The sequence below is a fragment of the Prionailurus bengalensis genome, chromosome E4 (assembly GCF_016509475.1).
Source record: "Prionailurus bengalensis isolate Pbe53 chromosome E4, Fcat_Pben_1.1_paternal_pri, whole genome shotgun sequence".
NCBI lineage: Eukaryota > Metazoa > Chordata > Mammalia > Carnivora > Felidae > Prionailurus > Prionailurus bengalensis.
This window is the reverse complement of record NC_057360.1, coordinates 41,413,422-41,465,879: the sequence shown is the minus strand read 5'-3', so window position 1 is coordinate 41,465,879 and position 52,458 is coordinate 41,413,422. Positions and strand designations below refer to the sequence as shown.

At 56.7% G+C, this 52,458-nt stretch overlaps 2 protein-coding genes across 2 annotated transcripts; one reads left to right on the top strand and one right to left on the bottom strand.

Moving 5' to 3' along the window:
* The first annotated feature begins 2,791 nt into the window (after positions 1–2,791).
* On the top strand, positions 2,792–10,987 carry MYBPH (myosin binding protein H). The gene is given in 16 exon segments (XM_043568054.1): positions 2,792–2,968; positions 2,971–3,001; positions 3,119–3,253; positions 4,004–4,053; positions 4,055–4,175; positions 6,620–6,708; positions 6,891–6,895; positions 7,095–7,181; positions 7,183–7,274; positions 7,466–7,605; positions 8,195–8,354; positions 9,589–9,725; positions 9,851–9,964; positions 9,966–10,038; positions 10,624–10,678; positions 10,774–10,987. Coding segments are annotated over 16 exon segments (1,680 nt in total).
* A 524-nt stretch (positions 10,988–11,511) lies between these two features.
* Positions 11,512–46,187, bottom strand: ADORA1 (adenosine A1 receptor). Its single transcript, XM_043568620.1, has 3 exons — positions 45,974–46,187; positions 44,708–45,105; positions 11,512–13,479 (listed from the first exon to the last, which is right to left on the bottom strand). Exons 2-3 carry the CDS (start codon positions 45,046–45,048, stop codon positions 12,840–12,842), a joined length of 981 nt encoding a protein of 326 aa, XP_043424555.1. The 5' UTR covers positions 45,049–45,105; positions 45,974–46,187; the 3' UTR covers positions 11,512–12,839.
* Between the last annotated feature and the right edge of the window lie 6,271 nt (positions 46,188–52,458).

Below are 52,458 nucleotides of genomic sequence, written 5' to 3'. Positions count from 1 at the left end.
AGCAGAGACCAAGGTTCCTCTGCTCAGGCTGACCAGGGACAGCAGGTGGCAGGCAGATGGGATAGGAATATAGATGAGATGTGATGGGCTCAGAAGACAAGCCAGTCTTCCAGCCTTTATGAGGTAGAAATGCCCTCATCAGCCTTCCCAGGGCCCCAGGCATGCCTTCTACCCAAGAGTCCAGATGTACACTCCAAAGTCAAAGAGAATTATGTGTGGATTCCTTCCTGTTTGGAGGGAATTATTTGTGACTTGGCCTAGTGGTTTGTGACACGGGTTAGAGGTGTAGGGAAAGAAGTACCTACTGGCCACCTTCAAATCTGAACGAGCTGGAGCTGGGCCAATGCAACTCATCCCAAGGTCACAGCCCTGCTAAAGGCAAAGAAAATGAGAACTTGGCCGGAGTTAATGGGGGGAGGGGGTTACCTGGCATTTCATCGCCGGAGAGGGGGGCCAGGCACCCTCAATCCCTGCCCCTCGCCCACCCCCTCAAACAAGGGTCTCCGGGGCAGCCAACCCCCCTCCTCTTTCCTAGAGCCACCATTCCCCCAGTCCGGGACAGGCTCCAAAGGGCTGACTCAGGGGCCTGCAGAGTTAGTCACATTCACTTATAGCTGCAGAGTCAGAGGCCAGGGATGGGGATTGGGTCTCCAGGGCCCGCCCCCTGCCTGGCAGGACGCTGAGTCACCTGGTAGAGGACACAGGCACCCAGGCAGGGCTGGACCCCGAGGCTCTCCAGACCCTCCGCTGCCACTCCCCAAAGAAGACAGCCAGCCGTGAAAGGCGGCCCCACTCCTGTGTGGCCAGCCCCGGCTAGGGGGAGAGCATGCATATGGCTGAGGGCCCTAAATAAATGACACCTGTATTTATTTTTAAATTACGGGATTTATCGTACATGCTAAAGAGTGCATAAGGGGTGCCTGGGTGGCTCAGTCAGTTAAGCGTCTGACTTCGGCTCAGGTCATGATCTCACAGTCTCTGAGTTCAAGCCCCGCATCGGGCTCCGTGCTGGCAGCTCAGAGCCTGGAGCCTGCTTCGGATTCTGTGTCTCCCTCTCTCTCTGCCCCTCCCCTGCTCACATTCTGCCTCTCTCTCTCTCTCAAAAATAAATAAACATTAAACAAAATATTTTTAAAGGTGCATAAAATGTATTTGTTTAATGTAAAGAATTAGTAACTAGTGAAAACCTGCGTACCCACCACCCAGGACAGGAAGTGAGACCTCAGTAGTGCTCCTGAAACTCCACCATCACATACCTCCCCGGCCCTCTGCCTCGAGGCACCTGTCCTGACTGCCCCTGTTTTCCTCTGCGGCCTCACCACCTACGGAAGCCCCTCGAGAAAGAGAGCCTGGGGTTTCCTGCCTTTGAACTGAACGCGGATGGGATCGCCCCGTTCCGCGAGCCTTCCTCCTTTCGTTCTCCATTATGTCTGTGAGATCGTCCACGCAGCTGAAGTTTGTTCATTTCCTTCCGTATTTTGGATTGATTACAGGCGCACCCCTGCGCCCCGTGATGCTGTGTGATGATGTAATAGCAATGCATTCCGCTATTGAGGGACAGCCGTTTTCACCAGGCGCGGGCTATTACAAATAAGATTGCTGTGAATGTTTTCGTGCGTGTCTCTGGGGGTACGTGCGTGAAGGTGTCACTACAGGGGTGTCACTACAGGTCACAGATAAGCCCATTGTCCACTTTTACTAGATACTGTCTCGCTTTTTCCGAAGGGATTTCTTCGATCTCCGCTCCCACGAGCCATGACGGTTCCTGTTGCTTCCCCTTCTCCCAGGCACGTGGTATTTTCAGGCTTATTAAATGATTACCAATCTTAATGTTTTATTGGATGGATGAATCAATGACTAGACGTTTGGTTGCAGCTGCCTCATCGCCCCCACTGCAAATGCCCGTGCCCATGCCCTGCTGCCAAGAGTCTAGAAGTTTCAGAGTGCTGTCCTCCTCCAGGGTCTCTTCCAGCTCTGCCTCGTGACTTTATCTCGTTCCCAAGGGCTAGGGGACTGTCACAGGGCTCTCTGTACTACATGGGGAAACTGAGGCCCCGAGCAGAGATCGCGGAGACGGTGTCCTCTCCAGCCTCTCCAGCAGAAGCAGTGGCCAGAAGCCTTCGACCCCCTTCCCAGGGTCCCATTTCTGGAAGACTTTCCTCCAACTAGCCCCACCTTGGGCATCTCAGTTCCTTCCCTCTCTAGAACCCTCAGCCTCACACAGCACAAGTGAGAATGCCCAGGGAATGTGAGGCCAAGGGGAGTGTGGAATCCCAGGGCAAAGCTGGCAGGGCTCCCCAGGGAGGGCTGTTTCAGGCTGTCTGGGTCCCAGCACCCAGGTTGAGAAGCTCTGGGTACACGTGGCTCCACAGAGGCCAAACACAACACCCGATCTGGGTTCCTTCTCCAGATGGGAGCTCTTGTTCCCACTGCCCTGACCCCTGGCACAACCTCCAGAGGCAACGTCCCATCTCACCCATCTGCGCCCTCCTGCCATCTGGCCACCAGCACCCTGGCCGCCGAGGTCCGATCAGAGCGATGGACGAGGTAGTGCGCGCCTCAAGGGACCCTGCAGTTCCTCCCCCAGAGCTATTCCTGGCCTAGGCGTCTCCCCACCCCACCAGTCCTCCCACCTGACCTGACCCCACAGCTGGGAATCATCATTGGCTGGGGGGTGGGGCAGCCCCTGACTATATAAGCCTGGGCCTAGGTGTCCCAGGCATCCTGGAGGTCCAGACCTACCCCTGCTGACCCCTGCACACTCCAGCCTGACCCCTCAGCCGGCGCAGCAATGACAGAAAAAGCCACCTCGAAGGCCCTCGCCTGTGGTCCGGAGGAAACCGCCTCTGAGTCTGCCAAGGCACCCAGCGCAGAGCCTTCTGGAGAAACGGCAGCATCGGAGTCTGCTGGGGAAGAGTAGGCTCCCCCACCATAGGAGCCCGCCCCTCAGGCACCGGCCCCCACACCCCTGCAGCCACTAAACCTGCACCTCCAAATGAAGGTGACAAGAGACGGGGCAGGTGGAGGAGGGAAGCGGGGAGGGAATGGCAGGGAATGGAAGGGAGCGGGGAGAGCTCTCCACCACAGGCCTCTTCGTCTCTCTCTACTTCTCTCCCAGACATCCCCAGGGCCCCGCTTCTGCTGGCCTTGGAGGATGTGAGCGACAGCTCAGTGACCGTGAGCTGGGAGCCCCCAGAGAGGCTAGGGCGGCTGGGGCTCCAGGGCTATGCGCTAGAGCTCTGCCGAGAGGGAGGTGAGCTCTGGGCTAAGCCCTGCGTACACCCAGGGGTGGTGGGCTGGGGGGTAGGAGGGACAAGCCCCCAGACCCTGCAGCTGGGCCAGTCTGGGGTGGGGGGGCGGCTAGATACAGAAGGATGAAGTGCAAGTGGTCCCCTCAACCCACTCACCTACCCACTTCGTGCTCACTCCACGTACCTCTGAGGCAGGGAGGGTCCAAATGACCTCGGGAGACCCCCTGTCCTCCAGCTCCAGGGAGCCTCTGAGCAAGTATCAGATAGAAGGGTAGGGGTCCCTCGGGTGCTGCTCTGCTGAGAAGGGAAGGAGATGCTGAGTCGCAGAGGGCCCTGCTGGGGGAGGGCGAGCCGGAGGTGGGGACCAGAAAAGCAGGGAGTAGGGGACAGTTGAGAGCAGGAGACCGTGAGGAGAAACGGGGGACCAGGGCAATGGCCCGATTCCTGCTGCCTCTGTGCCGTTCACCTCCACAGTGGCCAAGTTCAGCCTGGCTTCTGCCTTTGCCCCTACATTGCTGCATGACGTGGCAAGTGTGTCCAACCCTCTCTGGGCTTTTCTGGCCACCATTCCAGGGCTCGAACACCAGGGGTGTTTGATGCCATTTGACAAGTCAGGGAAGGGGAGCAAGGAAGAAATGAGGCTCAGAGAGGGAGGTCAACTTCCCCAGATCACCAAGGAAAAGGAAAGCCCCTCTGAGAAGGATGACCATGGCCATGAAGCGGGGGCCTTGCCTGCTCCCCATTTGCCACAGCCTCTGAGGGGGTGCCCATGAATGCCCGGCCCATGATGGTGACCCAGCCGACCGACCGTGCAGAACCTGGCTCCGGGAGACCAATTCTTCCTGCGTGTGGCTGCAGTGAGCTCTGCGGGGGCCGGCCCACCAGCTGTGCTAGGGCAGCCTGTCCACATCCAGAAGATGATCGGTAAGGCCCACCCTTTCGTCTCCTGCTCCCCGAGCCCTTCCCAGGCACCTCATCCAATGGGTGGAAAACTGAGGCCATCAGGCCAAGGAAACAGGACCATCTTCTCCCCCCCATCCCACCCTCACGGGCACAAGCCACGTGCTATCACCAGCTTGCCTTAAGAAAGTTCCAGGTTCCTCAGCAGCAAGCCTCTGGAGGTCAAAGACGCTATTTCCCTGAGTGGCCCGGCCCCCAAGCGTTGGGGGGGAAGGGCTCCCTGACCCCCCGAACTGAAAGCTCAAGTTCCCCAAGTCACCTGCCTCAGGGTCCCAATGCTAGGAGCCATCCTGTTCTTCCTCCTATCTAATCTGAGCCCCTCCAGCAGCCACGCAAGCTCATTTTCTGCCCATTTTCTGATCTTGTCCTATGGCCTGGGTTCCAATCTTCCCAAAGGTTTTGTAACCGAGAGAAGTCTTCGCTTGCCTCTTATCCCACCATGTCCCCAGTGGGAGGAAGACGAGAGCCTGCAGAAGGCCTGGGAAGTTTTCTCCATCCCCAGAGGACAGCGGTGTCCTGGGGACCTAGGAGGCCAGCTGCTGTCCCCTTGCTAAGATTTCTATTTGCAGGGTGCATTAGCCTCAAGCCTACCCTTGCTCCCCTCCCAGAGCTGCTCAGGTTTCAGTCTGTTAATGGCAGTGAGTCATTTGGTCTGATCCGAGGTCTCTGGGGACAGCCCAGGGCCCAGGGTGAAGAGAGACACAGGCCAGCAGGTGGCCTTCCTTCTTGTTCCCCCACACCCACAGGGGGACAGTGTTCCCCCACAGTTCTGGACAAGCCCTCCAAAAAGGAGTGAGCTTCATGGCCACAGGAGGGGTCAAGTTTGGATTCGAGGAAATACTTCTCGACTTCAAGGCCCAAGAGATGTGGGGCCACGGGGCTGGTGAGATCAGAATCCTAGACTGTCACGGCTGGTCCATTTAAGCCAAGCAGGTCCCAAGGAGCCCAGGGACTCCCTCGAGGTCACCCAGCCCAATAGCGGCAATCCCAGAGCCTGACTCCCACACAAGACCGTTCACGTGCCACCAAGCATCAGGGAGTCTTCTCTGGGACCTTCCCATCCTCTGAGTGTGAGACATGGCCCTGCCCTAGCAGCCACAGTATGGACACGTTGACTCTAGCCTGGAGGTGCCAGGAAACCCTCCTGGCTGGGAGGCTCCTGGACCTGCCCCATGGAGCTCAGACTCGGAGAGGGTGCAGGTCCTGGGCCCTCTGCTCCAAGGCACGACACTGAAGGAGCCAGCCACACTCAGCACCCACGACTCCATTAACATTCCTCTGGCAAGGGAGGGGGGGATTTCCTGGAGAGAAGAGGGAGGGGAGGCCGTGAACAAAGAGGGACCAGCCAGGCCCTCCTCCTGGGCAGGGCAGGGTGGGGACCTTGTCCAGAATCCTCAGCTGCTCAGCTGTCCCTTCTTAGCCACCTGGAGCTGCCAAGCATTCCTGGCCCCCTGCAGCTGCCCCTGGAGCATTCTGCTCCTTAGGCTCCCAGAGCCAAGTGCCTGCACAGCTAATCCGCGGAGACACAGTGTTCCTTCCCACCGTCTCCTCCCCCTCCAGCCTGTGTGCCACCCACCAACTGCTGCCACCTGTTTCCTGCTGAGGGCCCCCCGGCCACCACCACTGCTGCCCCGCCCAGGGGGTACAACGTCAGGGGCCGCTGCAGGCTCCCTTGGAATGCCCAGTGGCTTTAGCGGTTGTACCCGATTAGGTGACGGTCAGGAAGGTGGCTCCCTGCCCTGGCATGGGACTGAAATAAGATTTCAGGAAGGATTTCCCAATTGTAAGACTGAAAGGCAGTGAGAGGGGTGACGGAGAAAGAAGGGGGTATGTCTGCTCCGGCCTCATTTAAGAAGGGAAAGCTCCTAATCCTCCCATGTGGCCTCGAGACAGAGAAGTGAGCAAATCGATTTCAGAGGGGCTTCTCTGGAGGCCCATGGCTGGTGTGGAATGGAAGGAAGGTGCTGGATTCGGAGGAAGATGACATTGACGCCTTTCCTGGGAATGAAGGCCAACAGGTGCCACACCTGATTCGCCACTAGGGGGAGCTAAGGAGCCCGCCAGGCCCCATCTGGAGCCCAGGAATGCCTGGGCTGCAGGGCAAATCCCAGCCTGACAAGGTCAGGGCACCAAGGGAGTGCCCGGGATGCCTACTGTTTCACACCATGGAGGCCCTGCCCTCCTGGAACCTCCTGGCTCTCAATTCCCCAGGCACCTTAGGGAATATGGGCCCATGGATCTCCAGCAGTGAGCTTTGCCTTGCCCACCAAGGAGGCAGCCCCAGAACACCCCTCGGAGCCCTCCTGCCCAGCCAGTGACCCTCACCAGTTGTCTCCTACCCCCGCCACAGTAGCCTCCAACCAGCAACCCTATTGCTGGGCTAAGCCTACACTCTCGCTTTGACGCAGAGGCCCCCAAGATCCGCGTCCCCTGCCATCTTCGGCAGACCTACATCCGCCAGGTGGGAGAGACCGTCAGTCTGCAAATCCCCTTCCAGGTAGGTGTGGCTCCTGCCCAGGATAACGACCTGGACGGAAATCAGGGCCCCCATCTGAGATGTGTCAGAGAAGCCCAGGGGATGTCAGGATCCCCATGAAGGTTGGCCTAAGACCCACCACGATAGCTTCACCCTCCCTCTGTCGTACACGGGACTCTTGCGACTCTCCAGCCTGTGGACAGGGCGGGTGGTCCCAGGACTGGCTGGACACCTGGAGAACGAGGCTGTGGGCAGCACGTGTGTCTCCAACTTCTGGTGCCGTTCCTGGGAAGGGCTGATGAAGCCGGTTCCCCTGGGCACGGCTCCAGGGATCCCTGGACTTGAGTGGGTATGGGGGTGCTGGAGCCTCCTGCACCCGCCCCGAAAGCTCCTCCCTTCCGGAGGAGTCCCAAGCCTCAGGCCTCTTGGACCCACAGTGGCCACGCCCTGGACAGCCAGCGAGTGCACGTGTGCACTGGGGACCAGGACTCCATCCTCGGCCCAGCGCTCCGACTCAGGCCGCTACGAGCTCACTGTGCATCTCGAAGATTCGGAGGCCAGGGCAGCCATTGACATCCTGGTGGCTGGTACGGGTCAGGGGAGGCAGAGTTGACTTGCTGGGGGTCCAGATACCCCACCTCCTACCCCAGAGCTGACAGCTGAAGGGATCAGACCAGAGACTATGACAGGAGCCAGATCCTGGCTGGGGGGGGGGGGGGGGGGTTGTGGCAAGCCCAGCCTTCCCCCCTCACTTCCTCTTCATACTCTGGTCCCGCAGAGAAACCTGGGCCCCCCAGCAGCGTCTGGCTCCTGGACGTCTGGGGCTACGACGTTGCCCTTGAGTGGACACTGCCCCAGGACCCAGGCAACACAGAGCTCCTGGGCTACGTGGTGCAGAAGGCAGACAAAAAGACAGGGGTGAGGCGTGTTGGAGCCGAGTGGGGTGGGGGAAGTGGCCAAGGTGGCCAGGAAGGCCCAGCCCTCCAAGAGTCCAGGGACCAAGTCCTAGTCTAACTGCCGCTAACCTGACTCCTTGTGTGGATTTTAGCAAGATCCCTGTCCTCCTTGGGCCTCAGTTTCCTCCTGAAGACTGCAAGGAGTGTGTGTGTGTGTGTGTGTGAGACTCTCTGAGGCCCTGCAAGGTCTAGAGCAGTGCTTCTGGAAATGTAATTATGCCTATGAATCACCTGGGAATCTCGCTAAAATGCAGATTTTAACTCAGTGGCTCTGGGGTGGGGACTGAGATCCTGCACTTCCAAGGAGTTCCCAGGTGACTGTGAGTTTGCAGGTCCTCAGGCCACCCCTGGAGTGGTAAAAATCCAGAATTCTCTGAGGACCCCAGAGAGATCATCTGAGTGACCCAGGGACCCCTTCTCCCAAAGCTGGATGGTTCAGCCCCCAGGGAAAGGGCATGGAATGAGCCCCAAGGAGGAAGGGACCGCAGGGTGAGCCGGGTGGGCAAGGGCAGGGGTCAGAGGGGAGGACGACAGGGCTGGGGTTCCCGCAGCAATGGTTCACGGTGCCGGAGCGCTACCACCCGACCACCTGCACTGTCTCTGACCTCATCGTGGGAAACGCCTACTCCTTTCGGGTCTTCTCGGAGAACCTGTGTGGACTCAGCACCTTGGCCGCCGTCACCAAGGAGCCAGCCCGGATCCGGAAGGCAGGTGGGTCTGGGCCTGGGAGCAGACACCAAGCCAGGCCTGACTGCCGGGCTCGGCCTTTCCTGGCGTGTCAGCGTCCCTCCCTGCGGGCTTCTGGTGGGGGCTGCGAGCCGGGACGTTGGCTTCCCTCGCCTCACCCCTGCCACAGCTCTGCACGCACTCACGCTTTCCCACGAGCGGCTGTAAAGAAATGCATGCAGTTGATTGATTTTAACAAACACATCGGAACAGACGAGATGCGCCCCTGGGGAGGCTGTGCACTTATTCTGCCGTTGCTGGTGGCTGCCGGCATCGTAGCAGTCACTGGGGCTAATGTGCAGTGTCCCAAGAGAACTGCTCTGAAGGGCAGAGCGCGTGGGCGGGTATTGTCCAGTGAGTTTGCTAAAACACAAGCTTCGCAACCCTAATACAACACCACAGAGACGGATGAGAAAGACAGGGGTATTTACTGTCTCCACACAGGCACCCGGCCTGCTTGAGTCAAATGTGAGATGCCAAGCCCTTTCTCCCTGTCGCCCTGTGACCTCCAGCTCCCCCCACCCCCATGCAGAGTCTGTGTGGGCTTGGGAAGGCACACTCTTTTCAACTCCGGCCCGAGCTACGCAGAATTAGGAAGAAATGTTTGTTTAAAAAAGGAAAGCCAGTCAGGTCTCCCAAGACCAACAGAAATGAAATATGGTATCTCTGGGTTGTAGGTCCCCAGCCTCAGCCAAGAGCTTCTCCTCTATCCAGTCTTCCTGCCCATTCCCCTCTCGGTCCCCTCGCTGACCCGCCCAGCCGTGGTCCCAGCTTTCCTCTGCCGCTTTGAGGCATTCAGGTTCTACGTTGCCACACGTTGGCCACCCCTGGCTTCCAAGATCACAGGAGCGTGGGACCCTGCCACAGAGCTCCTTCATTCCACGGCAGCCATGAAATGGCTTGTCGCCTGCCCTTGTGATGCTAAGATCCTTCTCCAGACCGGCAGCTCTCTCATCAGAGAGCCATGGTCCTCGTGTAATTTTCTACCCTTTAAACCCCAGACTCACGAAGTGATATCAGGCAAGACACGCATCCATGAAGGCCTCAGTTTCCCATCTTTCAAATGGGGATAACACACTCACGCTGGCAGAGGGACACGATGCAGATTAAATGAGCTGCCTAAGTGTAAGATATGGTGATTAGGAAAATGGATGGGGTTAGTTCTAAGAGGTCTACTCCTATAACCTCGAATTTGCCCCCCTTTCTCTCCCGAACCCAGATATCGTTGCCAAGCCTAAAGGGTTTGTCGAGCAAGACTTCTCAGAAGCCCCTTCGTTTACCCAGCCCCTGGCTGACCACACCTCCACCCCGGGCTACAGCACTCAGCTCTTCTGCAGGGTCCGAGCACTGCCCAAGGTGAAGGGGTGAAGCCCTGCTATGTCCTGGTGGGGGTGGGGGCGGGCGGGGCAGTGGCTTGAATCTACGCAGGCAGCTCCTTCAAAGCCCATCCCAGCCCTCCTCTGCTCTCGATGCTCCCCTAGCCCAAGATAATCTGGATGAAAACCAAAATGGACATCCAGGGTGACCCCAAATACCACGCCCTCTCTGAGCAAGGTGTCTGCACCCTGGAGATCCGGAAGCCCAGCCCCTTTGATCTCCGGGCTCTACACCTGCAAGGCCATCAGTGTGCTAGGGGAGGCATCTGTGGCCTGCCGGCTGGAGGTCAAAGGTAAGGTTACGAGGAGGGTCCTCCCAAGGACAGGAGAAGAGGAGAAGCCACCGCCTCTCCTGCTGGGCTAGATGAGGCTGGGTGCTGGACATCAAGGCAAGACAGAGGGGTGGTAAAGATGGAGAGGTCTGGCTGTCAGAAGGATTTTCCAAGTGGGAGGTTGGCCCGGTGTAGGGAAAGGAGGTAACAGAGTCTGCCACTCAGACTGATCCATTGACTGGGGTGAAGGGGTGTAGCCCTGAGCCCCTCTTGTCCCGCTGCCCCCAACTCGGGGCCCCTGCAGCTGTCCCCCTCCCCCACTCTAACTGCGGCATCTCTTCCGGCCTCAGCCATGCACTGAAGAGCGACAGGAGGCTGTGATGAGAATGGCAAATGTCTGGACCCCCTGTCTCTGGGGTCAGAGGCCAGAGCAGGGGGTGGGGGTGAGAGGGGAAGGTGGTGGTCAGCTCTGGGTACAAACCTGCAGCGTCAGGCAATGTGCACCAGAGACAGGGGTCTAGCCTTGGCTCTGCGTGCCCTTAGACCAGGGCACTTCCTTGGCAGCAATGTGGGGGCAATGACCTATGCCCCACCTTCCCTCCACAGGGGGTTCCGAGGCTCTGGACAGGCAGGGAAGTTTCCTGGAGCCTCAGAGGCAGAGGTCAGAGCTGGACATGGGGCCCCTGGGGCAGGAGGCCTGGGAAGGAAAGAGAGGGGCTATGTCCCTGTGCCCTGCGCCCTGTCTCTCCTCTTCAGAGGGCAGGTGGAGCCCCAGCCCTGCCTAACAGCAGGGCTCATGAAACGTGTCCTCCGCCAGGTGCTGCAGACCTGGGGGGGTTGGGGCCACCAGGCTCAGCATCAAGCTCCACAGATGCCCCAGACCCCCACTTCTGTGACAGCGGATGGCTTTGCTCCCTGGTACCTGCCTAGCCTCCTCCCCAAGAGGCTGGAGCCCAGGAGCCAGAAGTAGGCCTGGCGGGCCCCAGGCCAGTCTCCCCGGGCATGCGAGGGGGCCTGGAAAGTGCAGAGATTGGAGTGCCCCTGCAGAGAGCTGCAGTCTGGGCGAGAAGCGCTCAAATAAAGGTGTGTGTGCGGGGGCCTCTGTGACCACGAGCATCGTTGTGATGGGGGAGGCGCTGTGTCCCAGTGAGGGGGGGGGTTGATGTGTCACCGTGAGGGGGTCTCCACGTACGACATCCTGAAGAAGGTTCCAGTGGGAGGGGACTCAGGATGTCATGGGAGGGTGGAGAGTTCCAGACATGAGCTTTTTTTAGGATCTCGCCTTCACAGTCAGGGTTTGCTATGCCTACAGCCTAACTACGTGAACAGACACCCTCTTCTCTGGAACCCTCCTTGCTCTGAACGCCTCTGTATCTCCCCTCTCCCTGCTTCCTCCCCATCCCCACCTCCCCCCCATTGCTCCTCTGTGCTCAGGTTGTCTATTGCCCTCAGATGGTTGGGGGGTGGGGTGGGTAGCCAGGGGTGTGCTCTCCATCAAGGTTCACAGTCTTTTATTAGTCAGGTGGCCCTCCTTGGGAGCCAGGGAACATCCTACCTCTGAGAAAGGGAAGGGCCTGGACTCAAGGCCTGGAGTTGCTGTCCACGCTCAGAACCCTGCCCCCCTCCCTCCACACACGGGGCACCCGAGTTTGGCAGAGGGTGGACCCTTCCCCGGATGCTCTAAAGCCTAGACTGTGCAACAGAGCCCCAAGCCCCTGAAAACTGTGCTAGGTGCCAGGGATACTGAGGGTATCTAAGTGCCAGCAAGACCTCCCTTCCCTTACTCTCAGGACTGTGGTCTCCCCCGGCCTGTTCCAGCCTGGTCCATGGCATCCCAGGAGTGCCCAACCTCAGCACTTTCCCTTGGTCCCCTCCTCCCCAGGCAGGCAGAATGCGCCCTCGTGTTGGCACGTCTGGGGCTCTCCTCTCCATCTGGCCCAGAAAGAGCAGAGATGGATGTCACTTAGGGGAGTCCAGGCCATCACCAGGGGCTAGTGGAGCTGGTTGGCCCAGATGACGGACGGGTACACTCGAGGCTCCGCCTTGGGACACTCAGGGCAAGAACAATGGCTCAGTGCTGCCACCTGGTGGCTTCATGAGGCCTGCACATCAACTCTACACCAGCTCCAGGGGGCTTGGAGCCTCTACCCAGGGTCCGGGGGTTGGTGGAGAATAAAGCAAAGGTTGGGGATGATTTCTGGATCCGCCGTTTCTGCTTCTCCCAGATATAAACCTGGGCTCCACAGGGCAAGGAGGGCAGGTACCCTGACGCCCAGCAAAGCTGGGAGCTCAGGGTCCCGGGAGGCTGGGACGGAGGCTCCTTGATTCCCGCCCCTCCGTGGCTCTGCCACCTTCTCCTACAGAACAGGAGAGAAAGCAGGGCCATGAAGCCCAGTTTCTTTCTCTCCATCCACGTTGGAGGGGATCCTCTCCTTTCCTTAGGCTTGGTCCCAGGGTTGCATGACCACCACCAGAGATAAGCAGGCTCCCCTAACTGCCATGGGAGCCCAAGCTTGCCCTCCAGCCCACGTGGCCCCTTTGCAGCCTCAGTCTCCCCAGGTCCGTCCAGCCTGAAGCACCGGGCTGCCTGTGGGATGGTCACACAGGTGGGGAGTTTCAAGCCACTTTCCTCCTCCCCTCAGGTTACCTGGCTCCTTCCCCATCCATGGACGGCCCCCCCGCCAAACCTCCTCCAGAACCCAAGGTGCAGGGCACCCACACCCCACAGCCCCGCCAGAAAGGCTCAGGGAGTGGGACCGGTGGGGAGGTGGGACTGAGTTGAGATGCCCCTGATGGGGGCAGGCAGACGCAGTAGGTGGAGTCTAGTCGTGGGGCCCCTCTTCCGGGGGGTCCTCATCAACAGGGGGTGCGGGCCGACAGCGGAAATGGTCGTTCCAAATCTTAAGGAAGGTGACCCGGAACTTCTGGATGCGGAAGGCGTAGACGATGGGGTTCATGGCTGAGTTGCCATGCGTGAGGAAGATGGCGACGTAGATGAGGATGCTGGGCTTCTGACAGGAAGGGCAGAAGAGGGTGATGCAGTTAAGGATGTGCAGGGGCAGCCAGCTGAGGGCGAAGAGGAAGAGGATGAGGGCCAGCGACTTGGCGATCTTCAGCTCCTTCCCATAGTACTTCTGTGGGTCGCCAGAGGAGGCCGACACCTTCTTGTTGAGCTGTTTGCGGATCAGGTAGAAGACCTCCAGGTAGATAAGGACCATGAGCAGCAGGGGGGGCAGCACCCAGACGAAGAAGTTGAAGTAGACCATGTACTCCATGCTGATGACCTTCTCAAACTCGCACTCAATCACGGGCTCACCCTCGCTGCCGTTGGCCACCCAGGCCCGCTCCACCTCCCCCAGCTTGTTCCAGCCGAACAGGGGTGTCAGGCCCACCACGAAGGAGAGGATCCAGCAGCCGGCGATGGCCACCGCCGCCCTCCGGGGAGTCACCACCGTCTTGTACCTGGGGAACGGGAGGGCAGAGTGTGAGTCCCCCCACTCTCACCAGGCTCCATCAGCCCCTACGGGGCCCCAGAAGGAGGCTCCCGCCCCAGCCAGGACCCAGTGAGGGGGGAGGTGCCGGTCTTTGGCTAGAGGTCCGAGTCTCCAGGATCCAAGATTTGGGCCAGAGCTTACAATGCACTGGTGCATCTCACCTGCAGAGGGTGGGAAGCCCGGTTAGCAGAAAAATCAAAACAAACTAAAAATCAAGATTAAAAATCAGGACAGAAAACAACAAAGGACCTCCCGGAAGAGTTTTAATAAAATCACCAAAGTAAAAATCAATCACGTGTGCTCGGCACGTCCCCGTTGGTCACCTCTCGTCACTGTTTCACGACAGCCCTCGCGGGGTAGGAAAGCACCGGACGAATGAGTGCCCATCTGACAGATGAGGAAACTGAGGTTCCAAGCAATCACGTGATCTGCCCAAGGCCACATGGAAGGCGGTGGCACTTTCCTGTGCTTCCTCACACACGTCTACACTGACCAAAAACAGCCAGAGGGTTGAAGAACCACTCTTCCCCTTGGGCCAGCTGACTCAACTGTCGAAAAAAGCCTTCCACACCTCCCTCCTGTTGGCCCTGCCCCCTACCTCCCTACCGGTGGCCCCGCCCCTTACCTCCCTACCGGTGGCCCCATCTCCCCTTCCATGCTTACCTCCCCTTTCCCCTTCCAATCACTGTCCATGCGTATCTCCTGAGGGCTTGAGTTCAAGCACCATCTCTGTCCCCCAAGCTAATGGAGAATTATTCTCGGGAAAGATAACTGATGGCCATTGAGCATTCGCTGCAAACAAGGCACATGAATGCATGTACGCATGGGTGCACTTGCTCCACAGATGGGGTGTTTTCTGTGCCAAGCGCCGGTCTCTGTGCTTGGTATTAGGTAAAGGACCCTGGCCTCTCCACAGCTCACATTTTGGGCAAAGAGACAGACAACACGGAAATAAATACACAAGACAATTACAGGTTGCCGTTGTGTCCTTTGAAGGAAAGGAACAGATTATGTCAGGGGATAGAGCTTTCCAGCCTTTTCTGTGTCATGACACACAGAGAAAATGAGAACATCTGGATGACACGGAAAACGGACGAGGCTGCCCATGGGCGGTGACGGCGCCCCCACCGAGGGCAGAGAGTTTCAGCGTCCTGGGAGCTCCCCACTTCCCTTTAAACCAATCCAGCCAGTAACCAGCATGTCTTCTGCCCACACACCGCCCTGGAGTGAGTGCCAGGGGCTGGGGCCCGCCCGGCTCTGTGCCGAGGAGCTGGCTCAGCGCAGCAACTTGCCCAGTTGTTATTTTCCAATGCAGCCTCTGAGATGGATGGAGTGCCCTCCTGAGCATCTAAACAGCTCCTGAGACCCACAGGGGTGGAAGGGGAGGCCTCCCTAGGACTCCATTTGCTTCTGTCCTGTGCCTGCAGAATCCGTGGCTTTCTTCTTCACGGCGATGATACTTAAGGTCCCTCTCACCCTGGACACCTCTCCAAGCACCAAAGCCCCCTGCTCTGTGAAGGTTTATAGGGATGGGAAGGGGAACGATTGGAGGGGAGGGAGAAACCAGATCCCCTCACCCCATCTAGAGAGCAAGCACTAGAAGGGACTTTGGGAACCTCATTTCCAATCTCCTTATCGTTCCAATGGGAGAAATGGGGACCCTGGCTGACTCTGACACCTTCAGTGTGGTGCCCCCTCCCCTCCTCTGATCATAGGGTCCTCGTGTCCCCGGAGCACCAAGACGCCTTGAAGGCACCCAGTTCGCTTGTGCCTCCTTAAGTTTTCTTACACATAATCCTTGCTATCTTGCTGCAACTGAAGCCCATTCCCACCTCTTGGACCGCCAGCAGGACGGCCAGCCTGGTGCACACACTGGAAGTCAGAGACTGGAATTTGCAGCCTGCTAGATCAACCCTTTCTCTGTAAAATGAGACAGTGGACCCCACTTCAGAGGGTAAGGACAGACGAAATAACATAAGGGAAGTAGTCTGTGAACACCCCACCAATGCTCCTGTGCCTGAGCTCCTACCCCTGGAAGCCCCTAGAAACGCTCCCACTTGGAAAACCTCCAGTGTCTCTAGACGTTCAGCAAAACACAGCCTAACGGCTCTGCAGATATCTGGCTCCGGGCTCGTTACTGATGATCTGGAAGTGCTCCCCACACATCCCATGGTGAAAGAAGCTCTAGATGAGTCTAGGGGGCAAGACCAAAGGAGCACGGACCGTTCTGCCGGGAGAGAAGGCTGACATTGCCATGGCTGCCGCGAGGTTGGGGGAAGCGGGTTTCCAGGGTGAGCCTCAGCAGGACCAAATGGGGCTGCGGCTGTGGAAGGCTGGGGGCCAGGCACCCCCGCTCCTGACCCCACCATCGCGGCCCATCGCACATCCGATTTATATCCATTTATCGTTTACAGAGCCCTGTACATTCACGTCTCAGGTGATCCCCACAACCGCCCTGGGAACGCAGCACGTAATGGGATTACCATTTCACAGATTAGGAACTCTGGGCCCCGAAACGGCCGATAACTTATCAGGGTCTCGTGACTCTGAGACCAGTTCTCCTTCGGGGCACCAGGCTCCCTACAGGTCACTTAGATACAGGCTGACTGGCAGAGTGGCAATGCCCCTTTCCTACGAGCTTTAAAATGGGAACATCTGGACCCTGTCCAAAGAGGGTCTGCCCAGAGAAACGGGGATGGACAAGGTGACCTCATGTTGTCATCTAGCCTGGGGACTGGGGGGACGGGGGAGCGGGGGGCACCCAGGACCCACACCCGGGCAATGATGACCCACTGAGAGAGGAGGTGGGTACGGACAGTAACCCAGGTGCGAGAGAGGGAGGACGCAACTTCTCACTAGAGAGGTGCCCACACCCCTCCTCCCCTCACCCTTCCTGACTGTCTGGAGCCCCGGGGTTAAAGCTTTCCTGGGGCTCCTCCAGGGCCAGGTCCCAGCAGACCTGCAGCTTAGGGTATCAGTTCTCATCTGTTTTTCTTGCTATTTTCTCCATGGTGGGAAAGGGCTGGACCCAGGACCTTAGCTGAGGTGGGGCGGGCTCTCACAGGAAGGGCTGTGTCCCAGGGCCAGGGAGAAACTCACCTCTCCCCACACGTGGGAAAGAGAAACAGAGGCTGTAAGTCCTGGGGCGCACATGGGGTGGGGCAAGTTGAATGTTCTCCAATGCTTGGGGCTATCCCTCCCAAGTTGGGGCTTGAAGCCACACCACCCCCACGGCTGTGTTGGGAAATAGCCAGACAGACGGCTGTCCTCAGGAGCGTGCAGTCTCAGATAGACATGGCGGGGGGGTGGCGGCAGGGGAGCAAACTTTGGAGACATCGAAACACAGGGCAGGCAGCACCTTCAGGACGTCATTGAAGGCACCAGCCCCATCACCTCCAGTATCTCCCTCACAGTGCTGAAAATCCCACCATTGGTGAGATAGGTCCCTTTGGGTTAAGAATTGGTCTCTATGGGTATGATTTTTTTTTTTATTTTTTTTCAACGTTTATTTATTTTTGGGACAGAGAGAGGCAGAGCATGAACGGGGGAGGGGCAGAGAGAGAGGGAGACACAGAATCGGAAACAGGCTCCAGGCTCTGAGCCATCAGCCCAGGGCCTGACGCGGGGTTCGAACTCCCGGACCGCGAGATCGTGACCTGGCTGAAGTCGGACGCTTAACCGACTGCGCCACCCAGGCGCCCCTCTATGGGTATGATTTTTAAAAGCCAAGACAGCACTAACTCCAGAGTATGAATTCGCTTATGAGCCAGCACCTTCCTGATGACAGTGAAAACATGGAAAGACTGTGCACCTGGAGTAGAGGGGTGGCAGGCTCCGAGAGGGAGAGGAAGAGCTTCGGGAAAGAGGGGCAGGGGAGTTCCCATCCCTGAGCGCCGGCCCGGCTGAATGAGGAAGAATCTCCTACCACAGATGCTGCCAGAGCAAGCGTGGTTCAGAGGCAGACATAGGGGAAGGTCTACAAATCCCACGCTCAAGAGGGCAGGGCAGAGGATGCCGTTGCCACACCCCTGCACACTCTGGCAGGGGTGCCACACGGGAAGGGGAGGTTCCGGAGGCTAAGGGAGGGGGGGCATCGAAAAAATAACAGCTAATTGATCAGTAAACATGACAAGAACAATGCCGATAGGAGCTAACACTTACTGATATTTTTCGTGGGCCAGGCACTGACTAAAGACAGTCCCTATGAGTTAGGTATTGTTATGGTTATTTCCATTTTTTTCAACTACAGGAACCGAGACTCCGATGATGAGACCCGTCCAAGGTCCCTCAGCCAGACAGAGGCAGAGACAGAACTTCTAAGATTCAGATCGTTCCAAGTCCAAAGCTCAGGCTGGACCCAACTCTGGCACTCCCGTAAGTTGGGGTTGAGGGGGGTTGGAGGGTGGAACCCCAGAGTGGAAGGGAGCCGTGGTGAGGCTTGCCTGCTCCAGACAAGCTGCTTGGATTGAGCCGTTCTGAAGATGCCATTAGACCTGCCTGGGAGCCTCCCTCCTCCCTCCGGGTCTGACCTCTTCATAGCCCCCAGACTGGTCTGTTCATGAGCCGCCTAGATGTTTAGCGGCAGGTGTCGGGGCAACCCAGCGGGCAGGTACCTCCCTTTGATTCACTAAACAGATACTCACTGAGCACCTTTAGGGTTCAGAAACATTGAAATATTGAAGAGAACGGGCTCTCATGAAAGTAACTTTCTCGAAGCAAGGGGACAGGAAATGGACGTAAAAAACAAATAAACAGATCATCTCAGACAGTGAAGTCAACAGGACTCCCCGAGGGAGTGAGCAGCTGCTGGGCAGAGGGGACCCTCTGAGGAGGACACGCTGAACTGAGCGCCGAACGATCACCAAGAGCCAACCAGGCAACGATGGGGGTGGTGGCAGCGGGGGGTGGGCAGAGCAGAGCCTTCCGGCAGAAGGCACGGCCGGTCCGCTTGAAAACTACAAAAATTTGAAAACACACTAGTAATAGGCCTTAGGTGTGGAGGGCCTCATGCTGCTATAGTAAGTCGGTTTTGAAAATTATAAACAAAACAAAACAAGGTAACGCAGGTGCAGGTGCTGAGGCCGGAGGTCAAGGCACAGAGAGCAGCAAGGGAGGCCAGTGAGGGCAGGGACCAGGGCGGGTCGGTCACAGCTGTGGTCAGGGACACACCTAGGGCCGGGAGGGCCACTGTAGAGGTTCTGGGGTGTATTCTAAGTGCAGGGAAGCCATGGCACATAAAAGAGTAATGTCATCCAACGTCTGTTTTTAAAAGCTCCCTCGGACCGCCATGTGGAGAATGAGTTGTGGCCGGGAAAGCAAGAAAACCACAGGGAGGCTATTTTAGCCATCCAGGCAAGAGATTAGGTGGTGTTCTCTGGTCGGCACAGGGGCAGGGGACAATGGACGGCTTTAAGGCGCACTTGGGAACCGAGCCAATGGGACCTGCTGCTGAGTCTGGCCGTCCAGTTGAGAGGAAGAATCATCAAGCTGATGCTCATGTTGTGATCCTGGCCACTGGGCAGAGGGAGATACCGTTTCCTAAGTCTCCCCGACCCCTGGCTCTTCCGGGGGCCCCTCCCCTTACTCTGAACCCCAGTCCTTTTGCCCACGAGGTCCGCACCGCATCGCTGGGCCCTTGCTCCTGTCCAGCTGGGGGCAGATGCTTTCTGTCCATCTCCCCTCATTCAGATCTCAGCTCAGACGTCACTTCCTCAGAGAAGCTTCCCTGACCGCCCTGCAAGACAGCCCCCATCACCCTGTACCTCTTGCCCTGTTTAATTCCTTTTTTTTCTTTTTTCTTTTAGAGAGAGAGAGAGTGCAAGAGTAGGGGAGAGAGGCAGAGAGAGAGAGAGAGAGAGAGAGAGAGAGAGAGAATCTCAAGCAGGCTCCACGCTCAATGCAGCGTTCGATCCCACCCCCCTGGGATGATGACCCGGGCCAAAATCAAGCCAAAATCCATCAGACACTCAGCCGACACAGGAAGTAATAAGCTCTATCAGGAAAATTAGGGCCACCCGGGTGCCCCTAATTTTCCTGATAGAGCTTATCACTTCCTGTCTCTCTCTCATTCTGTCTTCACATATATATACACATATATGCATTTATCATCTGTTTCTCTCCAGCAGAATGTGAGCTCCGCTCAGGACAGGGCCCTATTTTGCAGGCTCACCACCGCAACCCCGGTACCTCGAACAGCATTCAATCACTATTTGCTGAACAAATGAATAGATACGTGTAGAAATGGGTAAGTGAATCCACACGGCCATTTATTCAATCACTTATGATTTATCCCATGATAAATAAAATTTATTCAGTGAGAAATAAAAAAGGATTTATTCAATCATCTACGATTGGTTGAGGACCTATCACAGGAGTACATCTCAGGGCACCAGAAATAAAGATTAAATGGTAGCTGCTCAGTTGGCGAAGGGCAGATAAGAAAGGCATAGCCAGAGCCCTGGAAGTAATCATAGTGCCCTGGATGAGAAAAAACCATTCCCTGGTTCATTCCCCACTGCCCTGGGAGCTGTGGGAGCCCACTGATGAATTGGGTAACTACTGGTCTCCTGCTTAGGTCCTGGGACGTAAGGCCGCTCTGACGAGGGCCTCTTACGAGAGGCATGAGAAAGAGCCCCCAGGTCACCAGCCAGCCCCCAGCACTTCCACGGCGGCCCAAAGCCCTGCGCTGCCCCTGCGAACCGTGGCCAGAACTAACTTCCCCAGTCTTCCAGCCTGCAGCCCAGAGAAGATGTCTCCATCTCAAGCGAAATCCTAGTGGGAGCCATGGGCGTGCCCCTCCTCATGGGTCCCGTGCCTCATGAATAGGCTCCTTTTCACAGATAAGATTACTTCCGGTCAGAGGCCCTAGCTGTGCACAGAGGGGAGGCCTCTCCCTGCCCAGAGCCTCCGAGGGAGGATCTTCCTGCGCATGATGAGGCACTGACTTTTCAGTGGACCCTGAGAACGTGAGCAAAAACCCTCCTCAAAGCAGGCCAAAGCTCCGAAAGTCACCTGGTGATGAACAGACCACAAGACGGGGGCAGGAAAGAAGAATCTGACAGAGAAAAGAGAAGGGGGGAGACCCGAAAGATCTCTCTTTGGTGGATGGAGAACTTGCCAAACAGAGGAAGTGTTCAGGGCACTTTGTCACTGCACACACAAGACCTGGGCCTGAAGCTGGCTGTCCCCAGCCTCCCTCCTCCTTCTGCCCTGCTGTGTGTCACCAGGGGCTGAGCCCTGCAGGCTGTGTTTCCCAAGCTCCTGAGTCGGTGGGGGTCTGCGGGGGGAGCACTGGAGCACCGAGGGAGGAGAGGAAAGCCAGGATCTTTCTACCCCTCTCTGTGAGTCTTATGCAGCCGTTACATCGGCTCCTTGGCCTTACCTCCCAGCAGACATGCCCACCGTGGTCCCAGCTTCCACCAGCCCCTGGGCCCCAGGACCCACCTCCTCCCTTTGTCCCTCGGCCCAGGGCTACCTTCCCGTGGCTGCTAATCTCTGGGTTACCTCGCTATCCCATTTGGCCTCTCAGATGCTTCCTCACCTGCGGAACCAATTCCTGGCATTCAAGGCCCTCAGCCGTAAACACCTCAATGATCTCTGAGTTCCCCGTTAGACCCCAGCGGCTCAGAAGTGAAGCCAGAACAGGAAGAACTGAACACAGTCATCACAGAGAACTCCCTGCCAGGGGGATGAGAGAACTGACCAGACTCTTCACAAGTATGTGTTGACTCAGAAGAGACAGAGAGAGAGAGAGAGAGAGAGAGAGAGAGAAGCCACATGGCCGTTTTGGAAAGGGCTGAATGTGGCCTTGTTGGAAGACAGGGGTGATGAAGTGTCCTGTCAACTGTTGAGGCCAGGGAAGGTCCTCAGGTCTGGCTGTCCCTGTTTCCCAGTCACGTGGCCAGAGCACTGGGCCCGAGGGCTGGGGAGGGGAGCGGGGAGCTGTCAGCGTGTATCTGCAGCCCTACAGGTTGGAGAGTCGGGAACTGAACCCTCCACCTCTCCTTCCCTCTTCCTCGGTGTCTGAGAAGGAGCGAGGCTACATTGTTCTGCTCCCCTCCTTCCTGCCTCCCTTCTTATCAAGAATCTTGGCCACTTGCAACTGGAAACTTGGATCTCAAGACCAGGGAAGTAAGGCTTTCAGACTATTAAACTACTTCCTGCAGAGAAATTCTTCCTCCCAAAGGAGAACAGGAAACCAGATACAATCAAAGGTGCTGGGCACACTCCAGGGGCCAAATATTTAACAGTTACATTGCCCAGGGGAGTCTGGATCAGGGGTCACGGGGAGGGGCCAGGATGCCAGGGTCCTAGTAACCCTGCCTTGAATTTTGCTCACTTCAGACCCTGCGGCATCAGCTACCGTGTCTGATACGAGTGTCACCAGTCCCCAAGAGGGAAATCTGTCTGATACCTCCAGGACCAGCCCAAAGGCTACAGAGAGAAGGAGCGGATGCTCTGAGCAACTTGAAAGAAAAGAACCGGATAAATTGATTAGGTCATTAGTGTAAATGGGCCTTGGAAATAGCTCCTGGTCACTTGCTAAGGATAGATCACTCCACAGCCTGGTGGGCAGACCATCAAGTGTGCGTATGTGATTCAGAAACCAGCCGCCTCCCCACCCCTCCCCGCTAGAGATTCACAGCCTCTCCCTTGGATCTGGGAGTGAGCAGAAAAAAACACAGCTCCTGCCCCAAAGGAACTCTCTGTCCGACAGGTAGGCACAGCCCCCGCCCAAAGGGAGCGGCCAGGGTGACGAGAGAGCAGCCCCTGCCGAAACACACAAGGCCGAGGTTCCCGGCATGAAGCCCAGGCTCACAGGCTGCACGTGTAGCTGGCATCACCAGTCCTGCCCCAGGCCTGCGTGCCACCCCACGAAGCACCTCTTCTCTGTGGGTGTGCCTTCCCTGATCCTTACAGAGAGGGATCTGGATTTGTCAGAGCTGCAAAGGCAGCTGCAGGGGGTAGGGCGTAGGGAGCAGGGTTCTCTGATTCGGAGGAGGCACGTTTTCCAAGTACATCTGCCTGCCATCCTCAGTCCTTTCCCCCAGCCCAGGGTGAGTCGGAATGTTCCCGAACAGACGATGCCCTGGGTGATTTTGAGATGCAGTCACCTCCTCCCCACCCACCATGGGAAGCAGCTCTCTGACTCCCAAGGCCAGGTGTGGCCCCACATCCCAGTGACCGGGTGGCCCTGGAGAAGGAGGGGGTCTGACCTGATCAGTCAGCTCGGGGAAACCGGACCCAGACCTCAGCATTCCTGGCCATTTCCTGCTCTGAGACTTAATTCTCTCCTGCTGTCAGGTAAGGCCAGGATGGCAAAAAGACCGAGGCCAAATGGCCCCACCTGCCGAGGGTGACTTTCTGACTCATCTGGTGGGTGGGACGGAAAAACCCACCCTGTCTGCATACGGACTTAATGGCCTGTGAGTGGTTGGTGCAGCGAGGCCTTTACTGTGACGACCGTGGTGGTGAAGGGCCAAATTCCTTTTCCAGTGAAGTGGAAAGACCTGCCTCTGGGGAGAGGGACCTGATGGGATCATTTCCACAGGCCTCTCTGGCCTCTTCAGACAGTGGCCACTGACAAGAGGCAGCCAAGAATCTTCCAGTGTGTCTGGCACGTCAGCGGGGCAGGGCAGGAGGGACCTGGGAACGTGTGCACCTCCCTGGGCTCGAGGGCACAGAGGGGCCCATGCTGCCTGTCTGCGTGGCAGCAACCTCAGGACCCCCAAGGGTCCTCCCTTGGGGTCCTTCCTTGTGGTGTGGGTCAGGAGAGAGAGGTTCCCGTCCAGGCTTTGCTGGGAGTGAGCTGGTCTGGGTGAGACCCCTCCCCTTTGGGGCATCTGTGTCCTCAATCGAGATGATGTGGGACTGAGCCAGATGTCTCCCAAGCTCTGCACGGTGTGCCCCCTCTTCTGGAACGCGTCCGATCATCCTATACAGAGAGCTGAGCTTGGCGCTAACAGAAAGCGGGGCTGGAGGGGTGGGGGGGTGGCCTGAGACCCAAACTCCTCTCCCAGTGCGGGGAGGAGGGGCCCGAGGGCCGTGGGGGTGAGGCACACACAGTCTCCCAGAAGGGAGTTCCTCCCCTCGGCTTTCGTGTTCTAGCTATGTGCCCCACAGACAGGACGATGGGCAGTGACAAAGGCCAGAAAGAGAAGCGTGTGGGGGGGGGGTGAGTGAAGGAGTAAGTGAATGAATGAAGTGTGCTGCAGAGTCAGAGTTCGCTCTGTTGAATGAGCTGAACGAGTTCACGCTGCGGCTCCACCAGTTAACAGCTCCTGGCCTTGAGCAAGTAACGACTGGAGCCTCAGCTCTGTCCGCGGCACAATGGCCTTCCGGAGAAGACTGCCCTTCGCTGGCTCGCTGTGACCACAGGGCTGGTGCACTAACTTGTCTAGGCCCTGGGTCAATAGTGGCAGCTGGGGCCTAGCGTTGTCACCTCACCTTATCACTTCACCACCCAGGGGACACCCCTGACTCCACTGGAAAATACGGTCAGCTCCTAAAGAGATACAAAGCAGGTTGCAGGGACGCAGATTAAAAAGTTGCTGGGGCACCTGGGTGGCTCAGTCGGTTAAGCGTCCGACTTCGACTCAGGTCACGATCTCGCAGTCCGTGAGTTCGAGCCCCACGTCGGGCTCTGTGCTGACAGCTCGGAGCCTGGAGCCTGCTTCTGATTCTGTGTCTCCCTCTCTCTCTGCCCCTCCCCCGTTCATGATCTGTCTCTCTCTGTCTCAAAAATAAATAAACGTTAAAAAAAAAAATTAAAAAAAAAAAGTTGCTTGCTTCATTTTGGAAGACTGGCCACATGGCTTCAGTTTCTCTTTGCAGGAGCTCTCCCACCTAACTCAACCTTGGTACAGAATTAGTCTGTGTTCCCTGATCTGCCTGGGGTGGGGAGGGGGCAGGGGAGGGTGGGAGCTTGCTCAGCCCAGCACGAAACCCCACACAGGGCCCTGGAGGAGCCATACTCCCTAGCTGGGCCCAGTAAAGCTCTCTCGGGGGAAGTGGCCCGTGTGGAGACTGCAGACAGCGGCAGGGCAGACTCAGGAGGAGCCCACATTCTTTCTCCTTCCTCCCTTCTGAGCATCTCCTGGCCTAGAAACCACGGGATAGTCAGCATCTGCCTAAAAGCCTATGTCCATCAAGGGACCATAACGTAACCCCCGCCAGGGAGATCCCATGCAGACTCCAGAGCATCCCAAAGGCAGTAGCCCAGCTGGGACCCAGGAGACAGGCCTTCTGCGCCGCGGCTGAGCCTGGAGTCCCAGGCAATGCCTCTGCCAGACCCTCCCCAGCCTAGGAGACGGGGATGCTCGTCCTGGGGAGGCAACTGTTCCCAGGGGGCTTCCTAAGGTTCAGAGCCTCTAGCCCTCTCCTCTAGAAAAGATGTGACAGATGGCAGGATGTGGGAGGACAGAGAGGGCAGGGGCAATTCTCCACCTTGGAAATCTTTCCAGAGTCCACTCCCACCATCAGGCCTCCACTCCAGAGCCTCTGCTTTTGTGTCAGGAAATGCTTCCCAGGTCTAACTCCAGTCCCTTCTGCTGCCTCACCATCCAAAAGCGGGACTGCTCTTAGGACCTGGAAGGAGCTGTGTGTTCCCCCCAGGTCCTGGCCTTTCTCCCCACGGACATCCAGCTCAGTGGGGTTTGGAGCCCAAATAACAGCAGTGAGAACCCCAGCACTTTCCCACGGTTGCTGGTCGGCATCTCCCGATGCTTTGTTTGCCGTGTATCTCACTGCACGTGTGCATTTTCCCCGAGCCCCACACGGCCAAGTCCCCGGCCAGGCCCAGCCCAGACTCCAGTCCTTCCCAGCCAACAGCGCACGGGGGAGAACGGGGCAACAGCCGCTGGCCCTGAGCCCCGCCAGCCCCCCCCCACCCTGCATTGGCTCAGGTGGCCCCCTCTATTCTGCCCCAGCCACGGAAATGAGCTGGGGGGGCCCCAGAAGCAGTGGAAGTGGGGGCACCTGCACCCACACTCCCCCGGGTGGACTCAGGGAGGGCACAGATCCCCCTTTCCAGGACAGCACGTGGCAGGAGGTAGGATGTTGGCTCTCCTGGGTCACAGTTGGAGCCTGACGCCCTCCTCCTCCCCACGTGGGACAATAAGTTGAATTCTTTGTTTTCCTCTGGAGCATAAAACCCCAAGTACCCCCAGAGCAGCACCCAGGTCTGCTTCAGTGTTGTGTCCTAGCAGCTGCCACGGTGCCTGGCACACGGTAGGCACCCAATAATATTCGGGGAAGGAAAATGGATTCGTATAAAACGCTCAATTAAAACCAGAGAAGGCTGAAAAAGAGGGGGCAGGTGGAAGAAATAAGGAACAAATCTAATGACATAGAAAGCAATTACAAACACAGTAGATATTAATCCGACCATGTCAATAATCACTTTTTTTTTTTAATTTTTTTTTCAACGTTTTTTATTTATTTTGGGGACAGAGAGAGACAGAGCATGAACGGGGGAGGGGCAGAGAGAGAGGGAGACACAGAATCGGAAACAGGCTCCAGGCTCCGAGCCGTCAGCCCAGAGCCTGACGCGGGGCTCGAACTCACGGACCGCGAGATCGTGACCTGGCTGGAGTCGGACGCTTAACCGACTGCGCCACCCAGGCGCCCCAATAATCACTTTTAATGTGGATAAAGTCAGGGGCGCCCGGGCGGCGCAGTCGGTTAAGCATCCGACTCTTGATCTCGGCTCAGGTCATGGTCTCACGGTTCACGAGTTCGAGCCCCGCTTTGGTCTCTGCACTGGCAGCACAGAGCCTGCTTGGGATTCTCTGTTTCCGCCTCTCTCTCTCTCCCTCTTTTTCTCAAAATAAATAAATAAACATTAAAAAAAAAAAAAAGAAGTGTGGATAAAGTCGGAGGGAGGGTCAGAGGAAGCCTGCTCCCTCCCAGCAGACAGAAGACCCTGCACCAAGCACACACAGATCAGGCACCTGCTATGGGATCCTCAGGATTTCATGCTTGGGTCCTGCTTCTGTCACCCAGCCCAGTACATTTAGCCACTTAACTCGATAGTTGTAGCAAGAGTCTAACCACACTTCCGTCTGCTGCAAGGCCAGCCCTTCTCCTCACGGCCAGCCCTGGGAGGAGGTGGGGCCCAGCCTGTTCTCTGCTCTGCAGGGAGCTGCCCTGCACCCCTGTCCTTTGCACAGAGCAGCCAGAGCGGCTGGCAGCGTCCCAGAGCAGGGGCCCGGTGAGGCAGCCTCTCTGAGGGCTGATCGATAAACTCATTTTCAGTCACTTCCGCTTCTGCAAAGCCCTGTAAATCACTCACATCTGCTACGACCCTGGATGGCGGAATCTCACATTACGATGTGTGTGGGGGAGGAGGAAGCTTATTAAATCAAAGCCCTTTTTTTTTTTTCCATCTACCATTCACGAAAACTTCAAAGCGTCGTGCTCAGAGCTGGAAAAAGAGGATGCAGAGGGCTGGCAGTAATGGGCCTTGGGGACTCAACCAGGCAAGAATCAGGCAGGACACGCACTGCCACCCCAGGGGTGAGGGAGGTGGGGCTGGGGGCACCGAAGTGGCTTTCCTGATACCAATGCTGACGATCTGGGCTACTTGGAAGGTCCACCTTCGGGGGCCCCCAACATTTAAATCTTGCAGAGGCCCGACCACGTACCCCTCCCCTTCCTCCGACCTCCACGGCTGGTACTCACATCCCTGACGGCCACACCGGTTGGCCGGGGGAGCGAGAAGTTCCAGGTTAACCCAGCCCTAGCAGGCTCTTAACAGGCATTAGAGGGCCTGCCTTTGAATCGGATTCAAACTTGCCGCGTCAGCAAATTGTATCACCTCACAGAATCCTGGCTTCTGCGTCTGTAAAATGGAGCTGAGCTCTGCCGGGCCCAGCTCCCGGTGTGTCCCTTGTCACCATCTGGCATTGAGTTTTGCACGCAGTCCCTCCTTCCCTCTTTTCTCAGTCATCCCGGGAGTGATTTGCCCAAGGTCATAGAGCTGCTGACCAGAACCGGAATCGCAGCTCAGGCTGCCTCCAAAGGTGGTGTTTTGTGTTTCACACATCTGTGTTCCCGTGAGGCTGTGAGGGAAGGGAGGATAGGGACCGTAGCCTTTCATCCCTTGGTGTCCCTTGTTGTCTGAGCCTCTCAGACTATAATAGGTGTGGGTGGCAGGACCCAATGGCACTCGGCACAATATCTGGCACAAGAATAGCCCCCCACACCCTTGTTTGGGGAGGGGCTGACTGAGGAGCCCAGAAAAAAAGGGAAGGCATTGTCTCGTATCCTACAGGAAACAGGAACACAAGTCCCCGCCAGGTTCATCGCAAAGCCACCCGTGTGACCTGTTCCTCTTAATGGATAGCTCCCCCTCACCGTGCAGACAGAAAAGAGCCAGCATGGGAGAAGAAAGGATAAAGACGCTCCCCACCTTGGCAACATGATAATGACACAGCCCGGCACCATCGCAAAGCGCTTCGCAGCCAGGGATCCTACCTGTTGCAAACAGCTTGCCAGGTTAAAAAAGAACAGACTGTTGCCATTTTACAGATTGGAAAACTGAGGCCCAGGAAGGTTCAGTGCGTGCCCAAGGCCACAGCTTGGCTGGCTAGTGTCTGAGTTGAAACTGAATCCAGGTTCCTCTGACTTGGGCCCAGTGCTCTTTGCAGGATGCACTCTCCCTGTGGGTGGCAGAGCGGTCCTCCTGAGCCCCTCACAGCACCCCCCTGCCGCCAGGACCCAGCCCAGGGCCTGCTGGGAGGCCCCTCTAGCCCGTCTCCACCACTCTCACCCCTGTGGACCTCGTGGGATCGTTTCCGCTGCCCTGATGCTGACAACACCTCCAGATTTAGCTTCGCTGCGCTTGTGATTCAAGCGGCCGGGCAAACGAGCACGTGCAGGCCCCGGGGCCTGAGAGAAAGCAGGCAGGGCCTAAAGGAAACCAGGCGGCAGGCCAGGTCTGCACCCACTGGCAATTTCTGCCCCAGAAGTCTCAGCCATCTTAGCTCAGGCTGTGCCGATCCGTCTCGCTGTCTGCAAAATCTTGTGTCCCGTGTCCATCGCCGCCCAGAAGCTCTCTGAGGACAGGGGCTGCGGTTCCCGGTCTGGAAATCCCTGAGCCCAGTGGCAGTGGGGAGTGGGTATTTCACAAGTGGCATCCACTTTGGTATCTGGCAGGCGCCAAGCTCCAATCCAAGTGTTGCTCCTTAGGAGCTGGGCCACAATTTTCAAGGGACTCTACCTCCCCGGTTCCTTATTTCTTTATGTGTAAAATGATGCTGATCGCAGCCTTGCAGGACTACATAAAATCAAATATGCTGACAAAGAAGGCGCTCAGTGCTGCTCCCGACACCGAGGAGATGCTCCCCGGGCGAGCACTCCCTTCCCACCAGCCCGCACCTCTCCTTCCTCGGGACCCCCTCGTCCCTGCACTCACGGAAGAGCCTGGAGCAGGAAGGGAGGTGCCCAAACACTCTCTCCAGGGCAGTGATGGAACGCACCCCTACCTGTGCACAGGGCTTTCTGTGCCTCCCAGGCCTGCCACTTCCCCAAGGCTGAGCTCCCCAACGACGGCAGGCCTTGACATGCATGTAAAGGAACCCCTCAAGCCACACTGGTGGATGGGAGTGTCAGCTGTCCACCCCAATCGCATCAGAGACAGAAGACGCACACACACACACACACACACACACACACACACCATTATCCATCCATCCTCCCCCCTCCCACCAAACAGCAGGAAGGGGAAGAACAAGCCCCATGACCCCGGAGGGAGCCGTTAGGTTTTCACGTATCACCCTCTCAAGAGTCGCGTGAGGCAAATATTATTACTTCCATTTTCATACGTAGCACCCGAGGCTCAGAGTCTTTGCCTAAGGTCAGAACACATAAGTAGCAGAGCCCAGGCTGGGAGGGCAGTGTGGCCAGCCTGACTCCCGAGGCACTCGGGCCTCTGTGCCCCTCGGCTCCCCTATCCTTCATCAGACTCCGCACGGACGCCGCTCAGCGGATCCTGGTAACACCCCCGAGAACCCCGCGTCCTTTCTACCAGGGAAGGTGGGGCGAGGGGGGTGGCTTGTCCAAGTGGCAGACCCATCGGCCTCTTGGTTCCCAGCCCCCAGTCTCCCTCTGGACTGGCCAGACTGGGAAATCACTTCTCCCCCCGTCCCCCACCCCCCCACCCCGGTTCAGGAGAAGGCCCCCTGTCCTTGATTCTCCTCACACGTGTTTTCCTTGAACATTTTTCCTTCAAGCCTTGCCTGCAGACGGAGCTCAGACCCAGGCCGCGAGCTGACAGGCCTTTTCTAGGCCCCTCCTCGCCTAACTGACTCCAGCAGCGGGAGGAGACATCTCTGCAGACCCCTGGAGGGCCAGGGGCTGCCCCATCACCGGGGAGTTAAAGCCCGGGCCAGCCTGCACCTTCAGTCACTGCTGGTTCCTTCCCGGCCAACCTCGAGGCACGCCTCCCGCCTGGTGTGGTCGGGGAGTCTCTACCCTCCAGCCTGCCGGGCCCATCTCACAGCCCATCTCGCAGCAGCCAGGAGCTGTCGGCAGCTCCAGCAGGTGGTAGACACCCGAGAGGGGAGGGGCTTGCTCTTGCAACACCAGCTCCAAAGGCAGACCCGGCTCCTCTGCCAAGCGTCGGGCAGCACCCACTTCCTGACCCTCCTCATCTCCTAGCGGCAGCTCTCCACCTGGCTCCTGGGTCTCTGCTTCCCTCACGCGCCTCCAGCCCTGCAGGAGACATCAGCAACTTCTGCCACCTCAGCGCCGGGCAGTCAGGCCAGCCCTTGGGCAGCACCTGGAACTGCAGGCCAGAGAGCAGATTTGGGGTGCGGGTGGGGTGGGTGGGGTAACCCTCCCTCTCCGCCATTCGTCCCCGCGCCGACATACCCCTGAACAATGGAGCCATTCTCCCCTCCCATTGCAAGAACGGTGTCTCGCCGGCAACTCTTGGTGGTAGGGATGGGGATTCGGCCCATTTTACGGATGTGAAAACTGAGACCCAAAGAGGGAAGTGATTTATCCCGAATCACCCAGCTTAAGTGTTGGAGTCAAGGCTCAAATACGGATCTTTTCATTCATCCATTCAGCCGTTCATTTAACACTTCTGGTTACATTTGGCAGCTATGTGACTGACAGTGTGCTGTTCAGCCTCTCTGAGCCTCAGCTTCTCAGAAAATGTGGAAATTAGGGAGTCCGTATAAAGTATTCAGCGTAGGGCGTCACACATTCTAGGTGCTCAAGAATCACTCGCTACTGTTACCATTCATTCGTTGATTCATTGGACCAGTCATGGGAATAAAAAATGGGCAGAAAGCATGCTGGGCACCATGGGGACAGAGATGCATAGACCTGGACCCCCACCCCCGCAAACTGCTCGCAGGCAAGTGACGGAGATTACCTCCGTGCAGTTTGGCAAGAGCTGTGGTTAAAGCCCTTGAAGAAGAACTGTGAGCACATGAAGGAAGAGCAAGGAGGGCTTCCTGGAGGAGGTCTCATCTGAGCTGACTATTAAAGAATGAGGAGGAATCAGACAAGAGGAGAAAAGAAAACAGCTTCCCGGGGTGTATGGGTGTGTGTCTAAGATATGGTCTTAGATGTTAAGACTCCAAGGACGCACAGGTTAAGAAGTAACTGGCCCGGAGCCAGGGAAAGTGAGTTTTAAGCACAGGTACAGGGAGGGGTGGGGCTGAGCATCCCAGGCTTGGGGGAGTGACCTTGGCTCTGTGTGCCTGGGTGCAGGCCAGGCCTACTCAGGCTTCTTGCTGCGTGGCCACTGGTAAACCGTGTCTCACCCCCCAGACTATAGGTCTGTGCCCTTGAGGACAGGACCTGTGTCGTCAGAAAACACTAGTTGACTTGACCGCACAAACTGTATTCCTTTGTCAGGGAGGATTCATGGTGGTGGGCGGGGCATGAGGGCCTTGGGGAGCACAAACAGGAAAGAGCCTTGGCTGGGACTCTTGTCTGGGCCTCAGAGAGTGTGAGCTGGGGTGGGGGGGGGGGGCAGGGGGGAGCAAACAGGGTCGAATGAAAGGTTTGGAAGCCCAGGATATTATTTTTTTTTTATTTGTAAAGATAAAAATAAAAAGCTACAACTCCCTGCACACACACACACACACACACGCACACACACACACACACGCGCGCACACATGCACACACAAACCCTGGTGTGCATATATGAATACACATACCCCACTAAGAGCCTGAAGCCACAGTGGCCTCCTGTGGTGATTACAGGTGGTGGTGGCAGAGGTGTCATGCCTTCCTTCACACCCCTAGCTGGCTCCCTGGCTCACTCCCAGACTGTCAGTCCCTGGGGCCGGACACAGCCACTCTGAATGGTGTCTGTGTCTCTCCCCAGCCCTCGCGGGGCCACTGTCATCAAGGCAGCCCCAGGAGGCCCATGTGGGGGTTGGGGAGGGTTGTGTTTACTCTGCAGGGGACGAGCCACCTTGGCAGGTGTGTCTGCTGAGTCCCCAAACACGCTGAATGTTTTCCTCCCCGGGGAGCATTTACAGAGCCAGCGGCCCCCAGGGGAGCCCTTGCTTCAGCTCTCTCAGACGCAGGCCCCTCAGAAGGACAAGGAGGGCTTGGGAGGGGCTGCTCACATCCCCTCCCCTCATAGAAACAGGAGTGTGGAGACCAGAGGGAGCCAAGCTGGGGTCCAGAGACCAGGATTCTCTCCCCAACTTGCTTGGTAAGCCCAGGTGAGACCTTTCACCGCTCTGCCTCCCAGCCCCCCACCCTCTGATCTCTTGGGAATGTTTTAATGAAATAACCCTTCATGCTCCAGTACCTCTGTGAGTGAATACAAAAGACCCAATCGACTTCTTCCCCAGGTGGCCACTCCATCTGCCCCCCCCTAAGCCTTCCTTCCTCCGTGACAGCATTCTCTTATTCCTTCCCCCAACAGACACTGACTCGGCCACCTACTAGGTGCCAGCCAGACATGTGTTAGGTACTTGGATACAACGAGCAAGACAGATGGAGAGATCTACACCCTGCCCTCACAGGGCACACAACCCATTTGACACAGATCTGAGCCCGGTGGGACCCCAGGGGCCACATAACATCAAGCGGTAAATGAAAAATGAGTTAGGATTATTTGACGATAGTAACAGCCCCCACTTCCTGAGTGCCTACTGTGTGCCAGTCTCTTAACATATCTCATCGCTAGGCCTCCTAACAACCTTTAGAAGGAAGTATTAAGCAGCCTCTTGTGCAGAGGAGGAAATGGAAGCTCAGAAAGGTTAAGTAAGCACTCCAAAGTGGCACAGCTCTAAGTGCTGAACCGTCTGCCTGGGGAGACTGCTTTTACCCTTTGTTCCACTGATGTAGCTCCGTTAAAGCAGGGGAAGAGAGAAGCCTCTCCGAAAAGGGGATCATTACAAATATGTAGGGTAGAGGGGCTTTTGTCCAACAGACCTTCCCCTCTTGTGCCCCCACGAGAGGTTCATTGCCTGGTGAGATCCCGTTCCAGCTGGGCGGGTACGTATCAGAGCTCCTGGTTCCGCCGGGACACACAAAAAAGAACTGAGAACCAGCACTTGCCACGCGGTAGTCTGGGCCCTTAGTCAGGGTGGAGAGGGGAGAATCGGAAACCAGTGGCCTCCGAGATCAGGCTGCACCGTGGCCGCTTTCTTCGGGGAAGGACAGACCGTGCTTCTCCGAGCAGGCCAGGAAGAAAGACCCAGATGGGGCTCCCCCATCCCACCCGCTCTGCCCATCGTTGCGGGGGGGGGGGGGGGGAGTGCCAGAGCTGATACTTGATAACTGCTTAGTGACTACTATCCTCTTTGCTGCTGTAGCTGAAACTGCACCACTCAGTGCCCCACAGTGGCCGTCAGAGGAGCCTGTTGTGGGGGGGTAGAGGGAGGTACAACCACCCTGCAGGGGACCAGCACAATCCATGGTGCTAGGTCTGGTGGGTTCCAGCAATGCAGGGGGGGCGGGGAGGGGGGGACATGAGGCTCTGGAGGCACACAGAGACTCCAGGGACAGTGGCACCCAAGGGAGCCTGAGGACAGACAGACACTCGGGGGCCTTAGCGATCCCAGAAGCCACTGTGTCTCATTCTGAATGGAGCCCGGCAGCAAGGAAGAACCCCCAAATCTGCTGTCTCCTTCTGGCAGCTTCAGGGGGCCCAAAGACATACAGCCTTATTGCTATGGTTCCAGCCTAAGAAAGCCAATAGCCTCCCAAGAAGTGAGGTGAGAAGACGGAGCAGCTGGAGGCACCCAGGAAGCTTGCTGGGTATTCGAGGGGCTCCTTCCTCAAGGCTGTGTGAGGCAAGAAGGGGCCCACCTGCTGGGCCACATGAAAGGACAGGAAGCTGGGGAATGAGGGAGAGAGAAGGCCACCAGAGGACCCGTTATCATATCACCTCCGCTTGAGTATCTACTAGGGTCTGAATCTCCCCCCCAGTTTCTTCCTTCTCTGTGGACCCAGCACCGCCATCTACCCAATGGCTTCAACCATAAATCCGGGACTCATATTTGACCCCCTCTCCCATTTTGCACACCTAATCCATTAGCAGTGGGTTCTAACTCTCACATACCCTAAATCTTTCCAGTTCTCTCCATCTCCACTGCCTCCTGGACTCCCTGCCCGCCCCCGCCCTCCCCCCAGAGCCACGACCTCCTATAGTCTTCTCTTGCCCCCTCCGGCCCATCCTCCACACAGCAGGCAGGGTGCCCTTTTTCCGTCAATGTGGCGAATACCCTGATTGAGTTCTTTCGGTGTTAAACCCCCCTCGCACACATGGAATAAATCCTATTTGGTTATGATATATTATCCTTTTTACCTATCACCGGATTTGATTTCCTAATATTTCATTGGCTAATTCCGGCCTTTTAAAAATGTAATTTAGATGACGTCATTCCCTGCTTAAAGCACTCAGAGGCTTCATAGCGCACTCAGAATAAAATCCAAACCCTTGCCCAGGAACCACAAGGGCTACAAGGCCCCCACCTAAGTCCTCGAACACCTGTGGGTCTCTTTGGACACACTCAGGGTTTGGAGAAGCCAGAGCCAGCCACAGAGAGGAGAAAGAGGGCTTCCTTCCTTGAATTCCCCTGAAGTTATCATTGTAGCTACCCGCTTGTTTACCTGTGGACTAGCTCTCTCCCTACACCAGTTCCTAAGCTCCAGGGACCAGGGCCAACTTCTTGACCACGATTAAGACACCTAACATCTGGTCCAAAGTCTGGCACTTCTAAATGAAGGAAGGGACTCTCCATGCCTGAGCCAGTGCTGCTGAACACGGCCTGTGATAAGCACAAGGCCACGCCGCCAGAGTCTCGCTTCAAATTCATCACCGTGAACTTCGGGTGGGCCCTGAATGCTGCCTCCAATTATGCTAGAGTCGAGTATAGAGAGTCTAGTCTAGACTGGAGTCTCGAGTCTACTCCCTCCCCCAGTTCCAGAGAATTATTTCCCGCTTGCTACTCTCTCCGCTGCCTCCTCCCACATCCTCCCTTTCAGCTGATGACCTTGCTTCCCACTTCACCGAGAAAGCTGAAACACTAGAAGAGAACTTCACCTGGCGGCATCCGCACCCACACGCCCTGCCTTCCTGCCTGATAGGCCATCTCCAAGCGCCTCGAAGCCAGCCCACCAGTGTCTGTCCCCACCCGGGCTGCCGAAACGAAGCCTGCACTCCAGAAATTCTCTCCTTGGCTCCAACGCCCGTTTTGCACTCTCTCCTGGATCGTGAGATAGGGGCACACGGGTGTGCCCAGGTCCCCCTCCAATCTTAGAAAACAACACAAAACGGGGCGCCTGGGTGGCGCAGTCGGTTAAGCGTCCGACTCCAGCCAGGTCACGATCTCGCGGTCCGGGAGTTCGAGCCCCGCGTCGGGCTCTGGGCTGACGGCTCGGAGCCTGGAGCCTGTTTCCGATTCTGTGTCTCCCTCTCTCTCTGCCCCTCCCCCATTCATGCTCTGTCTCTCTCTGTCCCAAAAAGAAATAAACGTTGAAAAAAAAATTTTTTTTTAAAAAAAAGAAAACAACACAAAACAAAATGCCTGGTTCCCGCTTCGCCTGAAAGCTTCTGCCCCATTACTTTGATCCTTTTGTAACAAAATTCTTCCAAAGAGTAATCTACGCCAACTGCCTTTAGTTCCTTCCTCTTCTCTCTTGAGCTTTCTCCAGTCAAGCTTTCTGCTCCCACCCCTCCGCTGACATTGTGCTTGCTAAATCCAACAGTAATTCTCAGTCCTCACATCACTCGATCCACCGGCAGCATCTGAAACAGCCAATCCCTCACTTCTCCTTGACATACTTTCTAAGCTTTGCTTCTGGGACACCACACCCAGGGCGCTGGGGGCTCTGAGTTCTCCTCCTGCATCTGAGCCTTCTCTTCTCCCCAGCCTCTCAGTGCTTGGTCCTCAGTCCCCGTCTCTTCTTTGTCTGTTCTTCCGCTCTCGGAGACCTCATGGCGGCCCCTTGGGGATTTACACACCATCCACGTGCCAGTGGCTCTCACATTTATATCCCCAGTCCAGACCTTTCTCCTGAACCCCATGCTTACACAGCCATCCAACCACCCGCTCAACAGTCCAGACTCAAGGTGTCTAAATCTGAACTCCATTGCTCACAAAACCTGGACCGTCCACAGCCTTTCCCGCCTTAGATAATGCCAACTCCATCTTTCCAGTGGCTTCGGACTAAAGCTTGGGTCGTGCTGGACTCATGTTTCTCTCATATCCCACACCCAATCCATAAGCAAATTCATTGGCCCTTTCTTCAAAATACAGCCAGAATTTTAACAAGTCACCGTACATTCATACAGTGGAATTCTAGCAATGAGGAAAAAAAAAAAACAGAAACAAAAACCAGCCAACCCACAAAAAAAATTCTACTGTTTCACTCAATAATAGGGATGACTCTCGGACGTCATTTGAAGCTTCAGAAGCTAGACACAAATCACTATGTGATTTCCCTTTATAAAAGTTCAAGAACAGGGAAAATCAGTCCATGGGGATAAAGGTCAGAATAGTGGTGACCTTTCAGAGGGCCTGAGAGGGACACAAGGGAACCTTCTGGGGTGCTGAAAATGTTCCAGATACTGATCAGAGTGGTGGTTACATAGGTATATCAACATGCAAAACTGTATTGAGCTGTATGCTTAAGACGTCTGCACCTCACTATATAAACATTTTACCTTAATAAAAAATAAACTTTGAACACACACATCCAGAATCAACCACTTCTCACTGTCATCTCTGCATCATTCTGATTCAGGGTACCTACCTCTGCTCTCATGTGATTAGCTCCTAACTAGTCCCCTGCCCGCCCCTACAGTGCAGTCTCAATACAGCAGCAGAGTGAACCTTTAAAACCTAAATCAAACCATGTTGCTTCTTTGCTCTAAACCCTGCAGTGGCTCCCCATTTCCCTCAGAATAAAAGCCCATGTCCTTCCAGCAGCCTCTAAGCCAGTAGCTTATCATCTGTCCAGCCCTATCTCTAACCACTCTCCAGCTTTATCACTCCACCCCCACTGCACAGACCTCCTTGCCAGTCCCCAAATACGTCAGGTACATTCCTTCCCTAGGACCTTTGCTCCAAGTATCTCCTCCATGTGAAATGTTCTCCCAATATCTGCACAGCATAGTCCCTCACCTCTAAGGTTTTGCCCCATTTAAAACTGCAACCCTCTCTCTCCACCCCCACCCTGGCATCCCCAATCCCACTTAGACTGCTCTTTTCCTTCCCCCATTGGCACATTCTACCTTCTAACGCTCTGCATATTAGGCACTGTGTTCATTACTTAGCATCTGTCCTCCAACCCATTAGAATGCAGACTCTAGGGGGATCTTTGTTTTGTTAATGAACGTATCCTGCATCCAGAATATCTATAACAATACCTGGCACATAGGAGGCACTCAATAAGTATTTGTTGAATGGATGAATGAATGAATGAACGAATTAATAGATCAGGGCTCTGCATGAGAATAAGAAAAAGGAACCAGTTGCCCTACTCTCTCAAAGGACAGAGAAGTTCTGGAGGCAGGTGGCAGGAAGATATCCCTCAAGGGCCTCTGCCACATGACCTGGGCTGCAGAGAGTGAATGTAGAGAAGGGCCCAGCGGCCCCACCCGAGCACTTTAAGGTGTCAAGTGCCGGTCTCCTGACACCCCCACCTCCACCATAGGCAGGTTGGGAGTTTGTCCTCAGCCACCTTGGTCTGTAGGAATCCACAAGTTCAACAATGGCTAAGAGCCCCCAGATGGAGGTAGAGACCAGCCCAGCCCACCCATCTTTGTATCTACAGGTAGCCCTGCAAAGTGCCTGGGACTTGGCAGGTGCTCCAAGTCAGTTTATGAAATAGATCTATGGGGGGCACCTGGGAGGCTCAGTCAATTAAGCGCCTGACTTCGGCTCAGGTCATGATCTCACGGTCCGTGCGTTCAAGCCCCGCGTCGGGCTCTGGTGCTGACAGTTCAGGGCCTGGAGCCTGCTTCGGATTTTGTGTCTCCCTCTCCCTCTGCCCCTCTCCCGCTCACACTCTGTCTCTCTGCTCACACACACACACACACACATACACTCTCTCTCTCTCTCTCTCTCTCTCTCTCAAGAATAAAATACAACATTAAAAAAAATTGAAATAGATCTATGAAAGTCACCATGTCCCTAACATTATACCCCTAATCCCACTGGGGATAAAACTCCCAGGGTGAAGAGCAGTGCAGGAAAAGGTGCCTCATCTCCTTGTCTTTGCGGTCAGGGAAGGCCCTTGTCTCCACCTCCCTGCCCACCCCCATGCCAGTATTTCCAAGGGGCCATGAACACCGAGGTCCACTCACCCACCTGCTTCCTCTTCCTCTCCCGTCCCATGGCTACCCACCAGCCTTTTCTCGTTCTGCAGCAGTTGGCAGCCTCCCCTGGGCTTGAGTTAAGGAGACTGAGGCTGACGGGGTAATTCACGCAGCCCAAGGAACCATCTGTCCTCCTTCCTCTCTGCTCTGTGCCTACCCTGCCAAGTGGAGCCAACTAGCAAGTGCCACCCTCCACGCCTCTCCCACTCGGGGACAGCTGTCCTCACCAAGGGGCAAAGAAACAGGATGTCCAGGCCTCAGGGAATAGAGACTAGGCAACGAGGACTAGGCCCGGAGCCCAGCCGGCCCTGCCCTGCTGAGCCCAGAAAGGCAAATGGGCAGAGGAAAACCGATGCACGTCTGGGGATCTGCAGTTTCCATGAAATTGGGCAGGAGGAGTGGGGAGAGGTGGAGTAAAGGGAGGTGGGAAATATTTTAAAAAATTAAAAATTAAAAACTCCTGACGGCTGGAAGCTGTGCTCCCCTAGGGTTCTAGGCTCGGCCCTGACCCTACCAACAATGTGAATTGTGGGTATCATTGTAGTTAGGACCCAAATGGCCCAAATATATAAGCATGAATAAATAAAATATGAAACTCATTTATTCAGAAAGTGCTTCCAGCCTGCCTCCTCTGTGCCAGGCACGGGGACACGTGCCATTTTGGTGTTTACCGAGCCCAGAAAAACCAGCTGGACCACGAGCGATGGGCAAGAAGTAGGTGCAAGGTACCTAACAGAGGAAATTAGCCTGGTCCAGGAGGAGAGGAGGTCAGAAAAGTCCACCCGGAGGAGGGGCTGTTTTAGCCGAGACCTAAAAAGATGGGCGAAAAGACAATCCGGTTTTCACCCTCATAAAATTCTTACAGAATCATTTTTATTGACATGGGGAAATGCTCATAATGCATTAAGTAAACAAAATGGGATGGGGCATAAAACCATCCATGCTCTCAACTGTGTAAAAGTTATATTTATAATCTATCTATATTTAGAGGTACAGATATATATAGACACACATGGAAAAATTCTCTGGAACACCAAAATGTTAACACTAGTTACGTGTAGGTGGTGGAATTACTGGTGACTTTATCATCTTTACTCCCTCCTATATGTCTCAACATTTTAACAGGAAACATGGATGGCTTTCATGCTTGGAGATTAAGTATCAAATGTCAGGACATGGCCTCTAAGGTTCCACCCGTGGCCCTTGGTAGAGGGCTTCTCGGGAGGACGTCGTGGCCATTCCCCTGTTTCCAAGCAGCACGAACACCTGGGAAGCTTACTCCTAAAGCACTCAGAAGCCTCCTGGAAGCCGTTCTGATGCCAGCTGGGAGAAGTTTCTTTCGCCCTTGAAACGAATCCAGATTTCTCTCAACTGAAGTCTATGCCCCCCTCACTCAGCACGCTCTTCAGCATAAGCCACCTGAAGGCTGGCCCTCGGTCAAACAAAGAAATGTCCTTTTTAATCTCAGAGGGACGTCTCTCTTCACTTTCCCCCTCTAAGCCCACCACTGATCTGCTGACTGACCCTGGGGAGGCTGCGTTCTCTGTTCTGTTCCTGCAGGAGAGGCGATTGCCAAGGGCTCCTCCTGCCCCAGCCTTTTACATCAGACGCTGGGGGCGAGAGTCAGGATCGGAGGGGAGGGAAAGGGCTCGTGGCTGACCGACCTTGAACACACAGGGGTCCCGGGCCTCTCTTTCCCCTTCAGCAAGTGTGAGGAAGTCAGGCTTCAGGGCTTGCCAGCTCTCCTCTCCCCAGCCACTCTCAGCCTCTGACCACCCCACCCCGCAGGGGAGCTGGAGATGGCCTACCCGCCCCCCCCCCCCCCCCCCCCCGTGAAAGCAGTGTCACCATAGAGAACAACTGTTCGGGGCCTCCGGGGACACAGACGGTCGCCTGCTGGGGTACGCGCACAGGAGGCACGCTGGGTGTCCGGAAAGACCCAGGCCCGCTAACTTTATGCCTAACAGTAAACATGTCCTCATCTACCAGATTCCTCCCCGGCCCCAGCATGCTGGCCTCCCACACTCCCCGCTGTGCCTCCCCCGGGGTCAGCAGCCCAGTTGGGCAGGCCTCCAGCTGTGGACAGAGGCAGGGCTGCCTGGGGCTCAGCTGCGGCACTGGAGTGAAGGTGAGGAGGACTCAGAGGGAGGCGCCCAGCACGGGCACAGCACGAGGGCCATTGGCAAAGATCGGGGGAGCAAAATCACCGCACTGACAGCCTTGAGGAAACTCCTCCATAATCCCCATAGTTTCCTGGGGCCGATTCAAGAGGCACAGGGGCTCCCCGCTTAAAGACGGCTGTGAGACAGGCCCAGATTCAAATCCTGTCTCTGCTGGCGACAAGACTTTGGTCAGGGCAACTTACTGAACCTCCCTGCCCCTTCGACCTGTTTACAGGAGTGTCTACAGAGCGGGGACAGCAACGCCCTCTCCTAGCGAGAAGCCAGGAACATTAAATGAGATGAAGCCTGTAAAAAAAACATAGCACTGTGCCTAGCTCCTACCCATTAGGAACTAAAAAACACAACCTTCTCAGGAGTCGTGATAAGGAAGAACCACAGAGTTAGAGCTAAAAGGCAGCTCAGAGACCTCAAATCTAGTCCCTTCATTTAACACATTTGGGGGGGGGGGCTCAGAGAGTTTGAATAATTCATCCAAGGATGCAGGGCTAGGAAGTAACGGAGCAAGGTTCAGACTCAAGTTTTCCTGACTCCCAAGCATCCACCGCCCCTTCAACCCCACCCCAGCCTATCTGGCCACAGGTAACCCTTGCTCAGGTCTCCTTCCCACAGAGAGGGCTGTGGCCGGGGAGCCCCCTGTTGGCACTCCTCCCCATAACCAGCCCCCTGGAGTAGGCCACAGAGGGCCACCAAGGAAACTCAGGGTGCGGGAGTGGTGGATAAAGACTGGAGATTCCCTAGAAGTACGAGCTCACGGGGTAATGGGGTGTGGATTACCAGGCCTGTGGAGGTGCTATGCAAATAGGATGCAAAACACATGTAAATGACCACAGGTTATTGATGAATCAACAATTTGAGATCTCTTTTTTTCTTTTCTTTCTTCTTCTTCTTTTTTTTTTTTTTTTTTTTTTTTTTTTTTGTCACTGGACCACACTATGGGATGTGAACCTTCTTTTCTTTCTTGGCTTTCTGCCAAATGGAATGAAATAAAATTTGTGGTTGACTGACTGAACCATGCTTTGCTTGGTGAGGGGCCCAAGCTCACTCTGTCGCCCGGCTACCCCACAGATGTCTCACCAACGCTTGCTCAGTATTACTCCCCAGCGTCCAAGGCATCTACCTCCGACTGGCTTGTCAGGGCAGCAAGTCAAGTGTATGGGGACCTCTGGCTGACCGACAGTCCCCCAGGCCCAGCAGCCTGCTGACTGTAACTGCCCAGGGAGCATCATGCTGTTCCTCCTGCAGGGGGACCTGGCAGTGACGGGCAAGGGCCTGGAGTGGCCCATCACGTCAGCCCAGCCAGGATCCTGGCTTTAGGAGCTAGACCACAGCAGCCTTTCTCTAACCGAGGAGACTCCTCTCCATGGGGCAGGGCCCTCCCAAGCTGCTGCGGGGTTGCGACTCTTAAGGAACTGCCTGAGCTACTGGGACAGCCGTGGTCAGATCCCTGAAGCAGAATGCAGGGGGCAGATGGGGTGCCTGGGTGGCTCAGCTGGTTAAGCGTCTGACTTAGGCTCAGGTCATGGTGAGTTCGAGCCCTGCCTCGGGCTCTGTGCTGACAGCTCAGAGCCTGGAGCCCGCTTCGGATTCTGTCTCCCTCTCTCTCTCTTGTGTTCTGTCTGTCTGTCCCTTTCCCCACTTGTGTTCTGTCTGTCTGTCTGTCTCTCTCAAAATTAAATAAACATTAAAAAAATAAAAAATAAATAAAAAGAATGCACGGGCGATCTAGTCTCCCGCAAGAAGGTTAGAGGTTAGACATCTGGAATGCCTGCCTGAGGCTCAACCCTGTGAGCTCTGAAAACTCATCCAGTTTAGTCGACATTTCCTGAGTGTCTTCCATGTGCCAGACATTGGGCGAGGCATTCTGGAGAATTTGCAGAAATGGACAAAATGCAATTGCTGCTGCTCAGATCACTGCCCTTGACACAGTGACAATCCACCGGGGAAGAAAAGTACAAGCTCATGTACAAATATAACTTAACGGTGTTTTGAAATCTGCCTGGAAACGCGGGGTTTGTGCGCGTGCGCATGTGCACGCGTGTGGGGGCGTGTGTGTTGCTGTCTGAAAGCACCAGGGCGCAGTGGGGTGGGGGGCGAGGGCTTTGCTCATTCAGGCCCACTTTGAGCCATACGTGAATAATGATACTAAAGCTACAAACATAAACATACCACTGAATGGCTGGCAGATAATACTGAGTGCATTACATAGTACTAAGTGTTTTATATATAGGGGTTTATTATATTCTTCCAATCATTTTTGGGAGAAGGTACTATTATTAATATCCCCTTTTATAGATGAGGAAATTGAAGCCTCACGAGGTTAACAAGCGACTTTCCTGAGGTCACACGGCTAGGAATGCATAGCAAGGATTCGAACCCAGCCTGTATTCTTAGCCTCTGTGCACACGCCTGCCTCGGCCCTCGGAAGGCAGCGGCTCCTCAAGACCCCGGGCTCCCAGAAGCTGGAGCAAGGAACAACCACGGCTGCCTCCTGGAAGAACGAGCCTGCAGTCCCTGCCGGCACAGCCAGCCCCCTCCCCACAGGGCAAGTAGGGCACCTTCGGCAGGCCTGTGACCTCCGTCACAGCAGGATCAGGCCTTTGGTTCACCTTGGCACCCGCTCAGCAGACAGAATTTCTTGAGCAGGCCTTCCTACATCGGCGTATCTGTGTGAGTTTTCTAATGTGGCAATACGTTGTTGTAATGGTCCCGCTCAGAGGCCCAGCCCACTCTAATGGGCTGCGACCAGCTTCCTCTGCACAGCCCGGCCACGACCTGGGACTAATGGCAGCATGAAGGCCCCTCTGCGGCTGTGCCTGCGGGGCTCCAGGGCCACCTCCTGTGCCTCCCCCTGTGCCCTGAGCAGCCATCTTCACCCCCCTCCCCTGGGGGCGGGGGGCAGACTCTGCAAGGCGCAGAGTCTGGGATGGTGGGGGGTGGGGGAGGGGGCGGGAAATCAGGAAGGAAGGTGGGCGGCGGAATCTAGGCTGTGCTCCCCACCAGCTTGGGGAGACCCTCTGGGTCTTTCTGAAGTTTCTCCTTTCCCAGCTCCTACTCCACCTCCCTTAGGGGATCACGGAGGGAATAGGAAAAGGTGGTGCATGAAGAAAAGCTTTGAAAAGGTAAATGTGCACAAATACAAGGCAAACAGGAGAAGCGTGGGCACCGAGGCCTTCCCCGGGCAAACTGCCAAGTGAGGCCAGAGGCCCCATGTCCCAGATATGGAAGTGACTCTGGGGATGGCAGTTGCCAGAGATGGCCAGAGCTCCCTGGTAGAAAGGGAACCTATTGGTGACAAGACTCAAAGAGGGGGCGAGCCCGCCTCACAAGAGCATCCCGGCCGGGCCAGCCCTGGCAGTGCGCCCAGGCATTCGCTGGCACTCGGTGGCCCAGGCACTGCCTGGCGACGAGATTATGGCCTGGCAGGCCCCGTCGTGGACTGGACGTCCGCACGAGGGCTGCCACTGTCAGGCCACCCACCCCGGTGCTGCCTGGACACAGCACAAGCACCTCTGCTGTGACTGGCAAAGACACACGTGGGTTAGGGACAGAACAGGCACAGTAAAAGCAAGTGCCTGAATTTCTCCCTCCTCCTGCCTGCAACGGAGATCCCAGGAGTGGGAGCTGGGCAGAAGTAAGGTTCAAAGGACAGCCCTGGAGGGCGGAGCTGGCCACAGATGCCAGAGAACAGGAGAGCCGAAGATTGCGTTCTTTCGGGAAGCCTGCCCGGGTCTGGCTCGAGAAGCAGCACTCCTCTGCCCCTGGTACGTCCCCCTCCGTCCATCCTCACCCCACTCCAGCAGTCTGTTCTGCCCCTTCCACCTCCCCGGAACGGGCGGAGCTGTTTATTCCCACCCTGAGCTCACTGCGACTGTCTTGGCTGCCCCTCCAAACCCCCCACCCCAGGCTGCACAGGCAGCCTTGGGATTCCTGGCCACGTCAGGAGAGCAGCCGCAGCTTCAGCTCTGGGGTCGTGGGCACTGCCAGGTTCACATTCCTCCAGCAACCCAGGTTCTCACGGCTTCCACTGCAGCTCGGCCTCCCTCAGTAGAGCAGAGGCCAGGAAGGCAGAGTGAGGGCTGGGGCACAACGGCCCGCGGAATATCCGGCTTTTGTGGGGCCTTACGCTCGACCTTTTATCCTCTCTAGATGGCCCTCGAGCCACCGAGCATGGGGCGCAGGGGGTACCTTCAGCTGCTCTGGACTCACCGGAGCGGGATCTTGACGCGGAGGTAGCGGTCCACGGCAATTGCCAGCAGGGCGAGGATGGAGCTCTGGGTGAGGATGAGGACAGGGCAGGCGACCATGAGGCAGGTGTGGAAATAGGTCCGTGGCCCAATGTTGATGAGGATGGCTAGTGGGATGACCAGAGCGCCCACCGCCACGTCAGCCACCGCCAGCGATACGATGAAGCAGAAGGTGGCATCCCGCAGCGCCTGGTTCACCTTCACTGCCCAGATCACCAGCACGTTCCCGGGCACAGAGACCAGGGCGATGAGCACCTCGATGCCAATGTAGGCGGCCTGGAAGGCCGAGATGGAGGGCGGCATGACAGGCACAGGCGAGGCACATCAGCAGGCAGGCACCAAGGGGCACGAGGCAGGCACCTGTGGTCACGGAAGCCTGGGGTGGGGAGGCCTGCCGGCAGGTGCAGGGGGAGCCCAGGCAGCTCTGAAACTCCCGCTGCCCTTTGGAGCTGTGCCCCACTTGGCACACCCAGTGCCTGCCCAGGCTGGCGGGATACCCTGGCCCTTTCTCTGCCTGATCTTTGTCCCCTCCCCTTATCTTCCCCAGAGGGTCCATTCGACAACTGAAAATAGCAGCGCTCACTCCTCCACTGGCTCCTTTATCAGGTGTGAGGCAGCTCCCGGGGCGCACACACACGCACCCCACAGGGGTCCCTCTGCCTGGCTCTGCCCACCCATGCCCACAGAACAGGCTGCAGGGAGCTCACCATCCTGCCCGCTGGCCACCAGGGGGTCCCGGAGGCGGTGCCCAAAGTTGCGGGCACCTGGGGGCGCGCCGAGCCGCAGGGCCGCGCCGGGCAGGGCAGGGCTCCGGGACCCGCGCGGCGGCTCATCGTCCTGGGGCTCCCGCCGCAGCTCTCCCAGCCCGGCCTTTCCAGCAATCACATGGTGCGGCGGAGGCTCAGCCCCAGGCGCTTTTAAAGAGGTAGCGCCCCGGTGTCGCACCTGGGACTGGGCTGGCAGGCGTGGGTCTGGGGGACCGAGCCCAGCCGCAGACCGGGGCGCGGGCCCCGCCTTTGCCCAGCTGGCGCACACACGTGCCCGGCGCCACCCACCCAAGCCGCTGCTGGCGCCCGCCTCCCAGCAGTGCCCTGGTTCCGCTCCAGGGACCCTCCCTGGCCACGGACCCTCGCCCACCCCAGTCCCAAGGGACATCTAGCCGCCCCTCTCAACACTCTCCTGCATCCCCATTGGGAAGCCACGGCGGCGAACCGAGGCACAGACTTACCCAAGGTCACCAAAGCTGGCAGAGCTCCTAGCTACCTGCACGGTCGTGTCTCTGCGCCCTCCCAGCTCGACGCCTTCGGCAGCCGCTCGCTCCGGGGATGCCTGGGCGATCCGGGGCCAGCCTGGGAGGTCCAGGGGGACGGTAGCTGGCTGGGACTCGACTCGGGCGCCGCCGCCTCCGTCGCCCCCGGCGCGGGAGCTGAGTGACAACCGGGCTCCGCACACCGGGAGGGGGCGGGGGCGGCGGCGGCACCCGCGGGCCCCTCCCTCCTCGCCCTCCGTCTCCTCCCCCACCCCCTCCTCTAAACAAAGGAAGTGATTCTGGGTGAGAAAAGCTGGGAAAATGTGAGATTTTCGCAGGGTCTGGTGTGGGAATCCAGTCTCGGGAGTGGACAGAGGTGCAGCCTCCATGTGTTCACCGGTTCCCTTCTCCGTGTGGGATGCCCGGAGCCCTGGTCTGGCCTCCGGCGGCACCCCTGCACCCGACACCGCACAACCTCTCACCTGCAGGGCTCCGGGATGTCCCCCACCCCACCCCCACCTCCCCCAACAGTCAGCTGGAAGCTCTACACGCTGTCCCACCCTTCAATCCTGAAACCCTGCTCTCCCATGAAGCCAGCCCCTGCATAGTCTCAGGAACTAACATCCTTCCAGAGCACATCACTTTGCAGGCTCTACCCTGAGTCATTATATTTCTTCCTCCTCTGTCTTTCAGAACGGCCTGTTAGTCTATTAGCAATGTCCATTTTACAAATGAGGGCACTGGGGCTCAGAGGAGTGACCTACTTTCCTAAGATGATCTTGGCCGGTGTCACCCCTTCTGTGCCCCTTTTCTTTCCTCCTTCTCCCTCTTCACAGCACCTAAGCCATAAGGTATCCTGTCCAATCCCCTCATAGATAAATTAAATGCCCTGATAGATAAAGGAGGAGGGGACTTCCACAAGATCACCCAGCAAAATCCTAAGAGGACCAGAGTAAGAAACCAGGCTCCTGACTCCTGACACAGTGCCCTCCACACTTCGCCCCATCCTGATCCCTCCCTTGGCTGCCTCCTGCTGCAGTTGAGGTGGCTCACTGGTCCCCACCAAGGACCACCTGGGGGGCAGACCCTCAACCAGAACATATGCCTCGCAGACATCCTGACCTGAGAAAAATCCTTGTTCACGGATATTGGAAAGGGGCCTGGGAGGGCAAAGAGAGGCCAGCAAGCAAAGAGAATCAGAGAATCTGGCCCCTGAGGGCACTGCCCCCTGTAGGAGCCCAGGATATCCAGAGAAAGGTTCTGCCCTGAGGAGGGTGAGCACACAGCTTCTATGGGGGGGGGGGGGGGGGGTCTGTGCAGAGGCACAGTGGGGGGTGGGCTGGGACCTGAAGCTGAGGGAGGGAGGAGGGGGTTGAACCTTCCTCAGGGGAGCAGGAAGAAACCCAGCTTGGGGCAAGATCACTTCCATTTCTGCTTTCGGTGGGGGGGGGGGGGGGGAGCAAGGAATCTGTGCCTCAGACAGCAAAGTTGCAGTCCTGCCCTGGAGCCCAGCTAGAGAAACTAGGAAGTGCCCACTCCCCTTTCCCCTCTTTCCCTCCACACACCCGCCCCAGACTTCCTCAACCCTCCCAACAGGCAGCCTGACATTCCACATACTCCCCATGCCCATGAACACCCCAGCCTGTGCGTGCACCCGCTGCCTTGAACCCTTGCCTTGGCCCAGGTTGTTTGGGGACCAAGGCTTTCTTTTGATTTTCACTCACGCCCCTGATTTTCACTCATGCAGCTGACAGAAAAACCCGGGAAGACCCAGGCAGGGAGTGGGGTGGGTGATTGGGTCACCTTATCTAACTTTCCGGCCTCTTTAGCTCTGGAGGGTACCTGGGCCACCCCCAACTCCTACTGTGGGTGCTTGACATGTAGTAGACACGTTTGCATAATACCTGCAGATCATTTGTTTTTTCCTCAGTTCTGGGTAAAATAAACCCAAACTCTTTTCCCGTCTTCCCTCCCTCCCTCCCTCCCTTCCTCCCTCAACCTTTGCCTGTTCCCAGGGCCAGGCCTCCTGGGGGATTAGCCGGGCCTATTTGAGAATAGAGCTGACCCAGTCAGGGTCCATCCCAGGGAGCTGCTCTGGAAAAACCATCTCCTCAGCGTCTCCTGGGCAGGGAGGAGTGGGGTGTCAGTGGGGGTGTCAGTGGTGAACACAGTGCTCCCGGACAGCAAAGCCATTGGCTACAGTGAGGAGAGCACTTGATTAAGAGTCAGAAGAGCTGCAAGCTGGTTTCCAGGCCTTACACTGCGTGGGTGGTCCAGGCAAGCCACTTCTCCTCTCTTGGCGTCAGTTTACCCATCAGTCAACTTAGACAATTGACATTTTTCATCCTGTCCTGCTCCGACAGCTGGTAAGTTCATTGCGAGGTGGGAAAGACGGTCAAGATGGAGACCATGGGTGCTGGGCCTGTCCACCTAGAAGCCTTCTGAGTCCTGGCTACCCCGTCTAGGGCAGATTCCAGGGCTGAGAGGAGGAGAGGTTTGTAGTGGGGGAAGGGGGGCATCACAGGTCTATAGTAGGAGGAAGACAATGTGGGAAGGTGTAGACAGGACAGGTGGAACAAGGTATCCAGAATGTACAGCGAGCCCAAAACGCTCTGGCTTTTGAGGTATGTACAGGACCCCCTGACTAGATGACCCTCCCCATACCAGGGTCCACTCATGCTCTGCAGACGCATGACCCTCCATGCTTCCCCCTGCCCTGAACAGCTGAGTCTTGGCCTCCTCATCCATAAAATGGGTGTAGACACATCATCTCACAGCAGAGTCGTGAGGGCTGAACGGGCTGACTTACGGAGAGTGGCTAACACAGGTAATTTTCTCAGCAAGGCAAGAAGGCAGCACCAGGCCGTAGTGTCGGCAGGGGAAAGAGTAGGGGAGTGCAAAATTCTGGAATCTTCTCTGGGCAGCCAGTCATGCTACACCCTACAGGTGCCAGATTTGGGGGCCCTTACAGGTACACAGTGAAAAACTTTTATCTGGCAGGTGGCTCTGTCACAGTGAGTCTAAATAACCCCAGGGCCTAGCCCTCAACCCCTCTCCCCTTTGCCTCTTGTTCCTACTTCTCTCCTTCCAAGACCCCATCCCGGGTTTCTCCAGGCCCCTCACACCTGAAGCCTCCGTGCTGGGGGCAGGGGTGTAGGGGGAAGAGGGAGCGCTTAAGCGGAAGCACGCCTGAGGGGCAACCTTGCATGCCCTCCTTCCTGGAGTTCTCCACACTGGGCAGGGAGGGGCCTCGCCAAGGAGGGAAGCCATCCCTGAGCACCCCTCCCTCAAGCTGCCAGCCGGGAGGGGGCAGCAAGGCCAGCTAGGCCCCCAGAGAGGCCAGAGAGGCCTGGGGGAGCGGACAAGGTTTTAAGATTTGCCTCTTGCCCCTTGCAGCAGGCAGGAGGTTATTTCGGTCCCCGTGTGGTCTCTCAGCATTGTTCTGGGCAGTATGTGTCCGAGGAGAGCAGGGAGGAGGGCTGAGCGAGGGCAGGCAGGTTGGAAGGAAGGATTTCTGGATGGTTGGAAAGCCCCTGGCCTCTCCCCTGTCCCAGGAGCCCACCTCCAAGCCCCTGCAGTGACTTCCTAGCGGTTCCCTCCCTCTTCAGATTTGGAATCTAGGTCTCTCTGCCTCCTTCTCCCCTCTCCCAGGTCAGAGGATCCTGTGGGGGAGATGTTGGGGAAGGAGCTTCGGCGTGGGCTGAGTATTCCCCTGCATGTACACGTGCTTGAGGGCAGGGGAGGCCTGGGATAGGTCGGGGCTAGCCAGTCCAAGCCCCTCCAGACAGCACAGAACTGTTCCTGAAGCAGGATAGCACTTCCCTTCCTGGCCTCATTGCTCCTCCTCCTTCCTTCCTTCCTTCCTTCCTTCCCTCCCCCCTTCCTTCCTTCCTTCCTTCCTTCCCTCCCCCCTTCCTTCCTTCCTTCCTTCCTTCCCTCCCCCCTTCCTTCCTTCCTTCCTTCCTTCCTTCCTTCCTTCCCTCCCCCCTTCCTTCCTTCCTTCCTTCCTTCCCTCCCCCCTTCCTTCCTTCCTTCCCTCCCCCCTTCCTTCCTTCCTTCCTTCCTTCCATCTTTTATCCTGGGGCACATGGGTGATTCAGTGGGTTAAGCATCAGACCCTTGATCTCAGCTCAGGTCTTGATCTTAGGGTCTTGAGATCAAGCCCCGCATTGGGCTCCACACTGGAAGCCTACCAGTGGGGGTGGGTGGGGTGGTACTGTGAGCTGAGGACCCTTCAGGACTCAGCAGGGGATCCTCAGGATGTCCAAGGTTGGGAAGGAGGGTCAGGTCTGGGAGGCCCACAGAGCCACCCCCTGCTTTAGCTAGAGCAACTCTGCTCTGACTTATCCCCTCTGTGGGTTCCTTGTTATGAGCTTTTCTTTGACTCTAAGCTCTTATTAGCTCTGTGGCTTTAAAAAGCTTGAAAATCTGAACTTCAGCTCAACCTGTTTATTGTATAGATAAGGAAACTGAGACCCAGAGAGGTGGTAAACTTGGTCAAACCCACCCTCGAGATGGGGAAGAGCCTGGTGCCAGGAGGAGACTTCCAGAAGTGAGCCCTCCTCTGGGCCCTGGCCCTGCCTGTCCTCGGGAAACCCCCTCAAGCACTAGCCCTTTAAACCCAGAGCTTGGTGAAAGCAGTCTTGGCTTTCACGGCCTCCCTAAGTCACAGGGGTGGGAGGTAGGCTGCTAACCCACACAGAGAGGGCCACCTGGCAGAGCGGAGACCGACCCAGATGTGCCGTGTTTTACTCATGGAGGGGTGTGTGGGGATCGGAGGTGATTGGAATCACTGAACCCATTGGTCTGGAAGAGGTCCCCGGAGAAGAGACTCTCCAGAAGCCTCATTCATTTGCTTGCCCAGCTGGTACTTATTAGGGCCCTACTAGGAAGAAGGAACTGTTGTTGTAAGGCGCCCTCCAAGAGCTCGGAACGTGGGTCCTGGAAGGCAGGGCCAGTGTCATGCCTGCTTAGAATTAGCTAGAGTTCCAGGGCGTATGTTCCAGGTGCCAGAGAGAAGGCAGAGAGCTCACTGGGCCGGCCCGGGGCTGGGAAGGGCCTTGGAGAAGGGACAGGATGCTCTGTGTTTGTGGAGAAGTTCTGGTAGCAAGGAGGAGGCGTTTCTGGGCAAGACCAGGGGTTTGGCTAGGGCACCGGCCTCGGGCTGGGCAGCAGGGTGACAGCTGGGGGCCATGCTGCTGGCAGCCTCCCAGGGGAGGCTGAGAAGACTTGAGTGGGCGGTGCACCCAGTTAAATCCAGGAGGCCCCGGCCCCGGTCACAGCTCCACCTTGCAGTGCTGGGCGAACCCCAACCACTCACCACCCTCTCCGAGCCTCCGACCTTTCATCCGTAAAAGAGGACTCATTACATTACCCGTACTATTTGTTTGGAAGTGCTTTTCAGGTGGTGAATCACTAGACACATATCATGGTCTACTCTTGGTGACGGGAGGCCTCTGAGCATTTTTGAGCAGGAGGCTGAAGGATCTGAACGACGCTTTGGAAAGACCATTCTGTGACCCTGGGCAGCGTGGATGGGGGGAAGGAGAGGTAAAACAGAAAGATCTGCCTCGGCCAAAGACGATTAAAATCCAAACACAAGAGGAAGCGGTGGGGAACAGAGAAAACGGACAAGAGAGATGTCTCATGGGACTCCCAGGCTCCTTGGCCAGTCACGCAGAGCAGCCTGGGAGAATGGAGAGGAAACGACTCAGCTTTCCAGCCTGGGTTCCCGGGGAGTGTTGGCAGCTGTTGAGGCGGAACGTGAGGCAGGAGAGGCAGGTTTCGGGGACCGGGGGAAGGACGACAGGCTGGGTGGGATGTACCTAAGGGGACACCCAGGAGCAAGGGCCAGCGGGCTTGTGGAAATGGCCAAGGGGGCCGTCAGAGCTCTAGCTGGGTCATCTCAATTGAGGTGACGGCCAAAGCTCTGGGAGAGCTGAGATCACTCAGAGGGAGGATGCAGGAGAGGAGCTGGACAGAAGTAGGCTGTGCCTACAGCACCAGGAGGGAGAACAGGCAGGGGAGGGAAAAAGCGGGTATTTCAGGAAGAAGGGAGCTGAGCGCCTCGGGGCTGGAGAGCAGTGGCGAAGGATCTGAGGGGGAAGTGGTAGGATTTGGTGACAAGAAGGGGGAGGAGTGGGGTTGGGAGCACCATCTCTGGGGTGAATGCTGGAGCAGGTAGGGAAAGCGGGGGGGCGTGGATGCAGACAAGGCTTTGAAAGAACTTGGCAGAGAAGAGACGAAACGACGGACTGTTAGCTGCAGGAGAGTAGGGTCAAAAAGAGGTTGGTTTTAGGTGGGGAGATCTGAGCATGCTCACAGCCTGAGACAGCGAAGCAGGGGCAAGGAAAGATGAATCAGAGGGAAGAGAAGCTGAGAACAGACCCCACTTGTCAAGTATCCTAAGGGGTCGATGACAGCTGGCTGGGCCCAGAGCTCTGGGTGCACACAGAGCTGGAAAT

Excerpts from the sequence above, each read along its gene's own strand:
- ADORA1 (XM_043568620.1), bottom strand. The coding sequence starts at position 45,048 with ATGCCGCCCTCCATCTCGGCCTTCCAGGCCGCCTACATTGGCATCGAG. Across the intron at positions 13,480-44,707 it reads CGCGTCAAGATCCCGCTCCG|GTACAAGACGGTGGTGACTC; the intron begins GTGAGTCCAGAG and ends CCCGTTCCCCAG.